This window comes from Salvelinus namaycush, chromosome 25 (genome assembly GCF_016432855.1).
Source record: "Salvelinus namaycush isolate Seneca chromosome 25, SaNama_1.0, whole genome shotgun sequence".
Taxonomy (NCBI): domain Eukaryota; kingdom Metazoa; phylum Chordata; class Actinopteri; order Salmoniformes; family Salmonidae; genus Salvelinus; species Salvelinus namaycush.
The window spans coordinates 31,911,976-31,968,325 of record NC_052331.1 but is presented as its reverse complement, the minus strand read 5'-3'; the positions used below and the strand labels follow the sequence as shown (position 1 = coordinate 31,968,325).

Here is a 56,350-nt window from a genome sequence, read left to right as displayed (position 1 = left end):
CAATCAGTGTAGACGAAGGGGGGGAGACAGGTTAAAGAAGGATTTTTATGCTTTGAGACATGGATTGTGTGTGGGCCATTCATTGGGTGAATGAGCAAGACAAAAGATTGAAGTGCCTTTGAACGAGGTATGGTAGTAGGGGCCAGGTGCACCAGTTTGAGTGTGTCAAGAACTGCAAAGCTGCTGAGTTTTTCATGCTCAACAGTTTCCCATGTGTATCAAGAATGGTCCACCACCCAAAGGACATCCAGCCAACTTGACATGACTGTGGGAAGCATTGGAGTTAACATGGTCACCTTTCGACAGCTTATAGAGTCCATGCCCCAACTAATTGAGGCTGTTCTGAGGGCAAAAGGGGGTGAACGTGTTCCTAATGTTTTGTACACTCAGTGTATATACAAATAAGGAATACATTATTTATTAAGGAATTAATAATTTAATAAACAGCAACCTATTCCACTAGACGTGCAATATCTAACCTAACGTTGCAGGCGTAGAAAGAAATACCTGAGTGGAGTTCCCACAGCCCGTTTTCAGCGGATAATGAAGCTGAGTTGAATTAGCTGTATCCCTTTTGTCCAAATAAATTAGAGTATACCACTAAAAAATATACACAGGGCCTTCAGAAAGTCTGTTTACATCCTTGACTTATTCCACATTTTGTTGTGTTACAGCCTGAATTAAACATGGATTAAATATATTTTTTTCTCACCAATCTACACACAATACCCCATAATGACAAAGGGAAAATATGTTTTTATACATTTTTGCAAACATATTGAAAATGAAATACAGAAATATCTCATTTACTTAAGAATTCACACCCCTGAGTCAATACTTTGTAGAAGCACTTTTGGCAGAGTCTTTTTAGGTAAGTCTCTAAGAGCTTTCCACAACTGGATTGTGCAACGTTTACCCATTATTCTTTTCAGAATTCTTCAAGCTCTGTCACATTGGTTGTTAATCATTGCTAGACAACCATTTTCAGGTCTTGCCATAGATTTTCTTGTAGATTTAAGTCAGAACTGTAACTGCCACTCAGGAACATTCACTGTCTTCTTGGTAAGCAATTTTGCCTGTGTTTAGCCACCCCTTAATGATTACAAGCATACCCATGACATGATGCAGCCACCACTATGCTTGAAAAGATTTAGAGTGATACTCAGTAATGTGTTGTATTGGATTTGCCTCAAACATAACACTTTGTATTCAGGACAAATAGTGAATTGCTTTCCCCTAAAAAATTCACTATTACTTTAGTGCCTTGTTGCAAAGAGGATGCATGTTTTGGAATATTTTTATTCTGTACAGGCCTCTTTCTTTTCACTCTGTCAATTAGGTTAGTATTGTGGAGAAACTACAATGTTGTTGATCCATCCTCAGTTTTCTCCTATCACAGCCATTAAACTCTGTAACTGTTGTAAAGTCACCATTGGCCTCACGGTGAAATCCCTGAGCGGTTTCCTTCCTCTCCGGCAACGGCATTAGGAAGGACACCTGTATCTTCGTAGTGACTGGGTATATTTGATAAACAATCCAAAGTGGAATTAATAACTTCACCATGATCAAAGGGATATTCAATGTCTTCTTTTTTTATTTGTACCAATCTACCAATACAGAAGGCGGCCTTCTTTTCGAGACATTAGAAAACCTCCCTGGTGTTTGTGGTTGAATCTGTGTTTGAAATTCAATGCTCAACTGAGTGACCTTACAGATAATTGTATGTGTGAGGTACAGAGATGAGAGGTACTCTTTCAAAAATCATGTTAAACACTATTATTGCACACAGAGTAAGTTGATGCAACTTATTATGTGACCTGTTAAGCATATTTTTACTCCTGAACTTACTTAGGCTTGCCATAACAAAGGGGATGAATACTTAATGACTCAATACATTTCAGCTTTTCATTTTTAATAAATTTGTAAGTCTCTAAAAACATAATTCCACTTTGACATTATGGGGTATTGGCTGTAGGACAGTGACAAAAAAATCAAGATTTTATCCATTTGAAATGCTGGTGTAACACAACAAAATGTGGAAAAGGTCAAGGGGTGTGAATACTTTCTGAAGGCACTGTAAGAGAGACTGGGTTAAAACTAGATTATCGTTGGTTGATGCATGATCATCGACAACGATGAGACAGCCTACAGGGAGGAAGTCAGAGACCTGGCAGTGTGGTGCCAGGAAAACAACCTCTCCCTCAACGTGAGCAGAACAAAGGAGCTGAACGAGGACTACAGGAAAAGGAGGGCCGAACACGCCCCCATTCACATCGACATGGCTGTAGTGGAGTGAGTCGAGAGCTTCAAGTTCCTTGGTGTCCACATCACCAACAAACTATGGTCCAAACACACCAAGACAGTCGTGAAGAGGGCACGACAACACATATTCCCCCTCAGGAGACTGAAAAGATTTGGCATGCATGGGTCCCCAGATCCTCAAAAAGTTCTACAGCTGCACCACCGAGAGCATCCTGACCAGTTGCATCACCGCCTGGTATGGCAACTGCTCGGCATCCGACCATAAGGTGCTACAGAGGGTGGTGCGTATGGCCCAGTACATCACTGGGGCCAAGCTTCCTGCCATCCAGGACTCCTATAGTAGGCGGTGTCAGAAGAATGCCCAAAAAATTGTCAAAGACTCCAGTCACCCAAGTCATAGACTGTGCTCTCTGCTACCACACGGCAAGCAGTACCGGAGCGCCAAGTCTAGGTCCAAAAGGCTCCTTAACAGCTTCTACCCCCAAGCAATAAGACTGCTGAACAATTAATCAAATGGGCACTGGATTATTTACAGTATTTACATTATTATTTTACATTTGCATTATTTTACTCTGCTGCTACTCATTGTTTATTATCTATGCATAGTCACTTTACCCCTACCTACTCATTCAAGGGTTTTTCTTTATTTTTTCCTACATTGTAGAATAATAGTGAAGACATCAAAACTATGGATATAACACATATGGAATCATCTTGTAACCAAAAAAAGTGTTTAACAAATCAAAATATATATTATATTTGAGAAGTAGCCACCCTTTGCCTTGATGACAGCTTTGCACACTCTTGTCATTCTCTCAACCAGCTTCATGAGGAATGCATTTCAATTAACAGGTGTGCCTTAAAAGTAAATTTGTGGAATTTCATTCCTTCTTAATGCATTTGAGCCAATCAGTTGTGTTGTGACAAGGTAGTGGGGCTATACATAAGATAGCCCTATTTGGTAAAATACCAAGTCCATATTATGGCAAGAACAGCTCAAATAAGCAAAGAGAAATGACAGTTCATCATTACTTTAAGACATGAAGGTCAGTCAATACGAAAATGTCAAGACCTTTGAATTATTATTATTATTATTATTATTATTTGACCATGCTTGTCACTTATGAACATTTTGAACATCTTGGCCATGTTCTGTTATAATCTCCACCCGGCACAGCCAGAAGAGGACTGGCCCCCCTCATAGCCTGGTTCCTCTCTAGGTTTCTTCCTAGGTTTTGGCCTTTCTAGGGAGTTTTTCCTAGCCACCGTGCTTCTACACCTGCATTGCTTGCTGTTTGGGGTTTTAGGCTGGGTTTCTGTACAGCACTTCGAGATATTAGCTGATGTACGAAGGGCTATATAAAATAAACTTGATTTGATGATTTGATTTGATTTGAAATATTCTCTATGTGCAACCGCAAAAACCTTCAAGCGCTATGATGAAACTGTCTCTCATGAGGACCGCCACAGGAATGGAAGACCCAGAGTTACCTCTGCTGCAGAGGATAAGTTCATTAGAGTTACCAGCCTCAGAAAAGGCAGCCCAAATAAATGCTTCACAGAGTTCAAGTAACAGACACATCTCAACATCAACTGTTCAGAGGGAACTGTGTGAATCAGGCCTTCATGGTCGAATTGCTGTAAAGAAACCACTACTAAAGTAGACCAATAATAAGATACATGATTGTGCCAACAAACACGAGCAATGGAAATTAGACATGTGGAAATTTGTCCTTTGGTCCGGAGTCCAAATTGGAGATTTTTGGTTCCAACCGCCGTGTCTTTGTGAGACGTGGTGTGGATGAACGGATGATCTCCGCATGTGTATTTCCCAACGTAAAGCATGGAGGAGGAGGTGTTATGGTGTGGAGGTGCTTTGCTGGTGACACTGTCTGTGATTTATTTAGAATTCAAGGCACACTTAACCAGCATGGCTACCACAGCATTCTGCAGCGATACTCCATCCCATCTGGTTTGGGCTTAGTGGGACTATCATTTGTTTTTCAACAGTACAATGACTCAACACACCTCCAGGCTGTGTAATGGCTATTTTACCAAGAAGGAGAATGGTGGAGTGCTGCATCAGATGACCTGGCATCCACATTCCCCCGACCTCAACCAAATTGAGATGGTTTGGGATGAGTCGGACCGCAGAGTGAAGGAAAAGCAGACAACAAGTGCTCAGAATATGTGGGAACTCCTTCAAGACTGTTGGAAAAGCATTCCAGGTGAAACTGGTTGAGAGAATGCCAAGCTGTCATCAAGGTAAAGGGTGGCTATTTGAAAAATCTCAAATTTCAAATGTATTTTGATTTGTTTAACACTTTTTTGGTTACTACATGATTCCATATGTGTTATTTCATAGTTTTGATGTCTTCACTATTATACTGCAATGTAGAAAATAATTAAAATAAAGAAAAACCCTTGAATGAGTAGGTTTTCTAAAACTTTTGACCGGTAGAGTATATGTACAAATGACCTCAATTACCTTGACTAACCTGTACCTCCGCACATTGACTCGGCACTGTTAGCCTCGTTATTGTTATTTTATTGTTACTTTTTTTGCTTAAGTTTATTTAGTAAATATTGTCTTAATTCTATTTTCTTAAAACTGCATTGTTGGTTAAGTTAAGGGCTTGTAAGTAAGCATTTCACGGTAAGGTTGTTGTATTTGGCGCATGTGACAAATACAATTTGACTTGATATGATTTGGTGGCATCTTTCTGTGAGGAGGTGAAAAGGCTTGTTTCTTATGTCTGTCACAATAAAATGGTCCTAATTCATTAATTCACACATTAATTTACATTCAATCATTTTCATTCATTCAGTCATTAATTCACAGAAGAACAAAAACAACCATATAATGTAAACATTTGTTTTATTTCATGCCAGGAAAGGCACATTCATACACTCAACTGAACATGTCCATATATCAGAACTGTATATGCACCTACATTCAGGCAGTGCAGGAGTTCTGATGTCAAGGAATAAATGCATTAATGACATTTACACATTTTGAACCACAAATGATAGCACACTGGATAGGACAGACTGGTTTTTTAGACATTTAGCGGAGGAAGCAAATGTGCGCCCTTCAATCCATATAGCTGTCGGAACAATCTATACAGTGCCTAAGCAGACTGGATCAGCAGCACTTCATGGTATTTTGAACAGTCTACATGAATACATCTTCTTTTCAACAGCTAGGTCAAACTCATTTGTTCCTCAACCTACCTGTTTCCATTACTTATGCATTATCTTTATGTACAGTTCATAACTCATCTCCTTAGAAATTGCATAATCACCTCTCATCCTTTCTCAGAATAATGCATATGTGAGTAAAGCATGTTAACAGTCAGGGAGATTGAACCAGATACATGTGTTACTGTGCTTCCTACTTCTTAATCACAGATCAAATCACTCACTCTCATTATGAGACAAGAAAACGTTCACAAATGAGCACCTGAAAACTTATATCCTTTAGCTTATTATCATGGACGACCTTTGACATTGCAAGTACAAACAGATTGACTGGAGGGTAGTGGAGGACAATGCTTTGCTATACTATCTGGTAGACAGAAGAACAACATCATTCATAATGGTGTTATATCAAATTCAGAGGCAAAATGAGTTGCCCTATTGTTAGTTGAACTAGCATCAGTATTTAATAGTAATGTTTATGGACTACTCTTACATTATTTGGATTGCCTATCACCAAAGCTTTGGTCCAGCTTCTCCTCTGTCCACAATGCCGCTTAGATTATACTCTCAGAGGACAGGGGAGGTTTTTGGATTTCTCAACTGTATATTGACAAGAAAATTCTCTAATATCTTAAAAGCCTATTCATGCAGCAACTTCAAATAGTCCAGTTAGGTTAGATAATTCATAACGTAGACACACAGTAAGCATAGGTTTCTAAATGCATAATATCAGACAACACCGCAAAATGTTCTGGAGGCAAAATGCTCCATGTTGGGTATAGATGAATCACTATGTTTCAAAAGCGAACCTGTATCCTAGACTGCAGGTGTGAATAAATGCACAGTGTACGACAAGGTTGACAGATACTGACTGCAACGGACAGATATTTAGTTTGCTTAAGGATATGTTTTAACAGCTTTACTTTGGCTTGATTATATTTGATGAGGTTGTTGAACTTGTATGGCCCATTTGTTTAGGTGTGTGGTGTATGTCTTGTAGTAACTTGTTGCCATAACAATGACCAATCCATCCACCACTTCCATCCAGTCAACACTTTAGTCTATAACCTGCTTAGTAGGGGATGATTACCATGACGATGACCTTATGCAAACTGGATCGCAATGTGGCATGACAAATCTTACTCCCATAATACACCACAGTCACTCATTGACCTGTATTTTTTAATTGTCATTTAAAAAAAAAAAATAAATTTAACCTTTATTTAACGAGGCAAGTCAGTTAAAAACACATTCTTATTTTCAATGACGGCCTAGGAACAGTGGGCTATCTGCCTTGTTCAGGGGCAGAACGACAGATTTTTACCTTGTCAGCTCGTGGATTTGATCTAGCAACCTTTCGGTTAATGGCCCAACCCTCACCTGCCGTATTGTCTGGATAGTTTCACAGTTTTCCAAGTGAATTATTTTCCCCTTTGAAGTGAATCCATAATATGGACCCAGTTTTATAAGATCATCATTTCGTCAGGACACCAATCAGCAGTGATATATTACTCAAAAGATAATGGATGATAGGTAGCAAGGCGATCCACACACCATTTAATGGTCATGCCTTCCTCGCTTTGGTTCACAATGGTCCACTCACCAACCAAGTTTGGTACTCGAGAGAATTACAAATGGATATTGTGTTTTAATAACATCCTCTGGACCCGAGGTCTGTCTGATTACATACACCAAATGATGAAGCACAGACAGCTGTCAAAGGGGAAAGAGAAACACGCATCTCTGTCAGATTCCTCTTCTTTCCATCCTTTTCTTCATCCTTCTTGCCACAGTCCTATTCAAATGCCAATTCTAGCTTGGAGCACCAGGTGCCTCCCCTCCACTTCCACAACAAACTCTGGCCCTGTTAATAACAGCTCTCAGCCTGCGAGCAGCCTTAAGACCACGTGCCACCTGCCAAAGACAGGCCCTCGGATTGGGTTTGCTCATGTAAAATGAGACTCATTATTGGTTATTTGTCCATGGGCTTGTTTGGTTTTGGTGTCTGGGCGACAACACCATTGACTATAACAGTCTTATCAGGATCAGTCTTGGCGGCGTTCTTTTTGGACATGTCAGGCTCCCATAGGAAAAACTCGTGCAGGAGGGTGTTGACTGTGTCAGGGCACTCCATCATCACCATGTGACTGCCCTCCTCGATGACTTTCAGAAAAGCAAACAGAAGGATCTGAAATTAAAAGGATAATAGTTACAGTCAAGATATATACATTTTTTTACAATACGATATTAGTCATTGAATATGATGGGCTTGATATAGGGACTGTTCATAATTCATATCATAATTTAATTTAATTCCTCTTTCGTAACAACTTCAAATTGAATTGATATAATGTATATTTTATATATGGGTAGTAGAGCTTCCTAACTCAATTGACATGGATTGGTATTCATAAATGTATGTCTCCTTACCTCGGCCATGCGTTGGTCCTCGTCAATGGGCACAAACTTGTCGTACATGCCGTGCACCAACAGGATGGGCACGGTTAGCTCAGCGTGGTACACCTCATCCCCCTCGGGCCAGTACTGCCCGCTCATCATGGCACGCAGCACAAATGGATTCACGTTGAAGGCATTGCCCTGCTTCAGCAGCTGCTTCTCTTTGGCTCCCTGATGGGCAAACCCAGCCCTGAACATGTTGGAAAGACTCATAGCCATCAGTATTACTTGACATTCGAAATTATGTGTTACAGTAAATTCCTCTTACTCTTTGTATGCAGTAGAAGCTAAGCATTGACACTGTACACTACAGTATACTTTCTGTACGAAGAGTATCTTGGTTATGTTTTGTCTACAGCAATAGGTTGTTGTTCTATTTGTAAAGCGATGTGTTGTCATTTTGTCTACAAATGTTGTTTTGTCTGGCAATGTGTTGTTGATTTGTCTGCACTTCAATATTGTTTTGTCTACAAATAGATGAGATGATTTCCTTACTTGAGAAAGCTCCAGGCCAGGCAGGGGGACAGGCAGTGCAGCACACAGGAAGGCAGCTGGAAGATGGAACAGAGGCTGGGCTCCAGAGCTGTGGGCCCCCCTCCATTGATCATCACTACCTTGTGAACCTGGTCTGGATACTCATGGGCCAGGAAGGTACAGAACGATACCCTGAAAGGGATATAATCAAACGTGTAAAAACAATGTATTGGGAACCTGCTGTCTAATTGGTCCCATCATCATCACATCGTCATAACCCTGCCCTCTAATTGGTCCCTTCATCGTGACATTGCCATAACCCTGTTCTTTGATTGGTCTCTTCATCATGACATCGTCATAACCCTGCTCTCTAATTGGTCCCTTAATTGTGACATCGTCATAATGCTGCTCTTTGATTGGTTCTTCTTCATCAGTCATTGTCAGCACCAGTTTATTATGTGTTTCAAGGCATGTTCAAATACTGTTATTAATTTACTATCATGATATTCCGTCTGTTAATTGACCTAAGACATAAGATGATACTTGGTAATCAATTGACCGTTCATTTTTAACAGAGAAGCAAGCATACTGACCCATAGGAGTGCCCAATGAGGATGTTGCGTTTACGGGCGTATTTCTTGAAGATGGCACGCATGTCTTCGGCCAGGGCGTAGAAGGTGTAGGCCGCCGCAATGTGGGGGGCCGTGCTGGCCCCGTGGCCCGCCAGGTCAGGTGCGATGACCTCATACCCTAGCCGCGAGAAGAAGTCCAGCTGGCTGCCCCAGATGTCCAGCGAGCCGCCGACCCCGTGCACGAAAAAGAGCGCCACGTCCGAGTGCGTCCCCTTGCAGCTGGAGATCTCCCTCTCCGAGTCAATCATCACCATGCGCTTGGGCTTTCGGCGACGCCGGCGAGGCGGGGGCGCGGGTTTCTGCTCCCCGACCATGGACAGGGGAGGCGCGGGTTTGGGTTCAGGAGATGTGGGCACTTCCTTATAGTCGGCCAGTTCCACCTCCACGGTGCTGCAGGGCTCCAGGTCTCCATCCTGGCACTGGACAATCTCCGAGTGCAGCACGTCACCCAGGTTCTCAATGACTAGCTGGCCGTTGCGGTAGACAGTGATCTTGCGCTTGCAGTGCACACTGCTACTGTTGTTGCTGTTTCCGCTGCCCTTCTCCTGCTCTGGCTCCTTTACTTGGTTCTCCTCCGTCACTACTGGCGCCCGGCGCTCGGGCATGATGTGGCGAACCCTGAGGACTCTCCCAGGCTTCACTTCTACAAACTCGAAGGTGTCAGCTGGCTCAGAAGAGTCGACGGGCATCACCAGGCTGGCAGCCTTCCCAGTCAGACAGCACAGGATCCCATCTGTAATGCTGGTCAGCATGGTGCCTGCCTGCAGAGACACATCCATGAGAAATGCCAACGAGCTATCAGTTTCATTGAAAAAATGACATTTTCAAACGGATAGGTAGTAAGTACTGTGGTAAGAACATGAGGTAATCACAGGACGCTGGTGTCACCTCAATTGGGGAGAATGGGCTTGTGGTAATGGCTGGAACGGAATGAGCGGAATGGTATCAAATACATCAAACATGGTGTCCATGTGTTTGATGCCATTCCATTTGCTCCGTTCAAGCCATTATTATGAGCCGTCCTCCCCTCAGCAACCTCCACTGCAGGTAACATAATCTGAGTGTCGACAAAGTCTCTGATTATAAAATACTGTTTATACACAACAAACATAGTATAACAACCTAAAAAGGAGCTGTCCTCCCCTCAGCACCCTCCATTGGTAAAAACACATAATAGGAAGGATCTGGTAGGCTTAACAGACAACAAAGATCAACTGTCAACAAAGATCTTTGAGTTAAAAGTTCCCCCTGGCTCTCACCACAACAGTTCACCACACAGAAAACTACAAAACAGTTATTTGTAAATGACATTTGCTCCATGATAAACACCCTAGGGTTTCTCAATCATTAAGCTTTCAATTTAAAAAGTACCAGTTTCACACTGGGTTCAACGTCAGTCCATAGATAACAGTAAAAACAATACCCACTTCGTCTCAGTGTGGAGAAGCAGAATCAATTCACATAATGACCTAGACACAAACTAAGAATAGACAAGGCTCTTCCAAAATGGCCCCTGGACCCTAGGGTATAAATAGAATGTTAGCAATGGCACAGCTGGGTTCATGCCAACTGCTCACTGACTGTATGTATTCCATGTGCCAATGGGGTTTGGTTTTCAGTACACCAGCAGACGATGGTCTTTACGAAGACGGTTATGTCCAATAATGGCTCAAGAGGTTTTTGGCAGTCGGGTATTGGAGTATTTTATATCACACTGTTTAAATATAGACACATAGACTATCAACGGGAAGCAGAACGGAAGTGGCATATCTACAATATGTGTTGGAACTTGGATCCAGACTTCATTGTTTCCTATGTACAGTAACTGTGTCTCTGCTAACGTAACCTAATTTAAACTGTTGGTCTATCGTTCAATTATCTTATGTAAAGCTGGAGTTTATGATCTATTTATGCTTAGAAATGATGATCCCGGCCATGCAAGACATTTGATTGAGTTACATTTCCAGTCAATAACGTTCACCGATATTATTAAATCATGCTCATAGCTACAGTCAGTGAGGTCTGGGGAAAACTACCACAGCCATTTTCAATTCTCAGAAAAGTGTTGCCTCCACAACAGGGAGGCTTTTCTAATGACGAGTTTGTGGAAACCCTTCCTATAAAAGCTGACCTGACACACTGGCTTTAATCAACATTTATATTTCGCTCCTGTTATTCACACCAAGGTCACACCATTGACTTATATAAATGTCAAGCCACACACACGCGCACGCACACACACACACACACACACAATAATAATGGCAGAGCTCTGGGGGGAAGGATGATATGATTCAAGTTCCCCCTTCTCTCACTCACTACCCACCTCCAATCACCTTCAACCCCGGATTCATATTCTAGCTTTATACATGATTTATTCACAATAAGGGGACATGTGTCTAAATGATTAATACTCGCGGGTGCATTTTAAACAGACTAAGTCTCATTGTTCTATCTCTTTACTCTTACATGTAATTGAAATGTTCATCTGTGTAATGCTTGCCATTAAAATGCTGAATAGCAGCAGATAAAACTGCTGTGTACGTATATTACAATTCCCGACCCAGATGTGTATGCTAATCGCTGACGCTGACCTAGCGAAGTTTATTAAGAAAATGAGGTGCACTGGGAAATGAGAGGCTTCTTATGCCAAAAACAAGTTTTGTTTAGCTTAACGATTTTGAGAGTGCAGGTTTGGCGAAGGCAAGTTAATGAAGTTTGGTTTAATATACAGATGGGACATCAGAAAGCAGGTAATGGGGAGAGAGGAGGGGCCATTGATCCTGGTAAATGACACCTCTGCATGAGGTGGAGCTTATTGCTCACTCTATCCCTGCCTCCACACACACAGGGGAGTTCATTAACGTATTGAAGTGGCACACAGGGATCAATGTTTGGCTGAGGGGGAGAGGGATGGAGAGAGTGAGTGAGATGAGAAAGAGAGAGTGAAGGAGCGGGAAGGTGGATAAGGAGAGGGAAGCAGGGACGAAGAGGGTGCGAGAAAGAAGGAAGGAAGGAGAAATAGAGTGAGAAAGACAGAGAATTTCTGGAGTGTTGAGAAGGTTGATGCATCCTGTACTATCCTGTTTCATCCAGGAGCCAAGGGACATTTTTGATTGCCTTTCCTTGGTTGCCAATATGGTGAGCTGCTACAAGCAGTGAGTGAGTCATTAATCATATGAACATCTGCTACCATCACAACATTCAGTAGACACATCTAAATGTGTATTTATTTAACGTGATGACCTCTAAATCATGACATTAAGTTTAGGGTTCAGGATAGTGGATAATATGTCTATTAGCACTGCGAAAGCCATGACATATAGGCTTATACTGCATCTCCCTTATGTAATAACATATCATATTGAGGTTATTATATCATCTGATCGTATCAGGCTTGATATAAGACTGAACAGGAAGTATGTTGGAGGTGGACTTCCCTCCAGGGGATGAGGTGATGATTGATAAACTGCGAAGAGACTTGCACTCTATTGAATACTCTATTCGCACCCCGTAGCGCACTAAACAACGCACCGTGGTTCGCAAAAAAAGGTAGTCTCGGTTCCGATTCAATTCGTGCCGTGGTGCGGTTCGCTGCTGGTGAGAACGCAGTCCGTACAAAGGAAAATATTATTGATATTGTTTGACTGCGAGCATTTGATGAAATACACGCAGCATCATAACCTGAGATCTCTGAAACGTTCGGTGAGTAGCAGCGCATTTATGTGCGCATCCGATGAAGATTAGGGGATACCGGGGCTATACCAAGGATATAGGCTACTGAATTCACGTCGCAGTGCTGTTTCCTCCCGTCAGCCCAAAGCGAAAGTAATATGAAGATTGGGACAAGTGAGGCTTCATGATAATCACAAACGGTTTTAACGTGAACATTTTTGTCTAATAAACAAATGACTTGCAGGGACACGTGGTTTTGTTTATGAATTGTAGTTCGTTTACATTTGGCAATGTGAAACCAACCGGACCAAATGATAAAAAACACAAACGATAATAACAATAGTCGAACTCTGATTTGAACTATAGCTCAAAACTATGCGTGAAAACTACCTAAAATGCAAAGGACCTCTCGACTCAACGTCCCCTGACATTTAATCCCACGTATTAAGGTCGAAAATTAAAGTGAGATTTGAATATGAATTCTCGAGCATGGCGCTTGCAACGCTAGGGTTGTGGGTTCGATTCTCGTAGGGGCCCAGAACTGTAAAAAATACGAAAATGTATCCACTCACTACTGTAAATCGCTCTGCATACGAGCGTCTGCTAAAGGACTAAAATGTAAATTAAATGAGTTTCCAAGTGGACTGCCTCTAAATTCTCTCACCCATGTTACTCAGCCATTTTACTATTTGATCTGCAATGCAGAATTAGGTTGATTATTCAAGCGTCATGTTTAACACACATTTGGTACGCTCTGTGCTCTAGTTTTCCACCCACACTAGGCCTCCAGTAGCCTAATACATTCTGATGCATATGTACAGTATTCAAGATACCTGGTTTGGAGGACCACTGAATCTACGATTACAATAATGTATCAAGTCTGTAAAGAAATGCAAATGTGCAGTTTATAACTAGTTATGTTTGTACTACCTATAAACATATAATGTACCACAGAGCGCAGTCAAATTCAGGTAAGACAATTGAGCATACGATAATTTTTTCAAAACTATTATGAAATATTTAACAATTTGCCAAATAGCCACTACAGTAGCCTTTATATATGGTAAGAGGACCATGAGCAAGATACAGTATATACCAACAACATAAATCAATATGGAGTTGGTGTGTTGCGCATTAATGCATCATGATTGACATCTATTTATCTGAATTCCCATTATGAAACATAAAATATACTGTTTCAGATATGGTATCAAATTGAAACATCATATAGTAATAACGTTTACTGGTGCATATGCCTATTTTTAAACGAAATTCTTACCTTACTGATGATGATCAAGGATGATGAGAAATATGATGCTCCTCTCCCATAAGACGATAGTCAATAGGTTGTTTATAATTAACTGCAGCCGAAAAATCTGTTGCATTGGTTGCAATATTAGTATAATTCAAAAGCAACCTGCAAAGGTCCTTCTGCAAGATGGAGAAGTTGATAATTGGCTTTATCTAGAGATGGTTTACATCTTACTAATCAAACAAATTGAATAAGGCTTTAAATCGAAGTAATGCACACTAGGAAGGTGTGCCAATTGCAATTTTAAAATTACCATAGTAATGACAGATAGCAATGCTTTTTCGATCAGCATCCTTCCGCGCTGCGCACACGGGCGAGATTCTACCAACCCTTTTGCCCTTGTTGTTTTCCGCATCCACGGAATTCTCCTCTCAGCTTCCTTCTGCTGTTGAATGACAAGTAATATAGCGAATAGGCCACAAACATTGGTTCTACTAAAGCCAATAGGATATCTTGTATTCCTGTTGCTATGGCCGGGTGGGGAAATTTTCTAATCAAGAGATTCACATACCATAGGCATGTGTGTGTGTGTGTGTGTGTGTGTGTGTGTGTGTGTGTGTGTGTGTGTGTGTGTGTGTGTGTGTGTGTCTTGATATTTATATAAGTCAATGTGACATGTAGCTAGATGGGTGAATGGATGGATGAACCCATACAGATGAAATAGAAATGTAGAATACATGTGGAAAAAGATGTGAGTGAGATGAGCAGCATCAACACTGCAGCATCTGGGACTCTACAAGACTCCTTCACCTGTCTGGTCAACCAGATCATTGGCCAGGTCCTTCCTGCATGGCAAGATGGTGCTGGGGGCCATGAAAAAGGTTACCTACAACCCCCTGAAGTTTCACAACTTAATTATCATCTGAATTATCAAAGAAATGGCACATAAAGTTGTAATTAATTTAGCATAAAAAGCTTAAAACAACTACTCTCCCACGTGTGTAATACAATCATATTCGAATCTCTGGCTGTAAGCGATAACAGGCTGTAGAAAATATGTTACTATAAGTAATATATCGAAAACATGGTGGTAAATAAAACATGCATTTAGATATATGTTGTAATATGTCTATGAAATAGATAAATAACATGTTTTTTAAAACGTTAAAATACAAGTACTTAAATACGCATGTATTTGTCTAAAATCTCCAGACTTTAAGTGGATTATCTCCATTTCAAATCAACATCTTTGCGTTCAAACGCTTGTGACCTGCACTTCGATTGGATGAAAAACGAGAGCCAATCGTAGCTCTGAATGGAACGAGGGTGATTTTGCATTTCGATGACATTCATGTTGTGCTTAGCGCATACCCCAGTGGCCTAGCTAGCTAGCCAAGTCAGTGATAAAACCGTCTAAAATATTGTCTAAAATGAATATTATCAGGTCGTCATTTTCCCGGTTTCATGGAGTGATATGCTCCACCAGGTAAATTAGCTACGATGTTCAAATGAATATGAAAAGTGTATGTTTTAGAAGTCCTCGTGGCATGAGTTTCCACGTATACTAGGTAGCTAGCTAACGTTACTGTTATTTAGCTAACGTCAGCTGGCTAACTTTCTGGATATGTGAATGATGTTGCTGCAGCAGTGTTGCCGGCTTTCTTTGCACGTTTGATGCCACCCTCCACGTCTTACCACATCAAATGTGTTGCTTACATGCTTGGATTTACTTTAAATAATGTTTATATGTTAAGTGAACTAGCTATCCATGAACTGATGCTAACTAACTCATGACAAAACAAACTAAACTAGCTTTACATTTTCACAAACCAACAGCCATATTTTCCTAAAGCTTGAATGCGTTCGCACTCTGCTGAATAGTTTGCATGGTTAAATCATAAAACTAATAGCATCCCGTACGTTTATTATCATACAGGATTGTTGCACCACAGCTTCCAGTATCCAGTGGCCACCAGCCACGAGCACTGAGTGGTTGGGTGCTGTCCCGGGCCAGTGTACCTCCCCAGACCTCTCGGTGTGGACCTCTCACATCACAGGCAGAGGGGGCAGGGGTGTTTCAGCAACTCCCCTGGCACCACCAGCAGATTCGCACAGGGAAGCGGGGCACAGAGTATCAGCCCAAGAATATAAAGCGTAAGAGGACCCATGGCTGGATCAAGAGGATCAGCACTCAGGGTGGCATCGAGGTGATTCTCCGTAGAATGCTGAAAGGGCGAAAATCCCTGTCACACTAAGCACCCAATGGACAAACGTTTTTTGGTGAATTTATTGAAGTACCCAGGTTTTGCCACCACTGTTGAGAAAATGCATAACAACTTCAAGACTGACTGGCCCAGTTTTGTGTAGAACTGAATGTCAGTTATTGGATATGTGAAGGCAGATGTTTGTCCATGTAAATAAATAAATATTTTACACACTTTGACAAATGTTTTCCCATCATGTATTTCAGCAACTATCTTGTAGAGGCTTAGAAGTAGTGCAGAGCCTTGCTGTTGCAATCAGTGAATTTGAAATGGCATACGACCTTGTTAATTCATGCAGGAGGAAAGTTGTGATAAAAGACCCGAAGTTGTACATGTCAACATACATTGGTGGGGTTGAACTAGGTCCATAATTTGAATATTGTACTTTAATAAATAGGTGCTGGGCTATAAGCATCTGTGCTATTCAGTTGCTGCTAAAATAGATAGACCTTCTGACCTTCATACATTTTTAAGCTAATACACATGTGTCATTCAAGTCTTTGTCTTGCTCAAATAAAAGCTGTCTGAGTTTCTGAATAAATATACTTTGTTTTGTTGCATGAGCGTGTGTAGTTGGTACAAGTCCGTGGGGTTTGAGATGATGCAACAAATGAAATATATACATTTCTGTGAATAATATCTACTTGTTAGGAAATTACCAATTTGAAATGATACTTGAAATTAAAAAGAATGAATTTGTTGCTACTGCGCATGTTTCTGACCACCTTGCCGTCACGTTACATGTGAAGGCATCTGCTCGCCATTGGCGAGCTGGTTTCTCACGGAAACACTAGTGACCCAATGAGCATTGTACTGTGTCATTCTACGATTGTCCATCTTCTCCTGTAGCCAATGGAGCATCAGGCAAGAAGACGAGGAACGCCCATACACGGACTAGGAACAGAAATGGAGTAGATGGACTTGTTATCTTATACCTCAACTCTTGTTACGCTAAATTGCGTGCTAAGCTAGCAGTCAATTAAGTACAGTATGCTTTGTTATTCGATGCAACACAGTTTTATTAGCGTCTAAGTCAAACCTAATTTTACAAATAACACATCTTTATTTGATTGTAGCATATTCTATACGAATTTGTAAACAACCAGTGAATGCTTAGCTACGACAAAGCACTGCCTATAATAGTAGCTAGCTAACGTTAGCGAGTTGCTAGCTTGATAGACAAGCTTGGCTAGTTAGCTAGCTGGTAGTCTTTGCTAGTTTATGAAATACTTCGAAATGACTTGGAATTGATGCACACATTCGTTGTACTTTGTGTAATCTTGAATATTTGAGAAAGCCAAGGCTAAATATCACATTTCGCTAGCTAGCTAAGCAGGTTCGTGTTGTTGCTAGCAGATTTTCCACCCGCATCAGCTAACGTTAGCTAGCAACTTTTTTGTCTGTGTTGTCTTTCTGGGGTGAAAAGCCACAATGGATAAGGTAACGTCTCTTTTCTTTTAGGTAGTTATCAAGCTAAACATGTAACAGTTACTAACTAACGTTAGTTGGCTACCATGTTTTTAGTTTGAACTCGTTAACGTAGTTAGGAAATGTTTACTTTTGGATCCTCAACTGACTTAGCTAACTAACTGGATATGACAGTTAGAAAGGAGACATGTTTCATAATATAGGCCTAATATATTGTCCCTCACTAACTACTCATCTATTTATTAGCTCGCTAACTAGCTGTCATATGTGTAGGTACAGTAATTGCTCAGTTGGTTATCCAGGAACATGTTTCCCAATCCTACTGTTCAGACTTGAAGTATCATAAGTTTGAATAGTCTGTCAGCCTGAGCCATTTCTCACGCTTGCCACTTTTCCTAAACAGGCAGATTTTTTAAAAGGACTACCTGTCTTCAACAAAAGCAATTTCAGCAGATTTCACGCAGACTCTGTCTGCAAAACTTCAGTAAGTGTCATCCTGCCATACAATTTCTGTACGTCAATGCAATCTCAAATTAATGGGATTGCTTGGCATTTCACCTGTATTGGAGATCATGAATTGCTAAAGTCCAAAATAGATATTGTGCCAAACAATGCCATCATTTAGTTGATCTTTGTTATATTTCTTGATGTTTGAGACTTTCAGTTAGTGGACTCATACTTGATTTAAACTCTTTGTCACTGATTTCTGTATTTGTTTCAGAACCGGAGGCCCTCTGTGTATCTTCCAATTCGGGAGTATCCATCAGAACAGAGTGAGTGTCCCCTCCGATTCAAATGGTACTCTGTTGCCACAGTATCTGTGCTGATGTGTACTTTGGATGAGAATTGTGTGAAGCTTGAGTAATAAAGCTTACACATTATTGATCTATATTTACAACATTAATGCATTCTTTGTGATTTATATTGGTTTTGATCTGATATATATTTCCTTCAAGTCATTGTCACAGAGAAGACAAATATTCTATTGAGATACCTTCACCAACAGTGGGACAAAAAGGTAAAGTAATGGGAAAGTTGATACCTTGGAAAGTCATAATGTATTGTTCCTTTACACGATATGGGCACTGTATTGTTTAATGTATGTTAGCTAGTTTTCCAAGCCCTCCATGTCTTTTTGTCTTAACAGAATGCAGCCAAAAAGCGGGAGCAGGAGCACAGTGAGGGGGAGAACACTGCACCTCCGCGGAAAATTGCCAGAACGGACAGTCAGGAGTTGAATGAGGACTCGTAGAGTGCTGTGTCATCAACATGCAACACACACACAATTATGGATAAAGAAGCACACAAACAAAGTGCATTTAACAGACAGGACAGACCACTGCCTACATTGTTCAACATGATCTTGGGACGCTGACAGTTTTGTCTCTTTGTATTTTATTTGTATTTTATTTTCCCTTAACTTCGATTGGCACATAGCTGAAAAGCTCTGCCTTGATAACAAAAGACACAATAACATTATCTCCTCCCCCTCAAATTCATTGTTGCTTGACCATGTTTCTACATTTCTATTGCTCTGTTTGCTTTCATTAATTTACTTGTACTTCATCTGTACTTTGACCTGTGTTTTTTAAAGTCATGTCCATTTAATCAATTAAATTGCATGCCATTTATATATATCCTTCTGGGCTTGGAGTGAATAGAATATGGTCTCCATTGCCTCAGTTTAAGTTTGTGATTATACTGTTATACTGAAGGATGCATGAGAGATCCCCAACAATTATTACGGTGACTGGAAAATGACGACAGTGTTTAGACTTTAGATTGAATTAGTCTCAGGTTGTTATGGGGAATGCTGTCTCAAAAGACTGCATTCGTGAAGGTGTTTATCTCTCCTGGTTTGAGTGATTAATTGCCTTAATGGAAATGTGTTTCTTGGTCATTTAAGGACCCTCCCTCTGTTTACATTGTGATGTCATTGGAGGAAATACACACTGTTAATGAGTGGGTGTGGAGAATGCTTCCACGGGGTCATATTGGGGCTCATTTAAAGGCATACCAAATGCAAACCTTTAGAGCTCGCCAGCTTGTAGTCCTAAAAAACTGACCCCCAAAACTGTTACATTCCTATGGGAGAAAGAATGGGGTTTGGGGATAAACGCAGGCTTAGGACATCTTAACGGTTTTGTTCAATGAGATAATGAGTAAGTTAACATGACCTTTATGAATTATGAAGCCTTTATGTCCTTGTTTTAATTATATAAATGCTTCAAATTTCACCAAAAGTGACGTTAGCTGATTAATATTATTTCATAGAACAAAACGTATAAGATTTAAGCCTGTGTTTACCACAGACCTTATTTTTGGCATTTATCCAAAAACCCTCCCAAAACCATATTCATTTTCCCATAGGTTTTGGCCAACGAGCCATGACTGAGTTAGTGCCTACAGAAAGACGCCATTACTATTGCTCTCTATACAGTATAAAAACAGACCAATTTTGTAGCAATGCATAACAAATGATGCTCAATGTGTTTGTCAAAACTTTGTTTCCCCCTAGACTCGAGCAGCTAAATTGCCATCACATCTAGAATTATCTTGAAACAGATAAGTGTTTGTGGATATTATAACACTTATGACTGTTAACATGGTATGGCTCCACAAGTAAACACATAGCTAGCTGCCAAGACTAAACTTGGCTCAGGTACTTTGATGGCTCCACAAGTAAAACCATAGCTGCTAAGTTGCAACTTGGCATAATCGATCTGTGTGAACCTATAGTATATGTCTTGCTTTAGTCAATATGTGGGATACATGTGCAATTCAGGTGTATAGAACCTTGTCTCAAAGTGGCCCGCCGTATAAGGCATGCTGTTAAACTGTTAATGTGGGGCATAGTTGTGTTTGTAACATTATCAACAGCTGTAATTACACAAGCGGAGAGTATTGTTCCTGATCCGCTCTCTCTATCCTTCTGCTGCTACTTACAAAGATCTGGTATTGTCTAGTGAGTCGTTTATCCTGTCCAAAACTATGGGTTATAAAGTTTGTGTGTATATGGTTTGCTTCTTTAGACCATTATCAAGTAATAGTTCAAGGACTTGCAGGGTCCAGAACCTTTAGATCATTGGATCCTTGTATCTTACCTGTTTGAATGCATGTACAGTTTAAACTCTGCAGGCCATATGTTTAAGGTGGTGTCAGCTCATCTTGTTTGAGTTGATCTTGAGGCTGGCTGACGATCAGCTACCATTATGTTCCTTGGTGAAGCTAGCTGTCTACATGTGTTAATGTTGAGAGTTCTTTCCACAGGTAGACACGTGTTTTGAAGATGATGCACTCCCTCCCTCATTCAGTTGTCAACAGTAAACTGTGTGATGATCTGTATAGACATTGTGTGCTGTGATTTAAACTGTGTGAATGTGGGGCCGTGCCATATAAAAGCACTTGTCTTGGGACCTTACTCCTGTTGGTTTCAATGAAAACGCTTTAAATATTTGCCCATGAAATTTTGAGGTCATTTTTTGACCATTGACTTTTCCAATGGGCAAAAGTTTATTGACTGTTTCTCTTTAAAACCAACAGCTGCAAGCTAAAAAAAAAACAGCTAATTTTTTGGTTGATCTCATATGGCAATGACCCTCTGCAAAGATGTGCTTTCAAGAGTACTTTATGTTTCAATACTTTGGATCATTGGTCTCAATAAAGTGATCTGGGAAGTGTCAAGTTGCTGATGAACGTTTGTTTGTACTGTCTACTGAGCCTCCATGAGGTTTGTGTTTCCTTCTTATAATATTGGAATTCACCAAAACATATTTTGCATACACGCAAAGGTGGCTAGTAAATGAATATACCTACAGACGGCAGGAATAGGCAGGCTACGTGATAAAGTTGCCATGGTAGCTGTGTTAAAAACGTGATGCGTTACATTTTCTGTGGTCTCATGATGAAGTTTATTGAAGTGCGTTTTGCATCATTGAGGTACATTCACTACTTCATGTAATAAAATAATTCATAGAAAAACAAAGTCAAGAAAAATAGAATATCTCTTACAGTCACAGTGAATGTACTTATTCTGTCCTATTGCAGGAATATATGATGGCTTGGTTTAGAAGGTGCTGAATAACTGAAGACATTTATTTCAGGCATGCAGATGATTCGCCATGCTTTTAAGACATCAAATCTGATGAATGGATTGACAAAATCTTTAATGGAAACTGCCATCCAGATCTTACAGGAATGCTTTATGATTATCAGAACCACAAGTCATGCAGTCTTATAAATGTATTTAATGACGGTACTTGGGCTTCATTCAAGGGGTTAAACTGTTACAATTTGTACATAGTATCCACTTATACAGTCAGTATATAGAACAGATATAGCCTATATTTACTGTCATTTGGATTGTGGAGAATTATCCCAAAACCTGTTGCATTCTGACCTTACATTTCATAATTTAGCTTGTTCAGGATGACCTACAGGAAGTGCATTTACCACGGTGACATTTTAACAAGGATAACAATTTTATCATACTCTCCATCTAACATGGTGACATTTTAACAAGGATAAAAATGTATCTACTCTGCTTCCCTTTCTTAAATGTTCCATGTTGCCATGACGATGGACTAACACTTGGAGCCAGAGTTGTCAGTATTGCTAGATAGTCTCGTTTCTCCCTTCTCGCTCTCAGACGAGGGTAGCTCCTCGCCTGACGGAGTTGTGTTCAAGTCCTGCCTGGTGGGCTGGGTGTTAGGAGTGGCCTGGGGGCCAGAATCACCTGCTTTGGACGGCTGAGCTCCGTTTGCACAGACCACTGCACCCTCTGACCTGCTGAAGCTGAACAGCTTCCCTGGGCTGAAGGTCCTGCTGGGGGATTGAGACCTCTCCTGGTTCACGGAAGCAGTCGTCACCACGGTCCCCGGCGCTGGTGTTACTGACAACGGCTCCTTCTTCAACTCCGGAGACTTCCGGAACTTGAAGCTGAGGAAACCGGGTAGTTTTGCTTCTGCCCCGGTTGGGGACTGAGGGGATCGGGCCGTGCCCGTAGAGAACTTCCCCTGCTGGGGGAATATCTGCTTGAGCTTCATCACGTTGTTGTTTCCCAGCAGAGAGCTGGGTCTCTTGGGCTTGTCCCCAGGCTTGCCCTGGGTCTTGTCGTGGTGGTGCTGGTGGTCAGCCTTGTGGTACTCGCTCTCCTGCCGGGCCTCGGCCTGGAGCTCAGCCTGACGCTGCAGCTCCTCCTCCTCACGCCGCCTCCTCAGCTGCTGCTGGAAGTGCTGCTGGGCCTGATGCTCATGCTTCTGCATAGGAACAAGGTAATATACAATATGTGGCATAAAGAGAGCAGACACTTTCTTTGTGTCATGACTGTGTAAAGTTAAACACCATATGCTGACATCATCTTTCATGATGTATGAAATCTGTTAAGTAATTAAATTATAATGACAGCGTTATGTAGGCCAGCGTTACTGGAGAGTTCAAGTGAAGTGTCAGAGGCATATCCTTTTGATGCATTCAGTACAAAAGGATTCCCTGATGGACTCAAACATACTACAGTGTCTGTATGAAGCATAATGCAGGCATACATGATTCAAATATTTTTTTTAAACGCTAAGAAAAGACACATAAAGGACACAAACTTGGAGGATGATAGTGATAGACACGGACAGTATATAACAGCTTCCTCTGTGGATTTAGCCAAGTGTTTCAACCTATGCAACTGTACCTTGAAAGCCTCCCTTCGACGGTACTCCAGTTTGGCCATCTGGTCTGCGACCCATCCAGGGATATCAGGGATGGCCACATGGATGACGTATTTGAGGAGGATGGCAAAATGCTGTCAGTCCCAAAACAACAAAGGACAGACTGAGCAAACAGTGACATAAAAACACAGAAAAGTGTAAATCATCTAGAGTGTGAAAGAGTGTGATGATGGAGTGGAAAGAGTGTGATGATGCCATGCTGTGTGTGTGATGTGTAGAGGGAGCTGCTTGATCTTTTCAAGCCGGCTAGCTCAGTTGGTATAGCCTTAGACTCTTAATCACAGGGTTGTGGGTACGAGCCCCATGTTGGGCTCATGCCTTTCAGCAGCTCTTGTTCTTCTCAATTACCTCTCAGGTCTTTTTCAATTTTAAAAGACAGCACAATATGCATCTACATTATTGTACAACGCTAAAATTGATTTTCAAAACGAAATGCCATATTTGAGTGAAGGCTGTTGACTTGTGCTTAGACAGCCCCCCACCCCCCCCGCATTGTTTTATAGTCCGTAATCTGTGGGATTTATGTACAGCCTCCTTGGTTTTGAGAAAGGTGCTAAAACACAATGTCCACTGCATTGTTTTACCTCCAGTACCACGATGGAGATGATGACCATCTCTGGGCTCAGCCAGGGGAAGAGACGCTGCAGCTGACCACACTGGCCAATGAGGTAACAGTTCACCATGATGGCTATCAAGCCCATGGCCTCCATTGCAGTCTGCACACAGAAAGAGAAGAGATTAAAATATCTCAGAGGGAAATTATCTTTATGAAAGAAATAGCTGTTGTCTTGCTTTTTTGAAGAATTGCATGATTTTAAAATGGTTCTCTAAGTTTAAGCTTAATTGCAGGTGAGGTAAATATGTATTTGAATATATGTCCTGGGACATACTGTACCAGGATAAACTCATAATTGGAGAATAGGAGTGCTGATCTATGATGATTTTTGCCTTTTAGATCATAATGAATAAGATTACAGGCACTAGGGGGAGCTGATCCTAGATCAGCACTCCTACTCAAAGAGGTCTTTTGAATACGAGCCCAGATGTGAGCGACCACTAACCTGCCACTGTCCGATGCTCTCCACCCTCTGGCCAAAGGGCCTCTGCAGGCCTGTGCAGAGCTTCAAGGCGTCACTCCGGATCTCAATAATGTTGTTGATGAGTGCGCACATGGCAGCCAATGGGAAGGCAGAGGAGAAGAGCACGACGTAGCCAAACTGGATGAACATCTCCTGGTAGTCCTGCAGGGTGTCCTGTTGGGTCAGAGGTAAAAAATCTAAGTCATATAACTGCAGGGGCTGTCATTGAATAGCATTTGTGTTTAAATCACTTTTTACTTCAAATCTGAATGCACTGTACGCAGGGTTTGTATGCACCAAATACTAACTCAAGTCCACTCAAATGCAACTAAACGTGTACAATATAAACCTAATGCACTGTGTTGCACTGATACACAGACAGCAGATCCAGTTCATAACAACAGATCTGACAACTAAGCCATACCTCATATGTCTGCATGCAGCTCTCCATCTCTGCTTGGGTGAGGATGACAGACTTGGGCTCCTCAGGCGGGTCAATCCAGGACTTTGTGGATTCTTTCTCTGGGATTGGATTTTTCCGTCTCTGACATACTACCGTGTCATAGCCACTTGGTGGGGAGACACTAGTCTCCTTGGTCTCAGATAACTCATAGTCACTGTCATCGTCGCCCATCTCAAAGATGCTGGAAGGATCCATGCCCTCCTCCACCATCGTGGGACTGTCCTCCGGGAAGCTGTCCTCGGGCTGGGTCGCCATGGCAACGTCCCTGGCAACGTCCACCTTTTCATTGAAACTAATCTTCCGCTGCCTCAGTGTGTCATTTATGTCCCACTCTTCCTCTGTGAACCTGTAGCCAGCCTTTAGATCTCCTCTCTTGTTCTGTTCTGTCTGTCCATTCACAGGATGTGTGGCAAGGCCTTTGGGGCCTAGCAGGGATTGGATAGTCCATGAAGCCTGGGCCTTTCCTAGAGCCAGGCGACTGTACTTGATCACTATGGCCTGGAGAACCTCCCACACAACCTTGGGTGTAAATACTCCTAGTTTGTGGTGCTCATACAGATAAGGCTGGAGCACCTCCTTGATGTTCTGGAGAAACTGGCGGAAGATCAGGAGAGTGGCTAGCATCTGTGAAGAGACCGTTTGAGTGATTCTGTTATTGCTGTTCTTTAGCGAGAATCATTTTGTTCAATCATGTTTTCCATTATTCAAACCTAATTGACAGATTTTACCTCCTTTAGTCGCTCCATGTCCTTGAGGTAGAATCCGATGTAGAAAAGGCTAAGGTAAGAATTTATAAACTCAAACTGCAAAATGAAGAGAAGGAGTCTGAATGAGACATTTCTAAACATTTATATAACAGTGTTAGTCAATAATACACCCTTTGGATAATAGAGAACAGTAGGAATAAAATAAACATGAAAAGTCTAACTTACAAAAAACATTTTAATGATGAGATTATTCTCATAGGCACTCTGAAGTCTGTAGTTCTCTGTAACAAAGTGATAAGAATCATTAAAATACATCGCTCCATTTGATACTGATTACTGAACAAACCTGTATGATCACTTTGTACTAAACCTGAAGAGATCAGAGCCAGGATTCGTAAAGCGTTTGCCTTGTAGATAACATGGACAGGGAGGGACCTGATCCCAGATCAGTACTCCTACTCTGAGTCCTCACTGCTAGTCTGGAAAACCTGACCCTAGGCAAGACATAGGGTCTGGTTTCAATGATGGAATCTTTTGGCATAGAGGAACTATGTCACTGCCTACGTCGTTCAGGGGAAAATATTCCGGAGACTCTCCCATCAAACCACGAGGCAGACATGCCAGAATATGGCGATTCAAAACCAAAGTTTGCAGGCAAAACCATTGCAGTTGTTTTAGTGAAGGTAGTTGATGTAAACTAGCCATTTGTGAAATGCACTCTAAAAATAACCTCTGATCTCAATCTTGCTAGCTACTATTTAGTATTTTATTTAAGCGAATAAAGTAGTGATGTAGGCAGTGATGTAGTTCATGTCATAAAGAGTTCATCATTGAAACCAGATCCTAGTCGCTGTTGCCTAGGTCGGGTTTTTGAGACTCCCTCATTGCGCCGATCATTCCTCACCTGTTGCTCATATTAGTGAATCTCAGCTGAACGGCTTACCCATATCATTGAGCCAATGGGCGATCTTCCTATACACCTCACCACATACAGTCACAACGATGGCCAGCAAAATTTTAGGAATGAATCTTGTGATACTGGGTAACTCCTTAATTTCCATCACAACCTCCTATAAAAAGAAAGAAGAGATCAACCAAAAAAATAGATATATTTAATTACAGCAAGACAGGTTAATTAACCCTTGATCCATTATCTTTGATCTTAAAAGCGCTTATCCCTGAAAAGTGAATTAGGTTCCTAGTGATTTAAACGGCAGTACACACTCATCATAACTGACACTAAGGGATCCTATAGGGCGATTGTAATTTAAAGGACATATTCCCACATTAGTTGAGACTGCATTTACGGTAAAAGTTGCATACAGTGCATTCATAAAGTATTCAGACCCCTTAACTTTTTCCACATTTTGAAACTAGTCTCCCAGTCCCTGGCACTGAAAAACATACCCACAGCATGATGCTGCCACCACCATGCTTCACCGTAGGGATGGGGACAGGTTTCCTCCAGACGTGACGCTTGGTATTCAGGCCAAAGAGTTCAATCTTGGTTTCATCAGACCAGATAATCTTGTTTGTCATGGTCTGAGAGTCCTTTAGGTGCCTTTTGGCAAACTCCAAGTGGGCTGTCATGTGCCTTTTACTGAGGAGTGGCTTCCGGCTGGCCACTCTACCATAAAGGTCTGATTGGTGGAGTGCTGCAGAGATGGTTGTCCTTCTGGAAGGTTCTCCCATCTCCACAGAGGAGATGGGAGAGTTCTGTCCGAGTGACCATCGGGGTCTTGATCACATCCCTGACCAAGTACCTTCTCCCCCAATTGCTCAGTTTGTCTGGGCGGCCAGCTCTAGGAAGAGTCTTGGTAGTTCTAAACTTTTTTCCATTTAAGAATGATAAGAGACAAATGTTTGGGTACCCTTCACCAGATCTGTGCCTCGACACAATACTGTCTCGGAGCTCTACAAACAATTCCTTCAACCTCATTTCTTGGTTTTTGCTCTGACATGCAGTGTCAACTTTGGGACCTTATATAGATAGGTTTACTGCTGCTCTTTAATTATTTGTTACTTTATTTCTTATTTTTTTAGGTATTTTTCTTAAAACTGCATTGTTGGTTAAGGGCTTGTAAGTAAGCATTTCACTGTAAGGTCTACACCTGTTGTATTCGGTGCATGTGACAAATAAAATTAGATTTGATTTGTGTGCCTTTCCAAATCATGTCCAATCAATTGAATTTAACACAGGTGTACTCCAATCAAGTTGTAGAAACATCTCAAGGATGATCAATGGAAACAGGATGCACCTGCGCTCAATTTTGAGTCTCATAGCAAAGGGTCTGAATACTTATGTAAATAGTGTATTTCTGTTTTTTATTTTGAATACATTTTCAAACATTGAGGGGAAAAAATGATTTTATCCATTTTAGAATGAGGCTGTAACGTAACAAAATGTGGAAAAAGTAAAGGGGTCTTGAATGCACTGTACAGTATGGCTCAATCGGAAATTACATGTACAATTTTTCTGCGCTATACTGTACTGCTGTACCGCTATACTGTACTGCTGTACTGTACTGCTGAACTGTACTGCTGAACTGCTGTACCGCTATACTGTACTGCTGTACTGTACTGCTGTACTGTACTGCTGAACTGTACTGCTGTACTGCTGTACCGCTATACTGTACTGCTGTACTGCTATACTGTACTGCTGTACCGCTATACTGTACTGCTGTACTGTACTGCTGAACTGTACTGCTGAACTGCTGTACCGCTATACTGTACTGCTGTACTGTACTGCTGTACTGTACTGCTGAACTGTACTGCTGTACTGCTGTACCGCTATACTGTACTGCTGTACTGCTATACTGTACTGCTGTACTGCTATACTGTACTGCTGTACCGCTATACTGTACTGCTGAACCGCTATACTGTACTGCTGAACTGCTGTACCGCTATACTGTACTGCTATACTGTACTGCTGTACCGCTATACTGTACTGCTATACTGTACTGCTGAACTGCTGTACCGCTATACTGTACTGCTGAACTGCTGTACCGCTATACTGTACTGCTATACTGTACTGCTGAACTGCTGTACTGCTATACTGTACTGCTGAACTGTACTGCTGAACTGCTATACTGTACTGCTATACTGTACTACTGAACTGCTGTACCGCTATACTGTACTGCTGTACCGCTATACTGTACTGCTATACTGTACTGCTGAACTGCTGTACTGCTATACTGTACTGCTGAACTGCTGTACTGCTATACTGTACTGCTATACTGTACTGCTATACTGTACTGCTGAACTGTACTGCTACACTGTACTGCTGAACTGCTATACTGTACTGCTACACTGTACTGCTGAACTGCTATACTGTACTGCTGTACTGCTACACTGTACTGCTGAACTGCTATACTGTACTGCTGTACTGCTATACTGTACTGCTACACTGTACTGCTATATTGTACTGCTACACTGTACTGCTGAACTTCCGCGATATGGATTGAATCGAGCCCTAACGATACTTTGTGTTTTTTGGCGAAGGAGCTCCTTTGAAACGTGTCAACAATAAATACTATTAAAGAGAATTAAGCTGCAGTCCTCAACCTTCTTTCAATACTTCAATAATGGACCATGTTTGATTCCGATGGCTAAGGGCTTGCTTCAATCTGCAGCACGGTTTAAATTTAAAGGTCATTTCCTACTGTGCCGACTTATGCAGGGTTTACCAATGCCTTTAAATGTCAATATAGCTATTTTCTGTTGATTTATGTATCTTACTTGCATCTCCAGACAGATGAGCATGGCCAGGAAGACAAAGCAGAGACAGAGGAGACAGATGGGGAGGCTGACCATCCACCTGAAAATCGTCCTCTTCCAGGGTGGGTAGTAAAACTCCTCACAGTCTGTTATGGGGCTACACCGCTTTACACCCTGAAAAACACACACACAGTCAGACACACACCAACTAAAATGCTAGCGCCCAAAGTGGGGCTCGAACCCACGACCCAGAGTTTCACACGCTACCAACTGAGTTAGCCGGGCCTGAAGAGGACAGAGACAACTACTCCTTTAGAAACCCCAGGAGGCATGAACCCTGCCTCTAACCCTTGGAATTCACACAACACTCTCCAAACCTATATCTCATATTACTTATCCCTGTAGACCCCTAAACTCTGGCCCTGTAGACCCCTAAACTCTGGCCCTGTAGACCCCTAAACTCTAGCCCTGTAGACCCCTAAACTCTGGCCCTGTAGACCCCTAAACTCTGGCCCTGTAGACCCCTAATCTCTGGCCCTGTAGACCCCTAAACTCTGGCCCTGTAGACCCATAAACTCTGGCCCTGTAGACCCCTAAACTCTGGCCCTGTAGACCCCTAAACTCTGGCCCTGTAGACCCGTAAACTCTGGCTCTGTAGACCCCTAAACTCTGGCCCTGTAGACCCATAAACTCTGGCCCTGTAGACCCCTAAACTCTGGCCCTGTAGACCCTTAAACTCTGGCTCTGTAGACCCATAAACTCTGGCCCTGTAGACCCCTAAACTCTGGCTCTGTAGACCCGTAAACTCTGGCCCTGTAGACCCGTAACCTCTGGCCCTGTAGACCCCTAAACTCTGGCTCTGTAGACCCATAAACTCTGGCCCTGTACACCCGTAAACTCCGGCCCTGTAGACCCGTAAACTCTGGCTCTGTAGACCCCTAAACTTTGGCTCTGTAGACCCATAAACTCTGGCCCTGTACACCCGTAAACTCCGGCCCCGGGACAGCTGTATGAGGTTGCTGAAGGAATTTGTACTTTGGCCATTGTCCTGAAGGAACCAAACAGCACTGGTAGTAATCTAAGATCGGGATTCAATCCATGATGCGTTGTACAGCGCTGTCGACAATGTGTCTTTTAAAGGCAATGTTCTCAACGTTTGCAGACATTCATGGTAAACAGGGCAGATTTCAGCTCAATCGGAAAGTATCTTTAAAGGTCAAGCGCTCTACAACGTGCCCAGATTGAATCTCGGCCTAACTCTGAATGAATAGGATGCAATAACAGGACGCTCACCCGAAACTGGGGTCTAGGATCTTCAAGGGACTCGGCAGGAGTGTCCAGTGTCCCCCACCTGTATGCTAGCTCGGCTTCTCTCCGCTTCCACCTCTCCAGGAAGAGTGTCGCCCACACCACGTTGAAGAGGGCAAACACCACACAGCAGATGTCCTGGCTGGTCTGTTGGGGAGTGGAGAAGTGGGTGAGCCACATGAGATACATACAGATTAGGGGAATATTTCTACTAAATATCAACAAAAAATAACACTGGACATGTATCACAGAGCACAGAGATGGTAAGTGCTATGGTGGGTGAAATACAGTTTTGTAGTCTAGGCCAACACATGCATATTTTTTCACATGAATTTTTATGTGGTGATTAGGAGAGAAAACACATAGAAATAGATTCCAACAAGTGAGTCAATTGTATTGTAAAACTGTGAATTCCTATTTTGTATGGTAGCTACATGTAGCCTAGTTCTAGATATGTTTGTGCTATCTTGCAAACACCTACACTATGTCATTGTCAGATTATGGACTAGGCTAAACTACATTGTGTATGATACAGTCTTAGAAAAAAAGGTGCTACTTAGAACCTAAAAGGGTTAAAGAACCAAATTTGGTTTCAGGGATATCCCTTTTTGCTCTAGGTAGAACCCTTTTGGGTTCCATGTAGAACCATTTCCACAGAGGGCTCTACATGGAACCCAAAAGGGTTATACCTGGAACCAAAAAGGCTTGTACCTGGATCCAAAAAGGTTTTCCTATGGGGACAGCTGAAGAACCCTTTTGGAACCCTTTTTATCTAAGATTGCACTATTGACAGGTACACTACCGGTCAAACGTTTTAGAACACCTACTCATTCAAGGGTTTTTCTTTATATTTTACTATTTTCTACATTGTAGAATAATAGTGAAGACATCAAAACTATAAAATAACACATATGGAATCATGTAGTAACCAAAAAAGTATTTAACAAATCAAAATATATTTTATATTTGAGATTCTTCAAATAGCCACCCTTTGCCTTGATGACAGCTTTGCACACTCTTGGCATTCTCTCAACCAGCTTCACCTGGAATGCTTTTCCAACAGCCTTGAAGGAGCTCCCACATATTCTGAGCACTTGTTGGCTGCTTTTCCTTCACTCTGTGATCCGACTCATCCCAAACCATCTCAATTTAATTAAGGTCAGGGGATTGTGGAGGCCAGGTCATCTGATGCAGCACTCCATCATTCTCTTTCTTGGTAAAATAGCCCTTACACAGCCTGGAGGTGTGTTGGGTCGTTGTCCATGTTGAAAAACAAATTATAGTCCCACTAAGCCCAAACCAGATGGGATGGCGTATCGCTGCAGAACGCTGTGGTAGCCATGCTGGTTAAGTGTGCCTTGAATTGTAAATAAATCAAAGACAGTGTCACCAGCAAAGCACCCCCACACCATAACACCTCCTCCTCCATGCTTTATGGTGGGAAATACACATGCGGAGATCATCCGTTCACAAAGACACGGCGGTTGGAACCAAAAATCTCAAATTTGGACTCCAGACCAAAGGACAAATTTCCACCAGTCTAATGTCCATTGCTCGGGTTTCTTGTCCCAAGCAAGTCTCTTCTTATTATTGGTGTCCTTTAATAGTGGTTTCTTTGCAGTAATTCGACCACGAAGGCCTGATTCACACAGTTCCCTCTGAACAGTTGATGTTGAGATGTGCCTGTTACTTGAACTCTGTGAAGCATTTGTTTGGGCTGCATTTTCTGAGGCTGGTAACTCTAATGAACTTATCCTCTGCAGCAGAGGTAACTCTGGGTTTTCCTTTCCTGTGGCGATCCTCATGAGAAACAGTTTCATCATAGTGCTTGATGGTTTTTTCGACTGCCCTTGAAGAAAGTTTAAAAGTTCTTGAAATGTTCTGTATTGACTGGCCTTCATGTCTTAAAGTAATGATGGACTGCCATTTCTTTTTGCTTATTTGAGCTGTTCTTACCATAATATGGTAAGAAGCAAATAGGGCTATCTTCTGTATACCCCCCTACCTTGTCACAACACAACTGACTGGCTCAAATGCATTAAGAGGTAAAGAAATTCCACAAATTAACTTTTAAGAAGACACACCTGTTAATTGAAATGCATTCCAGGTGACTACCTCATGAAGCTGGTTGAGAGTGTGCAAAGCTGTCATCAAGGCAAAGGGTGGCTATTTGAAGAATCTCAAATATAAAATATATTTTGATTTGTTTAACACTTTTTTGATTACTACAGTACATGATTCCATATATGTTATTTCATAGTTTTGATTTCTTCACTATTATTCTACAATGTAGGAAATAGACTAATAAAGAAAAACCCTTGAATGAGTAGGTGTTCTAAAACTTTTGACCTGTAGTGTATATTGACCAGTGTGAGATCTCCATTAGGTAATGTGATGCTGCACCACCTACCTGGTCAGCCTCAGCCAGGATCCACAGCAGGAAGCCGATGACTGCAGGGTACAGCATGGAGTTGGTGTAGAAACCCAGCCAGGCAAAGTACATGCCAATCTTCACCCCAAAGTAATCACAGACGTCATCTGACACACAGACATGACACCAACAACATGACAGACAAAGACAGACACAATGGGTTATTGGCTTCAGTTAGTCAATTATATTTTTAAGAAATGTGTATCTTTCCATTGATATTGTATTTGTAGTGCAAATGATATTTTCTTATTCTATGATAGAATGATTAATTAATTGTAACAATTAAGCATGCTATATTGTCTCAACAGGTGCTGCTCACCCAAAGGCTGTCTTTCACAGACAGCTTGGACCCATGACGTCATCAGCTGACTGAGGATCCGTTGCTCGTGTAGAGGAAACACTTGATAGATTACTCCTCTGGCCATCAGCTCTGGAACTGAGATGAACACATAGTTATCAGTCAATAACAAAGCTATCTCAGATTTTATTGTGATGCTGTAGAGTCAGGCAATGATTAAATAAAAAAAACAACTGTTTACTGATTGGTTGTCCCTCCAGGAAGTGGAAGTTGTGAAGGACTTCTCCTTGTTTGGCACGCAGGTTGTCCAGCCAGTACTTGATGATGCTCTGACGCTCCTGAAGAAAAGATAAGATCGAACAACCACAGAGTTTCAGGGAACAAGGTAAACATCAGCAACAGGACATATATCAGAGCTGTTTAAATACGTTTGGAGATCATAGCCATAACTGATACCAACCTGGGAGGTGAAAAAGCACAGCTCGCTCTCTATGTTCTCGTATATATTATCCTCTGCACAGGAAAACCTATGTGTTCCACCTCCATACTGTGGTTTGACCACTTTGCGCATCCCTGTCAGCTCTGCACCACGCAGCAAGCTGAGGAGAGGAAGAGAAGAGGGGAGTAGGACACAAGCTTTATTTGACAGTCCTGTTTCAGACGCTATTTACCTGGTCCCATATCTGACTGTTCTGTCTTGTCAACTCCTCCTATGGTCATTGTCAAACCAACCATTGCAACAGAGCACAAACAGATCTGGAACCAGTCCACTATGTATGAATGTGATGTTTACGAATGATATGGTAACAATATTTGGTTATGACCATATAATTAACATTTAACCATTACATTTCAGACATAAATGTCATGTAAGAAGTGGAGTGTCTTACTTCTCAAATGTGGTTGTAATAAAGAATGCGTAGCCCTGTGTGTGTTGATGCTGTCGGATCTGGATTGTAACTTGTGGGATTCCCAGTCGGATGTGGTTCAGCAGCCATAGCAAGGTGTGGTCGTCTATGGTGTCTACAAAGGAGTAAATTGTCAGTTTCTATGTCAGAATTTGTATTTCATTTATTTAAATCTATATACAGCCACAGCCCAATTACCATGAATTAATACTGAAACCTCTGTCGCAGTCATTCAATGCTTGACATTTTTTTAACACTTCACATTCTAGTCATTCATCAGACTGATCACAGACTCTTGGAACATTCAAATAAGGAGGCTGCAACAACAACATTCTTCAATGCTTGACAGAGGTAGCAATGGTAACCGTGGGAGGGTGGACCCATGAAAAGGTCAATACAATCAAATGAGGTAACCGCCCTAGTGTTTATGGGGTATTCATTTCATCCCATCCTGCAAGAATGAGTGCAATGATTCATATCCAACCCAATTTGATTTGGGATCCATGTGGGAAACTTGCTTTGACTAATGAGATCCATTTGTGTAAACCCACACAACATGTGTGCAGAATCATAGAGTGCCTAACTCTGAAACAAACATACAGGTAATGGATATTATTCAATAGTCCCTGCAGACTGTTCTGTGTCACATCAACGAGTGATTGGCTCATTGCCCACATTGGCCAATAAGACTCCCCCTCATGATTGAGGGGACTGAACCGTGGAAGGTGAAGGTGGTGATTTAGAGTACCTGAGAATGTCATTAGGATATCACAGTCTTCCGTGGGCACCATTTTCAGCCAGGATTTATGGGACATGATGTACTGTCTGGCCTGCGAGAGGCGTTTCCCAAACAAATTATCTAAAGGGGAAGAGGTAGAGGGGACGAGAGAGAGAGAGACAGATGGATGGTAAAAATAGTCCACATCAGTCAGTACAGTGTAATGGGACATCATTTCCAGTCCTAACTTGTAGACTTGTTTACGTGTTGCTGTGCGGTTTGTTGCTAACCTTACTTTGCTACCTGCCAACTTTACGATTTTTACTTTTTAATTAACGTTTCATATTTACATTTTTTCCCTCGCTCAACTTTTTTCATTCAACTTTTTCACCCGGAAGCTTTATCGTCAGGACCTTCACCAGCCGAAGCTAAGTAGTAACATTAACCTTCCAATTGCAATCGCTGTACTCATAATATAACAGAGAACGGTCATCTTATGGCGAGGATAGCTGTGCTGCAAGCCCAGATTCAGACGCAATCGTTAGGAAAGGGTCATTTAAGTGTAGGAAAGGATGAAACAGCGTCTGTGCCACCAGTAAGTACAGATAGTAGTATAAATCCCCTCGCACGGTCCCCGCAGCTGGACAACTTTCTCATGGCTTCTATAAGGAAATGCTGTAGGAATGCTCAACCGGTGTCGCTCATTCAGCCGACAGAAACTTTCAACCGGTTCTCCCCGTTAAGCAACGGGTCGGAGTCAGAGGCCGAGCCTTATCTGGTCTCTACTCCTCCCGTTACGGGGTCTGAGACGCCAAAGCCTCCCACCATTAGCTCTGACAAATTGAAAACCATGGTCATTTGTGACTCAATTACCCGCAGTATTAGACTTAAGACGAATCATCCAGCGATCATACACTGTTTACCAGGGGGCAGGGCTACCGACGTTAAGGCTAATCTGAAGATGGTGCTGGCTAAAACTGGCGAGTGTAGAGAGCATAGGGATATTGTTATCCACGTCGGTGTTCGCCATAGCAATCTCACTAGAATAAAGACCTCCTCCATTCCTGTCATTATTGAAAGATATTGTGATATCTCAAAATAGGGCTACTTAATGTTAGATCCCTCACTTCCAAGGCAGTTATAGTCAATGAACTAATCACTGATCATAATCTTGATGTGATTGGCCTGACTGAAACATGGCTTAAGCCTGATGAATTTACTGTGTTAAATGAGGCCTCACCTCCGGGTTACACTAGTGACCATATCCCCCTATCGGACCTTGTAGTCATGGCAGATAATATTCAACTTTTTGGTGAATGTAATATTCACATGGAAAAGTCCACAGAAAAACTCAAAGGCTTTCGGAGCCATCATCGACTCAGTGGGTTTTGTCCAACATGTCTCCGGACCTACTCACTGCCACAGCCATACTCTGGACCTAGTTTTGTCCCATGGAATAAATGTTGTGGATCTTAATGTTTTTCCTCATAATCCTGGACTATCGGACCACCATTCTATTACGTTTGTAATCGCAACAAATAATCTGCTCAGACCCCAACCAAGGAGCATCAAAAGCCGTGCTATAAATTCTCGGACAACCCAAAGATTCCTAGATGCCCTTCCAGACTCCCTCCACCTACCCAAGGACGTCAGAGTACAAAAATCAGTTAGCCACCTAACTGAGGAACTCAATTTAACCTTGCATTATACCCTAGATGCAGTTGCACCCCTAAAAACAAAAAACATTTGTCATAAGAAACTAGCTCCCTGGTATACAGAAAATACCTGAGCTCTGAAGCAACCTTCCAGACAATTGGAACGGAAATGGCGCTACACCAAACTGGAAGTCTTCCGACTAGCTTGGAAAGACAGTACCGAGCAGTATCGAAGAGCCCTCACTGCTGCTCGATCATCATATTTTTCCAACTTAATTGAGGAAAATAAGAACAATCCAAAATGTATTTTTGATACTGTCGCAAAGCTACCTAAAAAGCAGCATTCCCCAAGAGAGGATGGCTTTCACTTCAGCAGTGATAAATTCACGAACTTCTTTGACAAAAAGATCACGATCATTAGAAAGCAAATGACGGATTCCTCTTTAAATCTGCGTATTCCTCCAAAGCTCAGTTGTCCTGAGTCTGCACAACACTGCCAGGACCTAGGATCAAGGGAGACACTCAAGTTTTTTAATACTATATCTCTTGACACATTGATGAAAATAATCATGGCCTCTAAACCGTCAAGCTGCATACTGGACCCTATTCCAACTAAACTACTGAAAGAGCTGCTTCCTGTGCTTGGCCCTCCTATGTTGAACATAATAAACGGCTCTCTATCCCCCGGATGTGTACCAAACACACAAAGTGGCAGTAATAAAGCCTCTCTTGAAAAAGCCAAATCTTGAACCAGAAAATATAAAAAACTATTGGCCTATATCGAATCTCCCATTCCTCTCAAAAATGTTTAAAAAAGCTGTTGCACAGCAACTCACTGCCTTCCTGAAGACAAACAATGTATACGAAACGCTTCAGTTTGGTTTTAGACCCCATCATAGCACTGAGACTGCACTTGTGAAGGTGGTAAATGACCTTTTAATGGAGTCAGACCAAGGCTCTGCATCTGTCCTTGTGCTCCTAGACCTTAGTGCTGCTTTTGATACCATCGATTACATTATTTTGGAGAGATTGGAAATCCAAATTGGTCTACACGGACAAGTTCTGGCCTGGTTTAGATCTTATCTGTCGCAAAGATATCAGTTTGTTTCTGGAGATGGTTTGTCCTCTGACAAATCAACTGTACATTTTGGTGTTCCTCAAGGCTCTGTTTTAGTACCACTATTGTTTTCACTATATATTTTACCTCTTGGTAATGTCATTCGGAAACATAATGTTAAATTTCACTGCTATGCGGACAACACACAGCTGTACATTTCGATGAAACATGGTGAAGCCCCAAATTTGCCCTCCCTGGAAGCCTGTGTTTCAGACATAAGGAAGTGGATGGCGGCAAATGTTCTACTTTTAAACTCGGACAAAACAGAGATGCTAGTTCCAGGTCCCAAGAAACAAAGAGATCTTCTGTTGAATCTGACAATTAATCTTGATGGTTGTACAGTCATCTCAAATAAAACTGTGAAGGACCTCGGCGTTACTCTGGACCCTGATCTCTCTTTTGACGAACATATCAAGACTGTTTCAAGGACAGCTTTTTTCCATCTACGTAACATTGCAAAAATCAGAAACTTTCTGTAAAACATTATGCAGAAAAATTCATCCATGCTTTTGTCACTTCTAGGTTACACTACTGCAATGCTCTACTTTCCGGCTACCTGGATAAAGAACTAAATAAACTTCAGTGCTAAACCCGGCTGCTAGAATCTAGACTAGAACCCAAAAATTTGATCATATTACCCAAGTGCTAGCCTCTCTCCACTGGCTTCCTGTTAAGGCTATTTCAAGGTTTTACTGCTAACCTACAAAGCATTACATGGGCTTGCTCCTACCTGTCTTTCAGATTTAGTCCTGCCGTACATACCTACACATACGCTATGGTCACAAGACGCAGGCCTCCTTACTGTCCCTAGAATTTCTTAGCAAACAGCTGGAGTTAGGGCTTTCTCCTATAGAGCTCAATTTTTATGTGATGGTCTGCCTATCCATGTGAGAGACGCAGACTCGGTCTCGACCTTTAAGTCTTTATTGAAGACTCATCTCTTCAGTAGGTCCTATGATTGAGTGTAGTCTGGCCCAGGTGAAAGGAAAGGCACTTTAGCAACGAATCGCCATTGCTGTCTTTGCCTGGCCGGTTCCCCTCTCTCCACTGGGATTCTCTGCCTCAAACCCCAGGGGCTGAGTCACTGGCTTACTGGTGCTCTTCCATGCCGTCCCTAGGAGGGGTGCGTCACTTGAGTCACTGACGTGATCTTCCTGTCCGGGTTGACGCCCCCCTTTGGGTTCGTGCTGTGGGGGAGATCTTCGTGGGCTATACTCGGCCTTGTCTCAGGATAGTAAGTTGGTGGTTGAAGATATCCCTCTAGTGGTGTCGGGGCTGTGCTTTGGCAAAGTGTGTGGGGTTATATCCTGCCTGTTTGGCCCTGTCTGGGGGTATCGTCGGACGGGGCCAGTGTCTCCCGACCCCTCCTGTCTCAGCCTCCAGTATTTATGCTGCAATAGTTTGTGTCGGGGGGCTAGGGTCAGTCTGTTATATCTGGAGTATTTCTCCTGTCTTATCCAGGGTCCTGTGTGAATTTAAGCATGCTCTTTCTCGCTTTTTCTTTCTTTCTCTCGGAGGACCTGAGTCCTTGGACCATGCCTCAGGACTACCTGGCCTGATGACTCCTTGCTGTCCCCAGTCCATCTGGTCGTGCTGCTGCTCCAGTTTCAACTGTTCTGCCATGACATCTGGTGAACATCTGACATGTTCACCAGACGTGCTACCTTGTCCCAGACCTGCTGTTTTCAACTCTCTAGAGACATCAAGAGCGGTAGAGATACTCTGAATGATCGGCTATGAAAAGCCAACTGACATTTACTCCTGAGGTGCTGACCTGTTGCACCCTCTACAACCACTGTGATTATTATTACTTGACCCTGCTGGTCATCTATGAACATTTGAACATCTTGGCCATGTTCTGTTATAATCTCCACCCGGCACAGCCAGAAGAGGACTGGCCACCCCTCATAGCCTGGTTTCTTCCTAGGTTCCGGCCTTTCTAGGGAGTTTTTCCTAGCCACCGTGCTTCTACACCTGCATTGCTTGTTGTTTGGGGTTTTAGGCTGGGTTTCTGTACAGCACTTTGTGACATCAGCTGCTGTAATAAGGGCTTTATATACACATTTGATTGATTGATTGATTGATTGACATGGGTGACAGATGGAGAGAGAGGATTCTGCCAAAATGCCAAATCCTCATTGTCAGCTTCCCCACTCTTCTGCCCATCAACAAGGCCAAAGCAGTTTGTTACCTCATTCCGCTGTCTGAAAGTTAGTGTCATGTTTTGTCATTGATCATCATGTCTTGTCCCTGTGCTTCCCTCTGCTGGTCTTATTAGGTTCTTTCCCTCTTTCTATCCCTCTCTCTCCCCCTCCCTCTCTCCCTCTCTCGCTCTCTCTCTCTATCGTTCCGTTCCTGCTCCCAGCTGTTTCCCATTCTCCTAACTACCTCATTTACTCTTTCACACCTGTCCCCTATTTTACCCTCTGATTAGAGTCCCTATTTCTCCCTCTGTCTTCCGCTTCTGTCCTTGTCGGATTCTTGTTTGATGTTTGCTGTTCTGTGTCCTTGTTCCGCCCTGTCGTGTTTTTGCCTTCTTCAGATGCTGCGTGTGAGCAGGTGTCTATGTCAGCTACGGCCTGTGCCTTCCTGAAGCGACCTGCAGTCTGTGGTCGCGTCTCCAGTCGTTCCTCTCTTCTGACGAGAGGATTTCAGTTTCCTGTTTTGGATTTACCTTTGATAATATCCAGGAGAATCATTGTTTGTTTAAGACTGGAATAAAGACTCTGTTTCTATTACGTCGCTTTTGGGTCCTCATTCACCAGCATAACAGAAGAATCCGACCAAGAATGGACCCAGCGACTACGGATTCTCGCAACACTGCCGTCGAGTTCCAGGGAGCAATGCTCGGCAGACACGAGCAGGAATTGTCTGCTGCTCGTCATGCCGTTGAGACCCTGGCCGCTCAGGTCTCCGACCTCTCAGGACAGTTTCAGAGTCTTCGTCTCGTGCCACCAGCTACTTCCTGGTCTTCCGAGTCTCCGGAACCTAGGGTTAATAACCCACCATGTTACTCTGGGCAACCCACTGAGTGTCGCTCCTTTCTCACCCAGTGTGATATTGTGTTCTCTCTCCAGCCCAACACATACTCAAGAGAGAGAGCTCGGATCGCTTACGTCATATCACTCCTTACTGGTCGGGCTCGGGAGTGGGGCACAGCTATCTGGGAGGCAAGGGCTGAGTGTTCTAACGATTATCAGAACTTTAAAGAGGAGATGATACGGGTTTTTGATCGTTCAGTTTTTGGGAAGGAGGCTTCCAGGGCCCTGGCTTCCCTATGTCAAGGTGATCGATCCATAACGGATTACTCTATAGAGTTTCGCACTCTTGCTGCCTCCAGTGACTGGAACGAGCCGGCGTTGCTCGCTCGTTTTCTGGAGGGACTCCACGCTGAGGTTAAGGATGAGATTCTCTCCCGGGAGGTTCCTTCCAGCGTGGACTCTTTGATTGCACTCGCCATCCGCATAGAACGACGGGTAGATCTTCGTCACCGAGCTCGTGGAAGAGAGCTCGCGTTAACGGTGTTCCCCCTCTCCGCATCTCAACCATCTCCTCCCACCGGCTCAGAGACTGAGCCCATGCAGCTGGGAGGTATTCGCATCTCGACTAAGGAGAGGGAACGGAGAATCACCAACCGCCTTTGCCTCTATTGCGGTTCTGCTGGACATTTTGTCATGTCATGTCCAGTAAAAGGCCAGAGCTCATCAGTAAGCGGAGGGCTACTGGTGAGCGCTACTACTCAGGTCTCTCCATCAAGATCCTGTACTACCTTGTCGGTCCATCTACGCTGGACCGGTTCGGCTGCTTCCTGCAGTGCCTTGATAGACTCTGGGGCTGAGGGTTGTTTTATGGACGAAGCATGGGCTCGGAAACATGACATTCCTCTCAGACAGTTAGGGAAGCCCACGCCCATGTTCGCCTTAGATGGTAGTCTTCTCCCCAGTATCAGATGTGAGACACTACCTTTAACCCTCACAGTATCTGGTAACCACAGTGAGACCATTTCCTTTTTGATTTTTCGTTCACCTTTTACACCTGTTGTTTTGGGTCATCCCTGGCTAGTATGTCATAATCCTTCTATTAATTGGTCTAGTAATTCTATCCTATCCTGGAACGTTTCTTGTCATGTGAAGTGTTTAATGTCTGCTATCCCTCCTGTTTCTTCTGTCCCCTCTTCTCAGGAGGAACCTGGTGATTTGACAGGAGTGCCGGAGGAATATCATGATCTGCGCACGGTCTTCAGTCGGTCCAGAGCCAACTCTCTTCCTCCTCACCGGTCGTATGATTGTTGTATTGATCTCCTTCCGGGGACCACTCCTCCTCGGGGTAGACTATACTCTCTGTCGGCTCCCGAACGTAAGGCTCTCGAGGATTATCTGTCTGTTTCTCTCGACGCCGGTACCGTGGTGCCTTCTTCCTCTCCCGCCGGAGCGGGGTTTTTTTTTGTTAAGAAGAAGGACGGTACTCTGCGCCCCTGCGTGGATTATCGAGGGTTGAATGACATAACGGTTAAGAATCGTTATCCGCTTCCCCTTATGTCGTCAGCCTTCGAGATTCTGCAGGGAGCCAGGTTCTTTACTAAGTTGGACCTTCGTAACGCTTACCATCTCGTGCGCATCAGAGAGGGGGACGAGTGGAAAACGGCGTTTAACACTCCGTTAGGGCATTTTGAATACCGGGTTCTGCCGTTCGGTCTCGCTAATGCTCCAGCTGTCTTTCAGGCATTAGTTAATGATGTACTGAGAGACATGCTGAACATCTTTGTTTTCGTTTACCTTGACGATATCCTGATTTTTTCACCGTCACTCGAGATTCATGTTCAGCACGTTCGACGTGTACTCCAGCGCCTTTTAGAGAATTGTCTCTACGTGAAGGCTGAGAAGTGCGCCTTTCATGTCTCCTCTGTCACATTTCTCGGTTCTGTTATTTCCGCTGAAGGCATTCAGATGGATCCCGCTAAGGTCCAGGCTGTCAGCGATTGGCCCGTTCCTAAGTCACGTGTCGAGTTGCAGCGCTTTCTCGGTTTCGCTAATTTCTATCGGCGTTTCATTCGTAATTTCGGTCAAGTGGCTGCTCCTCTCACAGCTCTGACTTCTGTCAAGACGTGCTTTAAGTGGTCCGGTTCCGCCCAGGGAGCTTTTGATCTCCTCAAGAAGCGTTTTACATCCGCTCCTATCCTTGTTACTCCTGACGTCACTAAACAATTTATTGTCGAGGTTGACGCTTCAGAGGTGGGCGTGGGAGCCATTCTGTCCCAGCGCTTCCAGTCTGACGATAAGGTCCATCCTTGCGCTTATTTTTCTCATCGCCTATCGCCATCGGAACGCAACTATGATGTGGGTAACCGCGAACTGCTCGCCATCCGCTTAGCCCTAGGCGAATGGCGACAGTGATTGGAGGGGGCGACCGTCCCTTTTGTCGTTTGGACTGACCATAAGAACCTTGAGTACATCCGTTCTGCCAAACGACTTAATGCACGTCAAGCTCGTTGGGCGTTGTTTTTCGCTCGTTTCGAGTTCGTGATTTCTTATCGCCCGGGAAATAAGAACACCAAGCCTGATGCCTTATCCCGTCTCTTTAGTTCTTCTGTGGCTTCTACCGACCCCGAGGGGATTCTCCCTGAGGGGCGTGTTGTCGGGTTGACTGTCTGGGGAATTGAGAGACAGGTAAAGCAAGCACTCACTCACACTGCGTCGCCGCGCGCTTGTCCTAGTAACCTTCTGTTCGTTCCTGTCTCTACTCGTCTGGCTGTTCTTCAGTGGGCTCACTCTGCCAAGTTAGCTGGCCACCCCGGCGTTCGGGGTACGCTTGCTTCTATTCGCCAGCGGTTTTGGTGGCCTACTCAGGAGCGTGACACGCGCCGTTTCGTGGCTGCTTGTTCGGACTGCGCGCAGACTAAGTCAGGTAACTCTCCTCCTGCCGGTCGTCTCAGACCGCTTCCCATTCCTTCTCGACCATGGTCTCACATCGCCTTAGACTTTATTACCGGTCTGCCTTCGTCTGCGGGGAAGACTGTGATTCTTACGGTTGTCGATAGGTTCTCTAAGGCGGCACATTTCATTCCCCTCGCTAAGCTTCCTTCCGCTAAGGAGACGGCACAAATCATCATTGAGAATGTGTTCAGAATTCATGGCCTCCCGTTAGACGCCGTTTCAGACAGAGGCCCGCAATTCACGTCACAGTTTTGGAGGGAGTTCTGTCGTTTGATTGGTGCTTCCGTCAGTCTCTCTTCCGGGTTTCATCCCCAGTCTAACGGTCAAGCAGAAAGGGCCAATCAGTCGATTGGTCGCATTTTACGCAGCCTTTCTTTTCGAAACCCTGCGTCTTGGGCAGAACAGCTCCCCTGGGCAGAATACGCTCACAACTCGCTTCCTTCGTCTGCTACCGGGCTATCTCCGTTTCAGAGTAGTCTTGGGTACCAGCCTCCTCTGTTCTCGTCCCAGCTCGCCGAGTCCAGCGTTCCCTCCGCTCAGGCTTTTGTCCAACGTTGTGAGCGCACCTGGAGGAGGGTCAGGTCTGCACTTTGCCGTTACAGGGCGCAGACTGTGAGAGCCGCCAACAAACGTAGGATTAAGAGCCCTAGGTATTGTCGCGGTCAGAGAGTGTGGCTTTCCACTCGTAACCTTCCCCTTACGACAGCTTCTCGCAAGTTGACTCCGCGGTTCATTGGTCCGTTCCGTGTCTCTCAGGTCGTCAATCCTGTCGCTGTGCGACTGCTTCTTCCGCGACATCTTCGTCGCGTCCACCCTGTCTTCCATGTCTCCTGTGTCAAGCCTTTTCTTCGCGCCCCCGTTCGTCTTCCCTCCCCCCCCCCCGTCCTTGTCGAGGGCGCACCTATTTACAAGGTACGGAAGATCATGGACATGCGTTCTCGGGGACGTGGTCACCAGTACTTAGTGGATTGGGAGGGTTACGGTCCTGAGGAGAGGAGTTGGGTTCCATCTCGGGACGTGCTGGACCGTTCGTTGATTGATGATTTCCTCCGTTGCCGCCAGGGTTCCTCCTCGAGTGCGCCAGGAGGCGCTCGGTGAGTGGGGGGGTACTGTCATGTTTTGTCATTGATCATCATGTCTTGTCCCTGTGCTTCCCTCTGCTGGTCTTATTAGGTTCTTTCCCTCTTTCTATCCCTCTCTCTCCCCCTCCCTCTCTCCCTCTCTCGCTCTCTCTCTCTATCGTTCCGTTCCTGCTCCCAGCTGTTTCCCATTCTCCTAACTACCTCATTTACTCTTTCACACCTGTCCCCTATTTTACCCTCTGATTAGAGTCCCTATTTCTCCCTCTGTCTTCCGCTTCTGTCCTTGTCGGATTCTTGTTTGATGTTTGCTGTTCTGTGTCCTTGTTCCGCCCTGTCGTGTTTTTGCCTTCTTCAGATGCTGCGTGTGAGCAGGTGTCTATGTCAGCTACGGCCTGTGCCTTCCTGAAGCGACCTGCAGTCTGTGGTCGCGTCTCCAGTCGTTCCTCTCTTCTGACGAGAGGATTTCAGTTTCCTGTTTTGGATTTACCTTTGATAATATCCAGGAGAATCATTGTTTGTTTAAGACTGGAATAAAGACTCTGTTTCTATTACGTCGCTTTTGGGTCCTCATTCACCAGCATAACAGTTAGAAATGGACACAGATCATCCCAAATCAGAAAGTATTAGACATGATCATTTTCTACATTGGCATGATTGAAAAAGAGTTTGGCTCCTCTTGTATAACACAGGGTCTGTGTATTTAAGTTGTTTGTACAACAGAACATTAGGCTCAGTATTTACTCTACTAAGCTGCAGTACTTGTATGGTAGCTTTGGAGCACTGCAATTGAAAACCAACCACTACATGGGAGGTACTAAACACAGGTACTAAAGTGTCCAACTTAATCCAGTCAAACCATGTGACACCAAATAATAACGAGAATGGTTGACTGGCAATCCCATAAATGTTCTGTTACTGACATGTCCTGTCCTGTCAGTAACAGAACAGTTATGGGATTGCCAGTCAACGATTCTCGTTCTTATTCCCTGCCATCTCTCTGTCTCTCTCTCTCTTTCACTTTCTCTGTCTCTCACTTTCTTTCTCTCTCTCACTGTCTCTCTCTTTCACATTTACACCCACACACACATCACTAGGCTGATTGAGGGGTTGGGTTAAATACAGAAGACACATTTCGGTGGACGCATTCGGTTGTGCAACTGACTAGGTATTCTCTCTCCCTCCCCTAACGTGTGAGCCGTGTCTAGATTGTGAAGTGAAATTAATCTTGTCACTCTAACCAGGTGCCACTGTAGGGCTTTAGTTATGAACAGCATCAACTACTCTATCATTCCCCATTCTTACACAACTAAATTGTATACTTTTATCTTCACTGCCAACACTGTTTATACCTATGACAGCGCTATACTATGTACTGCTATAGTGCTGGGACTGCTAGGTCTACTAGTAGCAACATGTCAAAAGCCATCTATCAGCAGATATAGGAAATGGGGTCATGTTCCTTTGATTGTATCTACTGACTTTACTGTGGTGCTCTTTTCCTAACCAACACTTTTACTTTATGATCAACACAATTTTGCCCAATAAACATTACAGGTCAATTGTGTGTGTGTGTGTGTGTGTGTGTGTGTGTGTGTGTGTGTGTGTGTGTGTGTGTACTGAATGGAGGATAATAGTCAGACAGTAAAAATTATAGAAATGCAGTCCAAAGCCTACTGAATGTGGGTTATCCCCATGTCCCCTCATCCAATAGCATATCTGGGCCTGTATTCATTAGGCATCTCAGAGTAGCAGAGACGATTTATAATCAAAAAGGCTAAACTGATCCTAGATCATCACTGTACTCTCAAACGCTTTATGAATACAGGCCCTGAATATTGAGTCATTATCCCCCATCACGGACAACTTTAGCATTTTTGCTAATTAGCAACTTTTCAACTACTTGCTACTGTGTAACTACTTAGCATGTTAGCTAACCCTTCCCCTAACCCATTTAGATAACTATTTGCCTAACCCTAACCCTTCCCCTAACCTTTTAACCTAACTCCTAAACTTAACCCTAACCCCTAGCCTAGCTAATGTCAGCGAGCTAGCTAACGTTAGCCACTTAGCCACCTAGCTAGAATTCGTAACATAGCATACGTTTAGAACATTTCGTAACATATTGTATGTTTTGCGAATTTGTAACATATTCTGGGTTTTGCTACTTCATTATATATACAATACAAATTGTAATTCTAAAGATATCATACGAAATGTGTGATGGACATCCACAAATGGACTAAATGGAGTGTCTCGGGTTTTACATATAGAATAATACCAAATGCTCTGAGACCAGGTTGATCTCCATCTCCAAATTGATAATAAAGCCATGTCCTGTGCCATACAGTTTTTTGGCACTGCTGCTCTTCGATGACTTTCTTCAACCATTGCAAAACATACCAGTCAGTTAGCTCTCGCCTCTACCAAGTTGTGACAGAATTTTCAAAAACAAAAGGAAGTGCGGTAAAATGATGGTTCTGATAACTGCCGATTTGCTGTGATATTGTGATACTGTGTACGGAGTATTTGCGTAAGTGTGGACGTGTAAGACATGTGTGTGATTGCTTAATGTATGCACATTGCGCAATCCATTTTTTTCAGGACAAAGTTGTAATAAAATAGCCACTTTTGGCTACTCACATCCAACATGAAATATTTAGCTTTTAATCGTACAGTTTCCGTTTCAACCCCCTTGTTTGACTGCTAGATTACTGAAATAAATAATGGAATCCATTATTTATTACAATACATAGCCGACATCATAACAATATAATAGACTGAAATGCAGTCCCATTGCCTTGGACCCATAGGCTAGGCTACACCTGTGGGACCACAAAAGACAGCTGCCACATTCGGCCCTGCTCATCGGAATGCGCACAATGCTACCGAACGCGACGCACCAAAAACAAAAACAAACGTGGCATGTAGCCTAATATGAACGGTGTATGTGATTAACCTCAAGTACTGGGGTAAATGGCATTTTGCGTGAATGTTTGAGAATACTGCATCATAGTCTAGTACCACCACAAATAGCATTGATCATCTTCCTCCCTACAACCATCTAACTTGAATTCACGCACCTCACGACGACAAATACTCTATTCCTCAAGACACTCACCCAGGACACCGAACGACATTGAATATGACTGTTTTTGCTTAGTTATCTTGTCGTCTTCAGTGGGCACCATCCTCTCCCCTATCCTGTCGCCGTCCGCGGTGCTGTTTACAGACGCGGTGGGATCAGGTGCCCCAATCGTCACGATCATGGTGCATTAAAAGACAGCGCTTCAACTATGGAAGGTGATGTTGCATGAGCATTGTATGAACAGGGTTGGTGATACCCGCCTACCCTACCTGTTCGTGCTATGACCTGAACCTGGCAGAAAGTGTTTGGTTGTAACAGGTTCTCTCTCGAGCGTTCATATGGAGAAGGTCTGGCCCTGTATTCATAAATAGTCTCAGACTAGGAATGCTGATCTATGATCAGGTCCCCAATGTCCATGTAAGTCATTCATTAATATGATTTAAAATACAGAACTGATCCTAGATTAGCACTCATACTCTGGAACACTATGAATACGGGCCCTGATTGTATTGTAGAGCCAAAATAACAAACCATTCAGAGTACTTTTATCTCAAAAGGACCCCTTACCTCTCATCAAAATGATGTGATCTGCAAGTCATTATTATAGATGCTCACGAAGAGAGTCTTTGGATAGACCTATGAGAAACCCGTATTTGCAATAAATATAGTTTGTGTTTAAAAAGCCCCTCTGGAGGGCACCGATTTATAGGAGATAATTCTCAATGCCGTTATACTTTCAGATCCTGCAGTACAATGTCATGGCCGCTAGAGAGCAGTCGTGTTAAAGTGTGAGAAAGACAGACGCTTCTTGTCGGTATAAAGGGCAAGAGACAGGATATCTCGATGAGGTGCCAGCCTGCTTGCTACCTTTATGCCCTAACTAAACTCCTACAGGGAACACTGGATAAAGGATCTGGGCCCTTATTCATAAAGTGTCTCAGAGTCAGAGTGCTGAGGTCCCGCCTGTCCATATAATCATATTCATTATGATTTTAAAGGCAAAACTGATCCTAAATCCACACCCGCCTACTCTGAGATGCTTTATGAATATGGGCCCAGGTAACAGTGCTGCTGCTGAGCTGAGTAAATGCTCTGTAATCCACTGTCTCTCCCTACTCTGGCAGAATACCATAGGCATTGTGGCTTTCTGGTTGATGGCTAATCAATGGGGTTGATAGAGTACAGTAAATCTAGTCTGGTGACATGCCAAAATCCAACTGGATTGCCGTTGAGGATGATTGATAATCTTGTTGGGCTTTTGTTGGGGAGAGGCTATTAGTCTATGTAAAGGAAAAAGCTTTTGTATTAAGTATTCATTGTAAATGTTGGTTTAGTCTTCATTTGAATAGGATTGTAACATTCATTTTGCAATGCAAGTGAGCAATTCAGTATACTTTTTACATTTCTTACAATAACTTGACGATTAAATATGAAAACATACCAGGCTTCTGAGCAGCGTTACAGTACTGAAAACTCGTAGATGACTGGGTCATCTCAAATTAATCAGGTAAGAAAGTAAGACCCAGATGCAAACAATGTCAAATTAACAATGGTTTAATAATCCAAAAGGGGCAGGCAATAGACAGGTCAAGGCAGGCAGGGGTCAGTAAACCAGAAGTGGGGCAACGGTACCGGACGGCAGGCAGACAGAGTGGTCAGACAGGCAGGCTCAGAGTCAGGACATGCAAGGGTCAAAACCAGGAGGGCGAGAAAAAGAGAGACTGTGAAAAGCAGGAGCTGAGACAAAACCCCTGGTTGACTTGACAAACTGGCAACAGAGAAACAGAGAACACAGGTATAAATGCACAGGGGATAATGGGGAAGATGGGTGACACCTGGAGGGGGGTGGAGACAATCACAAAGACAGGTGAAACAGATCAGGGTGTGACACACATTTACAGATGTGATTGATAGTAATGCAATGACAAGTGATTGACCTGACATGAGAGGCCAATTGAGCTCAGGTTGTGTTTGACAGATCCAGGGACACCATCGAGGCCCATTGTTTCTTTCCACCTGCTGCTGCTTCCACTCTTAACCTCACTCTCAACTATCAGCAAGAGAGAGGTTTTGCCCACTAATTTGTTTACTAGTCAGGTGGCCATGGGACTGAAAGGGGCCAGGCAAATAGGAAGTGTAATTAGCATTCATGGTCAAAAGGCAACGTTAGTAGCCAGAGACAAAAGTGGTCAGAGTTCTGCAACCCCGGGTAGGAAGGAGGTAGCAATAATAAGCGGCCATTCCATTCTTGCAGTTTGGGTGGAGTAGGCCCCCTTGCCTTTATGGATCTCAAATTGTCGCTAAAGACACCCAGACCAGAGCAAACCCAGAGCAAACCCAGCATTCTCAGACACCATTGTGGCTCAAATCTGCATTTTTTAAAAACCTAATTGGCCTCAGATAACTGAGGATGCTCAATAGCAAATGACCGGTGGCAGAGATGACAAGCAGAGATTACCTAAAAAGGTTTTTGCGAATAGTACCCATCACGCTGAACCTACAACACGATAGAGGGATAAGCGGGCAATTCTTCATATATCAAATTAAGATGAGTAAACACAGGTTTAAAGGGGACTTTAATCTAAAATACATATCAAAGTTTTCTTCTTTTGTTGGCTGTTGTTGATTGATCCAGTTTTAAAGTCCATATTTGAGTTATTTGGTTAGTTTCAGCAGCATATGTCTACTAGCTACTAGCTAACATTAGCTTCATAAGGCAAAAAATTAACAGAATGCATCCAACAGCACACCTCTGGGCAGAGCTCAACAGGGGACATTTTCAACCCACAGTTAGCCAAGTTAGCTAGCTATAGTTATTTTTACAGTTAGCCTAGTTAGATACCACTCCTAAACTCATAGTTTTGCTAACTACCGAAAACACTGCTTCATGCCTCCAAAATGTTTACATTTAGTTGATTGTGACATATCCACTTAATAGGGCATTCAGGCCTGCTTTGTGCTAACCTGTAGTGCAATTTGCACAATCATGCATACGCCTGTGTGAACTCTATCACATGGACATTAAAGTTGCAGTACTGTTGAAGAGTTTCAGTTCTTTTTTTATAAAGTCAGGATTGTGATAGTATGAAATTGCAGTGGTTTGCCAGTAATGTCAGCAGTTTTGATGTCTCTATCTCAGACATTTTCCATCGAAAGAGACTGTTGTGCAGTGTGGCGGAGTGTGCCAAAATGGAATCAGACCAGAACACAGACCTACAGTCTCCTCTTGACTTCTCTCATGGTGAACTGGCGGTCCAACGGTTCTGACTGGAATAACACGATGTTAAACAAAGGATTTCCTTTTTCATTTAGACAGGAAGGAGGTCTCACTTACTGAATTCTATAATTTATCAATTGTCACCCAGTCAAACCACTTTAAGCTTTTCAATGAATGGTTTGTTCCCTATCTTGAATTTTATGCGGCATAGAGGTTTGACAACTATGCCGCAAAAATCCAAGGTAGTTGGGAACAGATTTTTGATGTCCCAATCATAGAGATCCTATTAAATTACTCAAATTATTCTAATTCCTAATTCTATTGTCCCAATACCATGGCATCAGGTTGATGAACTGATATACAAAACAAAAATTGACGCATCAATCCGTTCTTTTGAATTTAAACTATTATATAAAAATGTTGCCACAAAAATAATGCTCAATATATGGTACATTGAACAGTCAGCCTTCGGCAGACTCTGCCACGTGGAATCAGAATCAATTGATCATCTGTTCTGGTACTGTCCTTCGGCACACTCTGCCACGTGGAAACAGAATCAATAGATCATCTGTTCTGGTACTGTCCTTCGGCACACTCTGCCACGTGGAAACAGAATCAATAGATCATCTGTTCTGGTACTGGTCCTTCGGCAGACTCTGCCACGTGGAAACAGAATCAATAGATCATCTGTTCTGGTACTGTCCTTCGGCAGACTCTGCCACGTGGAAACAGAATCAATAGATCATCTGTTCTGGTACTGTCCTTCGGCAGACTCTGCCACGTGGAAACAGAATCAATAGATCATCTGTTCTGGTACTGTCCTTCGGCACACTCTGCCACGTGGAAACAGAATCAATAGATCATCTGTTCTGGTACTGGTCCTTCGGCAGACTCTGCCACGTGGAAACAGAATCAATAGATCATTTGTTCTGGTACTGTCCTTCGGCAGACTCTGCCACATGGAAACAGAATCAATAGATCATCTGTTCTGGTACTGTCCTTCGGCACACTCTGCCACGTGGAAACAGAATCAATAGATCATCTGTTCTGGTACTGGTCCTTCGGCAGACTCTGCCACGTGGAAACAGAATCAATAGATCATCTGTTCTGGTACTGTCCTTCGGCAGACTCTGCCACGTGGAAACAGAATCAATAGATCATCTGTTCTGGTACTGTCCTTCGGCAGACTCTGCCACGTGGAAACAGAATCAATAGATCATCTGTTCTGGTACTGTCCTTCGGCAGACTCTGCCACGTGGAAACAGAATCAATAGATCATCTGTTCTGGTACTGTCCTTCGGCAGCATGCTTTTGGAGTCAGGTCCAGGAGTTGTTCATTCAAAATGTCTGTGTTCAGATGGACCTACAAACAATACTGTTAGGCGATCTGAAAAACCACGATCAATCAATGGGAAATATGATTACACGCTTAGGTAAAGTTTGAATTTTTTCAGCAATCTCAGTAGAAATGGTACAAATAGAGAGTCAAGACCCTCGTAAGACATCACAGTAAAATAGATTTATGTATTGCAAAAGGAAATAGTAAAATGGTAGTGTACTGGGAAAGATGGGTTAGTCTGTGGACATTTGAGGCTTGAAATTAAGATTGGAGCAATTGATTGATTGGCCAATACAGTTGGGAGTCCAGTGTGATTAGGAAAGAAAAGTTAATGTTTTCCAACAAATCCTGTGGTATATTTTTACAGTACCAGTCAAAAGGTTGGACACACCTACTCATTCAAGGGTTTTTCTTTATTTTTACTATTTTCTACATTGTAGAATAATAGTGAAGCCATCAAAACTATGAAATAACACAAATGGAATCATGTAGTAACCAAAAATGTGTTCAACAAATCAAAATATATTTTATATTTTACATTCTTCAAAGTAGCCAGCCTTTGCCTTGATGACAGCTTTGCACACTCTTGGCATTCTCTCAACCAGCTTCACCTGGAATGCTTTTCCAACAGTCTTGAAGGAGTTCCACATATGCTAAGCACTTGTTGGCTGCTTTTCCTTCACTCTGCGGTCCAACTCATCCCAAACCATCTCAATTGGGTTGAGGTTGAGTGATTGTGGAGGACAGGTAATCTGATGCAGCACTCCATCACTCTCATTCTTGGTCAAATAGCCCTTACACAATCTGGAGGTGTGTTGGCTTATTGTCCTGTTGAAAAACAAATGATAGTCCCACTAAACGCAAACCAGATGGGATGGCGTATCGCTGCAGAATGCTGTGGTTGCCATACTGGTTAACTGTGCCAGGAGTTCTAAATAAATCACCAGCAAAGCACAATCCACACCATCACACCTCCTCCTCCATGCTTCATGGTGGAACCACATATGCGTAGATCATCCTTTCATCTAGTCTGTGTCTCACAAAGACATGGCGGTTGGAACCAAAAATCTCAAATTTGGACTCAGACCGAAGGACAGATTTCCACCGGTCTAATGTCCATTGCTCGTGTTTCTTGGCCCAAGCAAGTCTCTTCTTATTATTTGTGTCCTTTAGTACTGGTTTCTTCACAGCAATTCGACCACGAAGGCCTGATTGACACAGTCTCCTCTGAACAGTTGATGTTGAGATGTGTCTGTTACTTGAACTCTGTGAAGCATTTATTTGGGCAAACATTTCTGATAATGGTAACTTTAATAATCTTATCCTCTGCAGCAGAGGTAACTCTGGGTCTTCCTTTCCTGTGGCGGTCCTCGTGAGAGCCAGTTTCATCATAGCGCTTGATCGTTTTTGCAACTGCACTTGAAGAAACTTTCAAAGTTCTTGAAATGTTCCACATTGACTGACCTTCATGTCTTAAAGTAATGATGGACTGTAATTTCTTTTTGCTTATTTGAGCTGTTCTTGCCATAATATGGACTTGGTCTTTTACCAAATAGGGCTATCTTCTGTATACCACCCCTACCTTGTCACAACACAACTGACTGGCTCAAACACATTAAGAAGGAAAGAAATTTCACAAATTAACTTTTAACAAGGCACACCTGTTAATTGAAATGCATTCCAGGTGACTACCTCATGAAGCTGGTTGAGAGAATGCCAAGAGTGTGCAAAGCTGTCATCAAGGCAAAGGGTGGCTACTTTGAATAATCTCAAATATAATATATATTTTGATTTGTGTAACACTTTTTTGGTTAGTAGATGATTCCATATGTGTTATTTCATAGTTTTGATGTCTTCACTATTATTTGATGTCTACACTATTATTCATGCAATGTAGAAAATAGTAAAAATAAAGAAAAACCCTGGAATGAGTAGGTGTGTCCAAACTTTTGACTGGTACTGTATATATACAGTATATTACATTTGAATGTTCTCCACCAAGTCCTTCAACCAGGGGAGAGGGGGGTAAAGGCATAATAACAAATAAATACAAATAAACAAATATACCTAAAAAATATGGGTTAGAAATTATGCAGGTAATGTTATTTGATAGATTTCAAGTATATTTGATCTATCTCCCCATTCTATCTGCTAAATTCATAGCTGATCTTTCCCCCCAGAAAATAGTTTGCTCCCATTGACATTCTTTCTTAGTTATTTACCCCCTTTTTCTCCCCAATTTCGTGATATTCAATTACGATCTTGTCTCATGGCTGCAACGAAGGTTGAGTCATGTGTCCTCGGAATCATGACCCGCCAAACTGTGCTTCTTAACACCTGCCAGCTTAACCTGAAAGCCAGCTGTTCAACTGACTCCCGAAGTCAGCCTGCAGGCACCCGGCCCGCCACAAGGAGTCGCTAGAGCGCAATGAGCCAAGTAAAGCCCCCTTCGCCAGACCCTCCCCTAACCCAGACGACTCTGGGCCAATTGTGCGCCGCCCTATGGCACTCCTGGTCACGGCCGGTTGTGACACAGACTGGGAACAAACCCGGGTGTAGTGACGCATCAAGCACTGCGATGCAGTGCCTTAGACCGCTGCGCCACTCAGGAGTTCCACATTGGCATTCTTTCTAACGGGATCTTTGTTACCAAATATTATTTGTCTTTCTACTGTTCTACTATAATTGTTCTCAATGTAAAAGGCTAGATGGTGTGCCAGATATAATTTGTGCTAATTGAATAAAATAATGCTGTTTAAATTGATTATGGGTCATTTTGGAGTTTACTTTGAGACAGATTTAAGTGGGAACTGACCCTAACCTTAGCCTAGCACAAACAGTCACGTAGTATTCACATACGCAATGTATCTGGTTCTGCATGTCCCTAGATGTCATTCAAGCATGTTATGGAATTTTCCCATTGAGGTAACAATGCTGTTTTAGACTGATAAAGTTGGGATTGCTGGGGTGCTATTTCCAATTGTTTATATATCCCATAGACGATAACAAAAGAAAACGTTGTTTGGTGTTCAAGGCTATTTCAGGGGATGTTTTTTTGGCAAAGGACAGGACATACTGAAGACTTGATGGATTATTCATTCTTCCGCCTCACAATGTTTTTGTAAGAGTTGTTTCATGTTCTCATTAAGTGTATGGAAAGTTGTGGACGGTAGCCAACCCAGGGGGTATTGTTAATGTTGGGTTTTGTATACACCGGTGTTTGTACATATGTATGATCTTAATTTGATCACTCAGCACAGCAGGAAATGCAAACTTGTAGCGTATTTTAATTTTAAAAACGCTTCTTAAAGTTTGTCATTTCCACTTGGAATTTCAGACTTGATTTGCCCTAATGAAAATTTTTATTATAATCCACATAATATTTCCCATTTCCCGTTGTTGCAGGATTATTTTCCTGCTTTAGCAAAGTGTCTCAAATTAAGATCCCACATCTGTACCTTTCCCTCCCATCTGCCCCAATTGGTCAGACATGTTGGCAGATAAACATAAACATGCAAATGGTCTTCCAGTAATGTCAGTAACGTTATTATACTCACAATGGGTGACGCAAATGGGGACAAACAAATAATATCCGTCTTGGATGGGTTACATGTTTTTTTTTCTGAAATCTGAGATGTGGCATTCAAAGTAGTAGGGGAGAGTGAGGTAAGTTGTCACACGGGTAAGTTGTCAAACTGTTCATACCTCCAACACTAGAGGCGCTATCTCCAAAATCAGATAGCTACTTTGTGTGACTACATGTTCTATGGTCAACTTCCTGTTCACGTGGTCAAGGTCACTCTAATCTGAGGTGAGCACAAGTTTCTTATTTTTCCCCTTCAAAAGTAAAAAATTGGCACTTTGCATTTTATGCAATAAAACTTTATTAGGTATGAATGTTCAAAATGATAATTTTGCACTGAGCAGA

The 56,350-nt window shown here is 42.8% G+C and overlaps 3 protein-coding genes and 1 pseudogene across 3 annotated transcripts; 2 read left to right on the top strand and 2 right to left on the bottom strand.

Moving 5' to 3' along the window:
- Positions 1–7,435: 7,435 nt before the first annotated feature.
- LOC120019893 (protein ABHD8-like) lies at positions 7,436–9,778 on the bottom strand. The gene is made up of 4 exons (XM_038963304.1): positions 8,988–9,778; positions 8,416–8,586; positions 7,894–8,110; positions 7,436–7,651 (listed from the first exon to the last, which is right to left on the bottom strand). Exons 1-4 carry the CDS (start codon positions 9,776–9,778, stop codon positions 7,436–7,438), a joined length of 1,395 nt encoding a protein of 464 aa, XP_038819232.1.
- Positions 9,779–15,312: 5,534 nt separating this feature from the next.
- On the top strand, positions 15,313–16,400 carry LOC120020012 (annotated as a pseudogene).
- Positions 16,401–17,111: 711 nt separating this feature from the next.
- Positions 17,112–21,329, top strand: LOC120020495 (DET1- and DDB1-associated protein 1-like). Its single transcript, XM_038964197.1, has 5 exons — positions 17,112–17,657; positions 18,049–18,129; positions 18,367–18,418; positions 18,602–18,663; positions 18,793–21,329. The coding sequence occupies exons 1-5, from the start codon at positions 17,649–17,651 to the stop codon at positions 18,895–18,897; spliced, it is 309 nt and encodes a 102-aa protein (XP_038820125.1). The 5' UTR covers positions 17,112–17,648; the 3' UTR covers positions 18,898–21,329.
- Positions 21,330–21,537: 208 nt separating this feature from the next.
- LOC120020494 (anoctamin-8-like) lies at positions 21,538–48,040 on the bottom strand. The gene is made up of 17 exons (XM_038964196.1): positions 47,900–48,040; positions 35,025–35,135; positions 34,259–34,391; positions 33,829–33,967; positions 33,610–33,706; positions 33,390–33,506; positions 33,050–33,177; positions 30,625–30,786; positions 29,353–29,505; positions 26,558–26,684; positions 25,840–25,895; positions 25,636–25,710; positions 24,869–25,531; positions 24,427–24,618; positions 23,950–24,081; positions 23,329–23,439; positions 21,538–22,903 (listed from the first exon to the last, which is right to left on the bottom strand). Exons 1-17 carry the CDS (start codon positions 47,967–47,969, stop codon positions 22,229–22,231), a joined length of 3,141 nt encoding a protein of 1,046 aa, XP_038820124.1. The 5' UTR covers positions 47,970–48,040; the 3' UTR covers positions 21,538–22,228.
- Positions 48,041–56,350: the final 8,310 nt, after the last annotated feature.

Excerpts from the sequence above, each read along its gene's own strand:
- LOC120019893 (XM_038963304.1), bottom strand. The coding sequence starts at position 9,778 with ATGCTGACCAGCATTACAGATGGGATCCTGTGCTGTCTGACTGGGAAG. Across the intron at positions 8,111-8,415 it reads CTGGCCTGGAGCTTTCTCAA|GGCTGGGTTTGCCCATCAGG; the intron begins GTAAGGAAATCA and ends CAACATGTTCAG. Across the intron at positions 7,652-7,893 it reads AGGACCAACGCATGGCCGAG|ATCCTTCTGTTTGCTTTTCT; the intron begins GTAAGGAGACAT and ends TTTTAATTTCAG.
- LOC120020495 (XM_038964197.1), top strand. Across the intron at positions 18,130-18,366 it reads ACTCTGTCTGCAAAACTTCA|AACCGGAGGCCCTCTGTGTA; the intron begins GTAAGTGTCATC and ends TATTTGTTTCAG. Across the intron at positions 18,419-18,601 it reads GGAGTATCCATCAGAACAGA|TCATTGTCACAGAGAAGACA; the intron begins GTGAGTGTCCCC and ends ATTTCCTTCAAG.
- LOC120020494 (XM_038964196.1), bottom strand. The coding sequence starts at position 47,969 with ATGGTGCCCACTGAAGACGACAAGATAACTAAGCAAAAACAGTCATAT. Across the intron at positions 24,082-24,426 it reads AGAGCATCGGACAGTGGCAG|ACTGCAATGGAGGCCATGGG; the intron begins GTTAGTGGTCGC and ends TTCTGTGTGCAG. Across the intron at positions 23,440-23,949 it reads TCTCCATCGTGGTACTGGAG|CATTTTGCCATCCTCCTCAA; the intron begins GTAAAACAATGC and ends TGGGACTGACAG.